General features: G+C 60.6%; 1 protein-coding gene across 3 annotated transcripts; it reads right to left on the bottom strand.

The window, feature by feature from the left end:
- Nucleotides 1-328: 328 nt before the first annotated feature.
- Nucleotides 329-57,778, bottom strand: MYO7A (myosin VIIA). Of its 3 annotated transcripts, none has more exons than XM_062198269.1 (47): nucleotides 57,668-57,778; nucleotides 52,798-52,950; nucleotides 45,948-46,132; nucleotides 45,386-45,507; nucleotides 45,161-45,303; nucleotides 44,797-44,910; nucleotides 42,928-43,081; nucleotides 41,924-42,000; nucleotides 41,184-41,303; nucleotides 40,310-40,452; nucleotides 39,022-39,232; nucleotides 38,362-38,497; nucleotides 36,420-36,526; nucleotides 31,423-31,560; nucleotides 29,865-30,023; nucleotides 29,437-29,529; nucleotides 27,782-27,876; nucleotides 26,732-26,816; nucleotides 26,007-26,225; nucleotides 25,662-25,769; nucleotides 24,357-24,566; nucleotides 23,793-23,996; nucleotides 23,386-23,562; nucleotides 22,915-23,007; nucleotides 21,651-21,778; nucleotides 19,059-19,185; nucleotides 18,453-18,572; nucleotides 17,878-18,051; nucleotides 16,852-17,079; nucleotides 15,593-15,763; nucleotides 15,347-15,464; nucleotides 14,561-14,687; nucleotides 13,466-13,749; nucleotides 12,552-12,742; nucleotides 11,965-12,089; nucleotides 11,348-11,505; nucleotides 10,474-10,627; nucleotides 9,200-9,355; nucleotides 8,698-8,803; nucleotides 7,657-7,770; nucleotides 6,600-6,687; nucleotides 6,354-6,460; nucleotides 4,107-4,292; nucleotides 3,633-3,749; nucleotides 2,454-2,537; nucleotides 1,457-1,576; nucleotides 329-901 (listed from the first exon to the last, which is right to left on the bottom strand). In XM_062198269.1, exons 1-47 carry the CDS (start codon nucleotides 57,764-57,766, stop codon nucleotides 812-814), a joined length of 6,618 nt encoding a protein of 2,205 aa, XP_062054253.1. In that variant the 5' UTR covers nucleotides 57,767-57,778; the 3' UTR covers nucleotides 329-811. The 3 variants fall into 3 exon arrangements, with proteins under 3 accessions (XP_062054253.1, XP_062054254.1, XP_062054255.1); XM_062198270.1 differs by having other exon boundaries at nucleotides 13,466-13,635; XM_062198271.1 differs by having other exon boundaries at nucleotides 3,639-3,749; nucleotides 13,466-13,635.
- Nucleotides 57,779-60,948: the final 3,170 nt, after the last annotated feature.

Here is a 60,948-nt window from a genome sequence, read left to right as displayed (position 1 = left end):
GCTCCACTGGCCCCAGGTAAGGCCCAGAAACGGATTTCTCCCCATCCCAGCCCATGCATGCTCTGCTCCCTGGCTCCCAGCCTGATGACCGGCATTTGCCCCTAACCTGCTCTGCTCCCAGATGGTCCCTTTAAGACAGCTTCAAGTGTACCTTGGGCTCGATCACCCCAGCCCCCAAACTCAGACCAGGTAGGCCTGGCAGGGACAGACTGAGAAAGCAGTTGGAGAGGACACCCTGCGATGGGGCACCGTCCTGACCCACACCCCCTTTTCCCCCCTCTGCCAGGAAAGACAAGGTAGGGCCAGAGGATGAAACACATGCTTTATGCCCTGGGGTGATCAGAGACTCAAGGTCGGACCCAGCACTCACACTACAGTGTATAAAGTAGACTGTCTCCCTCACCCAGCTGAGAGCCCCGGTCTCGGGTTTTCTGTGCTGTCCCTGTTGGGTTGGGTGCTTCCCATTCCAGAGAGCTAAGCTCTCCTCCCGATTCCTCTGTGCCAACAGGCTGCAGAAAGTCCGAAGGGGGTTGCATGGTAGCATTGGTCTGAGACAAAACAGAGGCATCCAGGAGCGCAGGCTCTTACAGCTGGCAAGGCCACACAGCACGCTGGGACTCGAGTTAACCCAGGTACCGCAGTGGTGGGAGGAGACTCTCTCTCTGGAGAAGTGCAGGGGCCCCGCTGGTGGTGTCAGTGTGGCTGCCTGGCCTGCCTCCCCATCTGTATTACAGGGTCTCCCTCGGCTGCAGGAGTAGCCATGGGCCTCAGCCAGCTGCTCCCCAGGGAGCCAGTAGCTCCTCTCTGCTGTTCACTTGCTGCTCCTGGAGCCCCGCTGTTTGCTCATGGCTGTGAGCATCTGGCTGATGTAGGAAGTCAGGAGGTCATCCATCTTGTAGCCCTGGAAGCAGGGGAAATAAGCAGAACACAAAGGGACAAGGCTAGCCCCTCACAGCAGATACAGGTCCCGAGGCGCACACAGGAACCCAAGCCAAGGCAAACCCTGCCCCCTACCTGCAGTGGAAGGGCAGCTGACAGCGAAGGTCATAGGCTGAGGGACCCCACATGAAGCCCCTAGCTGTGGGTCTCTCAAATCCTGGGTCCTTCCCATCAGGAATAACTCTGAAGGCTACCAGTTGAGCTACACCTTGGACGTTTGAGCTCAGCCCAGGAGGGCTCATTGCCAAGGTTCTGCTGTTGAACTTGGGAAAAGGGCTACCACCACAGGCTCGATCCCGCATGCTGAAGGTGCTTCATGCTTGCTGAATGAGATCTGTTCCTCGCCTCAGATTAAGCCCCTGCCCCAGGCCTAAGCTGAACCTCAAACAGAGCTGACCTTGATCCTAGCTGATCTTTGACTGTGCTCCCAGGCCAAGCTGACACAGCTATGCTTGTTCCCCCTGAAGCTGCAGGCAAGGCAGAGCCACCCCCTCCAGGCTCAGAAGGAAGCACGCACCAGTGACGTCTCACAGAGTAGTTTGCTCCCGCGCACCAGGTTCCCTATGGTGATGTGGAAGTAAGTATTGCCACTGCTCCAGTTGGAGATTTTGGTGAATGGATGCGTGGTCAGGATGTCCTAGGGGAGTAGAACGGGCAAGAAGGTGTAGAGCCTGGACCCAGGGGCCTTGCTCCCCCCAGCTCCAGCCCACAGCAACTCTACTTCCAGAAGGCCTGAGGCCCTCCGGTGAGAATCCGAGCGAGAGGCAGAGGCCTGCTCTGCCTGGAGCTGCTGTGGAGACAGGCGCTTTCCCCTGCAGGTGTTGGTTTGGGCCAGCGGGTGAGGGCAGTCCAGCAGGTTGTTGGGTCCATGGTGCTGAAACTAGAAATTTGGGAGGCCTGAGGGAACTCCCACTGCAGACCTGGGGTGAGATGGTCCAGGGAGAGTTAAAGAAGCATCAAGAAGACAACAGGACAGGGACTTGGGGAGCATCATATGCATGGGCTGGTAGTGAAGAAACCATGAAGGTGTCTGAGAAGGGGAGGCAAACAGGGATTTGTGGCCCACGAAGCCAAGGGGAAGATGGTGGGCGTGAGTGCTCTTCAGCTGTCTTGGTGGACCCCTCTGGGGATGAGGTAGGACTCTTCCCTCCTGGCCCTTGGACCAGGACTGCTCTGGCCCGTGACATAAGCAGCAGCGACCTGCAGGAACCCTAGCACAGTCTGTTTCCCTGACAGAAGGGGAGAGAGCACTTTGGAAGGAGGGAGTGTGGTAGCATCCACTGGTGCTGAAAGGCCAAGTACTAAGAGGAGTCCATGGGGTGTGGTAGCAAGAAGTTTGTTAGTAACTCCGGGGGAGCAATATTGAAGACGCAAATGAGAAGTAAAGGAGTCTCCAGCAAACAAAAATGTTTAGAGACGGGGGGAGGAGGCTGTCAGGGGCTTATAGGGCTTGGGTCTGGGATCCTGGTTGTGTAGGCAGAGGAGCCCCCACCCACTTTCTTGTCCCTGCTCACCTTGGTCCTGGGATCAATGAGGCTGACTCCATACTTGTTGATGGCAATCAAGAGGATCTCAGGGAAATTTGGCTCTGTAGTTTGCTGGCAAAGGTAGATGGGAAATCATCAGATGGGTGTGCCAGAGCAGGGGAAGCATCTGGAGAGTGGCTTGAAGCCCCTCCTGGCAGGGATAAAGTCAGCCTCTCCTGCTGTCTAGGTGGTGCTCAGAGTGCAGAGATACTGACGGCCCCTCCCTGTCTCACGGCTGCCACCTCTGCTGGGCCCTCCTTGCTACCACAGCTCCTCTCACGGGTCCCCAGCTGCAGCTCATTCACTTCTTCCTACTTCTCTGGGAGTTTGCTGTGTCCTTTCTCTCAGCCCTTATGTCTCCCATCATCCAAAAGCCCTACACCTGCTTCCACCTACCCCTCTCTTTTCCATAGGCAAACTCCTCAAAGGCTTCTTGTACACTCATCCCCTGAAGCTGAACTTGCGCCTCTTCCTTACCATCCCCTGATGGATCTGTGCTCTCTTGGACCCCCCTCCTTATGTCCTCTTCTCAATGTCTTCAACCCAGAGGCCCAGAACCAGAGCAATGAGGACATGAGGTGGACCAAAGGGAAAGATGAAGCCTCTCTAGCACCAGGGCTGCCCATAGGCACCTGGAACCATTGGATCATCTTGTCTACTATTTGATGGTTAGGGAAATGGAGGGCCATCCTAAGGACACACTTCCCATCAGAGACCTGAGTGAGTCATTATCCATCCACTTTTCCACCTACTCACATATCTATTCACCCATCCTGATCTGACCCCTCATATAATCTCGCTTCCAGGGGTAGGGTCTCTTGGAAAGCGCATGTGTCACCTCCTCCAGGAAGCCCTCCAGCTCTTCAGTCTAGGCCAGGCCTCTGCCAGATTCCTGAAGGCTCTTCATTGTCACATCACAAGCTGTCCTTCATTTCTCGGGGCATTCTATCCTGCCTCCCCTGCCTCACTGAGCCTTTGGTTCCTCTGTCTCCAGGGATGAGTCCTTAGCTGAGACAAGGCTAAGTGGGCTTCTCCCCTTCCCTGGCTATGGTAGGTGCCCAAGGCCATAATGGTTTTCCTCAGCCTGGGGAGAAGACTCTGTGCCATCTCTTCCCCGTCATCATCATCTTCCTCCTCTGAGGACCCCCACCATCCCCACAAGCATACCTTTACTTCAAAGAAGGCTGAGCCAAAGGTGGGCCACTTGAAGATGACCTTCAGGAAGGCCAGCTTGGCCTCCTCCTTGGACTTCCCTGCATGCTTGTTGAAGTAGGCGACAATGGACTGCAGGAGGAAGTGGGTCAGGCATGCCATTTAGAGTCCTCTCCCTCCATCACTTTGCCCATCTGTACTGTCAGAGCCAGGCCCAGGACATGGGCAGTGAGTCTCCTCCCTCATCCCAGCTGATGAACTTCGGATCTCCCTTCCCTCTCCCAGGCAGAAAGGAAATCAGGCCACCATGGTAACAGGACAGGGCAAATCACTGCCAAGTGTCCAACTGAATCCAGGGAGGACTGGAGAATAAATCAGGTACAGGGAGGTTTCATCACATACAGAAGCCACAAGCCACAGGGGGTACTGCCCTGCGCTGCTGGCCAGCACCTGTCACCCCAACCCCTGGAGTGCACAGAGCCTGCTCACCCGTTTCCAGTCATCAGGTGAGATCTGCCGGATGAGGTCTTGGGGCACCAGCTCCCGCAGCAGCTTGGGGATACTGGGAAAGTAGGACTTGTCCTCCTCAAACTTGACCCTGTAGATCAGCGCCCCCAACTGCAGCACCTCCTCTCGTGTGCACTTATGGTAGCCTCGGAGATACTTGGGCAACTCCTGCCAGAGATGTAGCAGGTCACAGGTGCGGAAGGAGCTGGAGGAAGCAAGTTCATTCCCCCACCACCCCAAAGTTGGGAGCTGCTGTCTTACCCCTGCACTTGGGCCCAGCACTTCTGCAGCCTCACCCAAAGGAGGTGGCACAGGACAAGGAAATAGCAAGTGTGCCTGCAGATTCAGCACGGTACAGTTTGAAAGCATAGCCATGTCTGAATATTGTCTCCTCTACCTTATAACAGCACAGTGAGGTAAGCAGCCCCATTTAAGCAGAAATTCAGAGTGACCAGGGTGAACTTGAGAATGCTCCATACCTCCTGCCCCCCCGTGTCTGTCCTCTCTTGGAAGAACCCCTCAGCATGGCCTGTTAGTGTGTTCAGCCCAGCGTTCCCACGCCATTGAACTTGCAGGCCCAGAACCAGAGCAATGAGGATGTGAGATAGGCCAAAGATAAATGCTCTGAAGCAGCAGCACTGCCCAGAGGCTCCTGGAGCCTTTGGATCATCCTGTCTACAATTTAAAGGGTAGGGAATCAGAGGCTGACCTAAGGACACACTGCCCAGCAGAGAGCTGAGTCAGTCACAAGCCATCAACTTTTCCATCTACTCACCCATACCCTAGCCACCTATGAGTCTATCCACTCACACACACATCTCCTTATCATCAGCCTAATCACCTCCTAACAATATCCCCCAGTAAATTCACTCAGTATTCATCCTCCCAATCAATCCAACAACATTTCCTGAGTATCTATTATGAGCCAGCCCTTCAAGCAACAACACATACCCTCTCTACTTTCATGGGACGTGTAGTCTCGAGGCAAGAACAGACATTAATAATCATTAATAACTGAGGTATAGTTAGTCTTTAATGGAATTGTTCACGGTGCTGTGAGAGCACGTAACAGTGCAACCTGATCTATGATCTAGTCCTAGGACAGGGATACGTTCCTTTAAGGTACAGAGGTTGAATTGATTCTAAAAGCTCAGTGCTGTGGGAAGAACACCCCAGACAGAACATTACAAAGGCTGTATGGCACACTTGAGAATCTGAAAAAAAAATCTAGCTCTAATGAACTGAACATGGGGTACCGGGTACAAGACAAGGCAGCAGATGTAGGTACAGGCACCGCCATGCAGGGCCACAGTCAGGATTCGCAGTTGGACCCCAAGAGCCATAGGAAGCTCCTGCTAGCCTCAGGAAGCAGGATGAACACGCTGTGGAGAGGAGATTGAAAGGGGACAAAAATAGCTGGGAGAAGCTGTGGAGAAGGCTATTGCCTTCATCTAGATGAGACGATGGTAGACTGACCCAGCTGGTGGGGATGATGCTGGATTTCCAGATACTCCAGAGGGAAAATCATCGGGTGAAGTCCAGGACACAGGAGCTGAGGAAGTCCACCTTGGGGGAGCTGTTGGGTCAGGTGCCATTCACTCACTGAGCCATCATGGGGTGGGGGTGGGGGGGCAGGTGCCACAGCAGCCACTATCCACGCCCCCTCCACCTGCCCAGCATGTAAGTAGGCTACAGTCCAGACAAGAGCTCTGATCTGCAGCCATGAAGACTAGAGCCAAACCCAAGGTCCCCCAGCTCTTTGAGTCTAATCACCTCATCTGACCACTCTGAGTCTCAGTTTCTCTGTAACAGGAACAATGTGCTACTTCTCAGGGCCTAGTAGACACAACACATAGTAGACACTTGTCTTAGTTCAAGTTCAACAGGTAGGCTTTCGTGCTGGCTTCCTGTGGGTGCATGCCTATGCTAGCAGACGTTTACAGAACGGCACAGAGGTCTTGAGTATACTCAGTTATAGCAGCAGAATCTCAAATTCAGAGGACAGCTGGGCACTGAGGGAGGCCCCTGTACAGGTAGAGATTAGGAGCTCAGAGGAAGAGCTGAGGGGTTAAAAGACAGAAGGATTGGTGGTTGGGCCAGTCCCTAGGCCCCAGTGGTCCAGGAGGAATCCCTTACAGCCTTGACTTTTACAGGCCCCTCAACATTCAGAGTACTGCAGGGCTGGTGGTGTATGGAGAAGACAGGAGCAGAGAGGCCTCGGTGGCTCACCTGGTAATAGTGGAAGATGGAATCAGCCATAGGGTCCTTCCCTGGCACTGTCGTGGTCCACAGTTTCTTCATGAAGAACACCTGGTAGGTGAGTGATGGCACGATTCCTGTGGCACAGAGCTGACTGTCACCCAGAAAGTCCCAGCACAGAGGATGCCCTTGTTTGGGCCCCACCCAGGTAGGCCTTGCACCACGGCTCCTGCCCTGGTCTGGGCCTCAGGTGGTCTCAGGCCCGGGCCTCATTACCATCCTTGATGGGACGTGCTTTCTTTATCCAGTCTGTCAGATGTCGAACAAAATCGAAGAAGAAGTCATTCTCAGGGACACTGATGACCTAGAGATGTGGTCATTAGAGCATACTCAGGCAGTTCTAAGTATTCTGACTCCCCCCTCCAGGGCATTGCTGGTGGCCCCTGCTCTGGGAAGAGTCTACTGGTCAGAAGTGTGCGTCGGCCCCACCTGCCCTGACAGTGCCTGCGGTGCGTTGTCAGAAAGAAGCCCCCTTCCTGCCCAGAGCAGCAGTCCTTTCACTCCGCACCTAGGACACCAGGTCCTCCTGGGGCCTAGGGACAACAGCCAGGAATGAGGCTCAGAGCCTGCCCTGGACATTCTTTAGAGTCCCTGCCCACTCCTCCCATGGGCTCTGCGCTCCCCTGAGTCTAGGACCTCATGAAGGTTGCCTCTGGGTCCCTGTGTCTGGCACAGGGACAGGCATGAAGTGTGGAAACAAAAGTGGACGGCCAAGGGATTGTCAGTGCTCAGTAGGAGGGAGCTCCCAATTCTGTCCCACACAGCAGGGAAGCCTTCTCAGGTGAGGGCCTTTAATTCCATGCCCTTAAGATGTCCATGGTGGGGGCATCTATGTGGAAGGGTGCCACCTGCTGGGCAACCTGGGATATGTTACACTACTTCTCAGCCCCTCCTGTGATCTATTAGGTGAGGACAGTCACGGTCCCCTGCAAGGGTTATTTCAGGGTGACTTGATGGCAGCGTGGCAGCCGAGGGACCAAAGCACAGCTGGAAAGTACTTGTGTGCAGCAAGGCAGGGGGACACATGGCATGCCCAGAATCCTAGAATGGGCACATGGCTCCCCAGATGATCTGAGGTCATGTGCAACGCCTCAGAGGAAAGAGATTTAGGGGCCACTGTTCCATGCATGGGCAGGCTACAGGGCTGTGTGAAGGCTGTCCCATGCCTGGCACGACCATCTCCCCCTCTCCCCCTCCCCCCCCCTCCCCCGGAAGTTCCTATAGCTCCAGCGGATCTCCCCACAGCTGGGCCAGAGCAGTCAGGCAGACCCACCTTGTCTGCGATTTTGACAAAGAGGCTGAATCCCTCGGAGGACTTGAGGAGCAGCCGGCTGGCAATGTTCTGGCAGAAATCTTTGGCCTTGGTGCTGGACTCCACCTCAAAGGCCTGGGGGAGGGGGCAGTGGTGCTCACTTGGCTTCTGCACTCCTCCCATGCCCCCTCCCCTGTAAGACACCCTTCCTTTGTGGTGTCTTCCCTGGGGGTCCAGAGCCCGACACAGCCTTCATAAAACTGGGGAAAGCAGCTCCTCTCGGGGTCTTCCCAAATCTCAGACTCCCTGCCCCACCAAGCAGGACATGGCCCTGGCCTCCAGCATCCTGGGTCTGGCTGTGCAACACGAGGCCAAGGGCGCATAGCAGGGACGAGTGTAGGGGGGAGACAGGTGTAAGGGGGAAAGCAGCCCAGACCAGAGCGAGGATTTGAGGGTCCGGGGTTTAGGTGCAGGAAAGAACTGTGGGGATGGCTTCTATTGGAGGGAACAGATTGTAGCAAGTTCTCTGTCCTTGTGACCTGAATCCTATTGTGGCATCCTCATGTCAGTCACACACAAGTTTAGATGTTGGACTCAAGTTCAACTGGGTGAGACAGTGTGCTGAGATGGGGATCATGAGGCAGCCTGACTGGATGTGACAAACAGCATGTGTGGAGGGAAGGACAAGTGTGGAGGGGACCCCGACCACACCAGGTATGCACTGAGGATGGAGCCAGGGTTCAGGACAACAGGGGAGGCCTGGAGCTAGGAGGCCCTGGGCTCCTACGCCCAGGACAAGGCAGGGAAGGAAGGAGGCCCCGCTATGGATCCTTTCTCAGCAGGAAAAGAACAATTTTCTCCAAAGCAGAGCCTCCTCCCAGGCGGCGGGAGAGGGCGGGCGGCGCACCCTTCCAAGGAGAGCTCTGGGAAGCAGGGAAGCTGTGGGCTTCTGACTACACCCTGACCGTTCTGAAGGGCACGAGGACAAGGCAGCAAGTGCACAGGCTTCAGGCGGCGGCAAACCAGGAGGTGTCTGCAAACTGAGAACCCAGTGACTCTCACTTCGTCGGTGTCATCAGGAAAGTAGACCTTGTGGAAGATCTGCGTGGTTTTGTGCTGAATGGCCTCCACCTCTACCAGGTGCGGAGGGTACTTCCGGGACCCGTTTCTGAAAATGAGGATGGGGACAGGGTCAGGAGTGGGTGAGTTTGTGGGGACCAAGGAATGGCGGAGACTTTGGAGGCAAACACTGGATCTGACCCCCGTCCAGCATTTCCAAGCCGGTGACAAGCCCCACCACCTGGGCTGTAACATGGGATGCTAATGGTGCCAACGCCAAGGGCTGTGTAGGAGACTGAATGAATCAAAGGAAGTGAGCAGACTTCACGACCCGGGTGTTTGTGGCTCCTGGACAGACTTGAAGGTATGAGCTATGTGCTTCCGAGCAATGAGGCTCCCCAGGGATGGGCCCCACCGTGTCCTCATCCCCAACAAGCTTGTCCCACAGCTTAGTGTGGCTGGGAGCCCATGGGAGTGCCCACCCTGCCCCTGGTAGCCGCTGTACCTCAGGGCTTTCTGGAGTCGCTGAAGGCAGTCCACGGCAAGTGGGCAGTGCTTGCGGGATTGCAGGAAGCGCTGCACATGGGGCAGGAGGATGTTGCTGGGTGGGAAGAGGCCTGTGCACAGCCAGAGAAGCTCCCAGCCCCGCTCCTCGCTGTACCTGAAAGACAGGCCCCGTGGCCAGTAGGAGCAGCTGCCAGCTGGGACTCGGGGATCTGCGCAGGCTCGGCGCCTGCTGCTGCAGCAGATGCCTGCCCTGCCCTTCACCCTCTCTGAGGGCAGCACGGACCCACCTCCCCGACAGCCACATCCAGTAAGTGCACCTCGACGTGGGGCTCCAGGCCCCACACTGCTTGCTACCAGTCACGGGGATACAAGGTGCTTGTGCCAGAATGAAAATCCACCTTGTTACCAACCCTGGCTCCACTGAGGCTTTCCTGAGAGAGGGAGCACGGTGTGATTTACGTCTGGCAGAAGCTCTTTAGCTCTTCATGCTTTGAATAGCACTGAGTTAGACCAGCTCCCCTGGGCTCCTGCAAGCACCACTCTGAGTTCAGTGTTCCTGACGGGAGGGAAGTTGGGAGGGCTCTAGGAGGAGGTGACCTTGATCTAGGCTTTGAAATATGCAGAGAAAGGGAGGGAAGTGTATCCTGGCTGGGGGCCTGGTGGATGCTAGGGTTTGGCACTGTGAAAACCCCTGAAATGTGGTTCCTGGTGAGTTTGTGAAAGAGACGTACAGGGTAACCAAGCTGGGGAGGAAGTTGGGAACTGAGTGTCGGGGGGAGAGGGCGGGGCTTCTCTCCTACTCTCTGAGATGAGCAGGGGCCTGACTTCCCACGCCTGCCTCAGGCTGACCCCTGGAGAGGAGGCGGGGACACTGGGGGCCAACACCCCTGACACAGGAGAATTTGCAGCCAGAGCTTTCAAGTGATGGTCAGCCCGGCCTGAGCCAGGGAGGGATGCTTCAGGGCTGACCCTGCACGTGGTCAGCAGGGCCTGAGCCAGGCAGGGATAGTCCCGGCAGCTTAGGCAGGAGGACCAGCTGGAGGAACTGGGGCTGTTTAACTTGAACAGGCTCAAAAGGGCACAGCCGCCACCTCTGTGTTCCTGACAGGCTGTCCTTGGGCCTCAAGGCCAAGCTCAGCTATTTGAGGGGCCAGGAACAGCTCCCTCCTGTGTGAGGAAGGCCTGGGAGGCTGCATGGCTTCCGAGCCGGGCTGGCCACTGCCTCAGGAGGACACGGAGCCCGTCGCCCACCTGCCCACCCTGCCTGCTCACCGGATGTGGTTGTCGGTCAGCTGCTTCAGGATCTGCACGTATGCCTCGTCCTTGAGGGGCTCGGCCTTCAGAGCGCCCTCAAAGATCTGGTCAGTGAGCTCGTTGACGGAGCGCGTGCGCTTGGATGGGTAATCGCCCATGTACTTGAGCACAGGTGAGAGGTTGTTAAGGAGGGGCTCGGGGCACGGTGGGAGTACTGGCCTGAGAGGTCAGAGGCCTCCACTCCCTGGCAGGGTTTGCCTCCCCTCACACATGTGCCTCTGGGTAGGTCCCTGAGCCTCAGGCTACTCATTTATGAAATGGGCATAACCTACCCACCCTCTCTCCTCCTAGGCACCAGCCCCAGGCTCCCAGGCTCCCAGCCTCCCGTCTCTCAAGTCCTCACGCTAGCCTGGATGGATTCCAGATCACTCCTGGGGCCACACCACTCCCACAGGGGGCTCCTTTGGCCTTGGGGCACAGGCCCAGTCTTACAGGGCCTGTGTCCCACACCTGCTGGCCAGCAACGTGATTACTCTGTGCCCTTGAAACGGCCCTGCAGACCTGCTTCCATCTGGAACCCTCTCCCTCTCCTTGGCCTCAGCCACTTCCTGGGAGGCCCTTGCTGCCTCCTCCAGGTGGGGTCAGTTCCCCATGCTGGCACTGATCCCCATCAACATGTCACCCCATGAGACCAGGGCCGGGGCTGGTCATGGCTGTGTCCCTATGCCTGGCCCAGCACAAGGCACAATATGTGTGTCAAACAAATGGCAGGATCGAGGGAGGGAGTGGGCAAGGCAGCTGCTGTGCACATGGCAGACCAGACAGGCCCCGAGAAGGAAGAAGGTGTCCACATGAGGCCCCGCCCCGGCCCTACCCGCACCAGTGTGGATATCGATGAAGGCCATGCAGGCCTCCTGCGAGAGCTCCTCGCTGCCCAGGATCTTCTTGAGCAGCGCCTGCTTGAGTGGTTCCCGTGTGTGGCTCCACAGCCGATCCTTGCCACGGGCCTTGGACACCATGACACGGCTCAGCGTGTGCTTGGGTGGGGGCCTGCCACAGCACAGGGACAGTCAACACTGACCCAACTGCAGGCAGCCCTGGGGGAGAATCCCTACCCAACCCTGTGCCTGCAGGCTGAGGACGGAGAACAGGCCCTGCCTTGCTGTATGACTGTGATGTGCACGCACCACCTCCTCCAGGCAGCCTCTGCCCTGCCCCCCACCAGAGCATCCTCTTTAGACCAGGTAAGTGGAATTGCAGCTGCCTGCTTCCTGCCCGGCTGCCCACCTTTCTGAGCTGGTGAGGCAGGCACAGGTGTGGGTCCTGAGTAGCCAGGCCCTGCCTAGGGGTGGGCCCAGTCCCCGTCTCTTACACGAAGGCAGGATGGGTGAGACAACTTGCCGAGGCTCACCTAGCAGGTAGCACCTTCCCAGAACACTAGCTGCAGAAGGCTGGAGCTCACTGTCCCGCAGCCCCTCCCCTTCCCCGGCCACCCCAGGAGCCTGTCACCTGAAGTAGTCGTAGGAGAACTCCTCCAGCGTGTAGGGCTTGGCGCGCACCTCAGGCTCTGCTGTTCGCAGCTGCATGAGCCGGATAACGTCCTGCCTTTGGTCAGGGGTCAGAGTGACCAGGGCCTGGGGGCCGAGAGGCAGGGGACTAAAGTCAGCTCCCCACCTGCGGCCACCAGGATCAACATGAGGAGGCCCAGAACCTTCCAGAAGGAGGCTGAGGGAGACGACCCGTCGAGTGGAGCCCATGCCCTAGTCCGACTCTGGGAGCCTCTCCCCTCTCTAGGACCTCTGAAGTCACTGCTGGCTTCCTCCTGCTGGGCCCAGCCTGCCTGCTCTGCTGAGCCTGCCTCAGGGCTGTGCTCCCTGGGTCTCCACAGTGCCCGGGGCCCTTGCAGCCAGGGCAGGATGTGCCCCTCCCCAGGCCACCTTCCTCCTTCCTCCCCTGACACAAGTCTGGGAGCTGCCCCCACCTTGGGTTTGTGGTCCCCTAGGACCCTAGCTCATCCTCACAGAAGCTGCACACCATTCCTCTATTACAGCCCCTCGCTGCATCTGCCCGGGTCTGGGCAGAGAACGCATACGCACCACAATCTCCCGTGGTGGCATGGTGACGGTGGGCATGACATACACGCAATCCATGGGGAAGTCCCCACGTTGCTTGGTCCTCTCGTTGACGCCACTGGCCCAGCCCGAGTTCACGCCCTGCTCCCCGGTGTCATGGTCCAGGATGATGAGGTCTCCCTTGGCAAAGCTGAGGAAGCCTGATTCCTCCCCCGCTGCCAAGCAGAGGTGATGGGGTCGCATGAGGGTAGAAAGAGAACATTGTTGGGGCTGATCCGTAAGCTGTCACTCCCCACTGAAGAACAGGCCCACCCGCCTTCACCTCACCACAGCCTTCCACACAGACGCAGCCCCCTGAGTGGGCTGCCCATGCTCCTAAGTCTGCTGTGAGCCGGCCTCTCTGATCCCTCCACCCCTCACTCTCCTCCTCCTCCCTCACTGCACCTGTTTTGGGCAATGCAAGCTGTACACTTCCTGCACCTGTTGGCTCCCTCCGGCTCTACTCACACATCACCTCCCTGGGCCCCAACTCCACGAGGACCTCTCTGCTGAGCCCCCATGACCTCTAGGCATCCCTGCTCCTGTGCTGTCCCCGGGGCCCTACTGGCTCTTTCTCGACCCCCTCCCTACTAAAGGCAGAGCAGCTGACAGTTCATCTTTGTCTTTCCCTCCTTTGACCAGGGGCCTGGTGACTTAGGGCCACAGGGCGATTGTTCCGGCTGCTGCCAACTGCAGATGGAGATGTGGAGAGCACTGAGGCTGACCACTGGCCTCCCTGACGGGCTCAGGGAAGGGAGGACACAGGGCCCATGGGAAAGACACAAGCCCTGCTCCTCAGCCCAGCAGCTGGGCAAGGATGGGAACATGGCAAGAGCAGCTTGAGTGCCCAGCGCTCCTGCCCCCGAGCCGTGCCTGCAGCCCTGCTGGTAGTCACTCACCAGGGTTGGGGTTGTCCTGTAGGGCCACCACGTACTTAGACCTCCTCCGGAGCCCCTCCAGGAAGGTGACCACCAGGTCACGGATGTCCTCGGCATTGCTGGAGGTGAAAGTGTACTCATCCCCCTTGATGGTGGCCAGTGTGAAGCTTGGGGCGGTCAGTTTGGCTCCCCTGCAGGACCAACACGGAGAACAGGGCCCAGCCGGGATCAGTCCTGCCTGGCGCACATGAGGTGCCGCACAGCATAGATCAGAGCAGCCCAGTGAGAGCAAGACGCGGCATTCCCTGCAGGACACCAAGGCCCGCTGAGTCAGATACGGCCCGGCTCGGGCAGATGTGGCCCAGGTGCACCACGTCTCAGTCGCAACCAGACGAGGTCCAGCAGAGTCAGGTGTGGTCCAGAGGGAGCCCCACAGCAGCCCGGCCCACTTCTCCTTTGCCTCTCTCTGCCCCTTCCTCCAGGAAGTCTTCCCTACCTCCATACAGCCCTCATCACATCGTCCCTGCTTTAAAGTGGCCTGTTCAATATCTGTCCCCTCTTGACTGATGCTTCAAGAGGGCAAGGACTATCCCTGCACTCCTGCATCCCAGATGCCCGATCACAGCTGGACGATGCTCAACCCTGACCCACACAGGATGCAGCCCAGAGACCCTCCTGCGAGCCTTGGATGAGGGGCGGGAGCCACTGCACTGCTGGGAAACCAGCCTCTTCCTGGCACCCACCACCACCACCCCAATAGGTGTATCCCACTTCTGGGTGTACAGAGGTTTCTCCCATCACTTAGGCATTTATTCCTCACCTCCTAAGACCATATTTTAGAGATTACATGGAGGCGAGTCCCACCCAAGCCCCTGACTTGGGAGCCAAGCTCTGTTTGAATACACACACCTGCCCCTGCCAGTCCTCTGTCTAGCTCATCAGAACCAGCGTGTGCTGGCAAGTCCTCCCTCCCCCATTAGGAGGGTGTGCATGGCACTGCACAGACCCATCAGGGGCATGTGCCTGGGACAGGCCAGCGTGTGCCTCGGCACCCCTGTGCCCTGTGGAAGAGCCCCAGACCCCACCCTCTCGGTGTCTCCACCTGCCCCTGCACACCTGCTGCTGGACACGGCCATGATCTCCGGGAAAGACAGCTCCAGAAGCACCTGCTCCTGCTCATCCACGAAGTAGACACCCGTCCAGTTGACAGCCACAATGACATCATTCTTGGGGAGACTGGGGCCTGGGACCGGGATGGGGCACGAGAGGGAGGTCTCTGCCCCCAGGCCCCAGCCCTTCCCAGTCTGCCTTATTGCAGGGAAGGGACTACTGTGGAAATCCACCGTTCCCCAGGCAGGGACACTGTTGCTCAGCACGCACAGCCTCCCTACAGGCTAAGCCTGAGATGCGGCGGGGTGAGTGCTCTGAATCAGGAACTGGAGTTTGAGTCCCTGCCCTGCCCTGAACTAAGAGGGGAGGGGGGAAGGCTGGACAAACAAGGCCCGAGCTTCCCTCTGGCCCTGCTGTGTGGCAACTGCATGAATCCAAGCATCAGCATAGGGACTGAGGCAGAGCAGAGGCTCAGCACTGATGGCCCGAGGATGGCTGGACAAATGGCCTTTGTGGCTTTGTGCTTGCCACACCCACTCTGGCTTCAGAGCCCAGCAGAGCAGACCCCTCTGTGGCCTCCGTCTTCTATACCCAGCCAGTGCTTTAATGCTGCCAGTCCTCACTCAGTCCAGTGGACCACTGAGCACTGCTATGCACCATGGGGGCATTACTGGACTGTGGGGAGGCAGGCACCTTCCAGCAGCACGGACCTGAAAGGGGCAAGCAGCCCCCGAGGCAGGAGTCCCACTGGCTGAGAAGGAGGGGCCGGGGAACTTAGAGACCAGGCAGTACCTGAGAATTTGTAGGCTTCATAAAACCTGGAGAAGAGCAAAGGCCACTTGAAGCGGGCATAATTGACCACATCCTCTTTGACCTTCTGGGCATCAGTTCTCCTCTGGGCATAGATACCCTGGCAAGGACAGAGATGGGTAGAGGTGAAGAGAATGAAGGAGCTCCGCCCAACAACCACGTGGCAGCCCCATGGACACAGATGTCAAGTGGACACTGAAGTTCTTGGCTTTCTTCCAAGCCCCTCACCTTCTTGTGGGCAGCAATGGCCAGCTGGGCCCACTTCTCCAGCGTCTTGAGCGGCGTGATCTCGCGGTCGGGGATGTAGGTGGGCACGAGGTTCAGGAGGCGCTCCAGGATCATCTCAGAGCCGTAGTCCACGAAGTACTGCTGGGAGGCCAGCTCGGCCAGGTCATCCTCCTGGGGGAAGGGGCTTCAGTTGCACACAGGGTCCGGGCCCTTCGGCGAACCCCTTGCAGACCACTGAAGCCCCCAGACCCTGGCCTGTCGGCCGCTGTGTTTCCCTGATCTACCACAGAATTGTTACCTGCTCAGAGGCACTGTGAGCTCCCCTTCCCTTCTCCAGGTCCCCTCCCCCCAACACTGACAGAGAGCTGGACTCTGCCTAGGACACACAAGCTGAGCCATCTCACTGGGCCCTGTGAGATAGCACCTGGGACAGACAAGCCAGAGAAGAGGAAATGCCTGCCCTGTAAAGTGGATATCTGGCCAGGGGCAGGGCTGGAGCCAGGTTGGGGTAGTGCCCCAACCGTGGCCATCTCCGGCACATCACTGTGTACCCGCTGGGTGGTCACAGCATTTACTCACCAGCAGGTGCTACTGCAGAGGCTTGGACAGCCTGGTAGGCCTGGGCCCATGCCCCATCTCGCCCTAGGCTAGCACACAGCAGCCCCAGGGATGCGTGCCTGGGGCTGTAGAGAAAGGTTCTCTCAAGGAACCCCACAGGCAGCATATTTGTCCAGTTCGTCAGAAGTATTGCAGAAATGTAGCTACTTAGGTGGCTGCACTAATGTATTCTGATGGAGTGTCGGCTTACCAACCCCTCAATACCATCGTTATCACCAGCACCACACACAGTGTGCACCATTGCTCCCTCCCCCATCACCAGCAACTGTCCTCTTTGTTTCCCTTGGCCCCATCCTCACTGCCCCCCACCCCCATCATCAATTTCATTATTCCCATTCTTAGGCGGTAATAAAGGGATCCGCATTTGCAAACTCTGGTCTGTACCAATAGGTCTCTTTCTTGTTAGAGCACATTTTAAGGGCTAACTCAGGACAATACCATGAGTCCTGAAGCTCTACTCTGCTGCAACAGATGGTGCTGGTATAATGCCAGGGGTCCCACAGAGCCCCTCGGGCAGGCACTGGTAAGTCCAGCAAGAGCCAGGAGATCCCCAGCCACAAGACAGCCATGCTCCAGGAGCTATAGCAGCCTGCAGCCCATGTTTGGACAACAAGCAAGCTAAGACAGGCATTGGCTCTCACCTTCTCACACCTGTACTCGCCAAACTTGACCCCGCGCACCACCTGCTGGTAGATGAGGTTTGTGGCCACGTTGTCTTCCGCAGGGTTGTGCCAGGGTGTGAAGACCTCTTTGCGGAAGAAGAGCCTCCAGGGGGCGTTGCGCTCCTGGGCACCTTGCTCCTTGGCATACTGTTCACACTGGGAGATGGCATCCATGACATGGTCACTGCCACTGCCCAGCGAGGACACCTGTGGGCAAGTGGAGCAAGTCCAGTGGAGGGGAGGGGCTGCAAGGGGCTCTCCCACCTGCTCTGGAGGCGTGGACACAGCCTCAGGCCCCTAGGACACACACAGGATTGGGATCTGTGGTCCCAGCCATGGGCTCTGAGCTGGCACACCCACATATCGTCTTTCTAGCCTCAGCTTGGGGCAGTTTTGAGGGAGTTCCCTGTTCCTAGTGCAAGCCTTTTGAGAAACTGACAGATTGTCACTGAAAATGCAGATGGTCTCTACAGGTAAGGAAGATCCAGGCAAACCGTGCCCAGCACTGTGGTTCCATCTCTGGACGTGCTGGGTGGGGGGTGCCCATGCTGGGGCTGGGGCTACCCTCAGGCTCAGCTGAGCAGGGAAAACTCTGGTCCCCAGTGTGTGCCCAGGGGATGCTCAAACTCAGGCTGCATGAGGAAGAGTGAAAGGAGCGACCACCACAGCCTGGTTGCTCTCCACACATCCCAGCCAAACAGCGAAATCCCACTGGCCTGGAACAAAGCTGCCCCTCCCATCCGCCTGTCAAGTTCTTTCTTGGGCCCTGGACAAACCGGACAGAGGAATGCTCTGGGTTCCACTCTCCACGGGCCCGAGGCTCCCTCAGTGCCTAAGAGCTACCCATATCCTACTGGGTGAGGCAGAGCCAGGCTTACGCCCAGCTGAAAGAGGAACCGAGGCTCCATGGCAGGTCACCCAAGCCAGGAGCTGCCAGTGCCAGGATGGGAGCCGGCAGGCCAAGCCTGCGTGGGACCAGGAGGAGGCGCTGTGGGGCTGCCGCACCTTATCAAACAGGGCGATGTAGAGGGAGAACCCGAAGCGGTCCTTCAGTGAGATCTTGTCAGCCAGCGCATTGCACAGCTCCCGGGCTGTGGTCGCCGAGTCTGTCAGCAGGGTCTTGGTGGTCCCGTCCATGAATGTCACGGGCAGCATGATGGGCTTCTTGGACTTGGTGGCCTGAGAGTAACCCAACGTGGTGTGTGTGGGGTCCCTCCACTTGAGGTCAGCTCTCTGGGCACTGGCTTCCAGTGGGTTTGTCCCTGAACCTGAGTCCCTAGCATCAAACTGGGAAACTGCCTGTCCCTGCCACAGGTGCCTTCGTAGCTCCTTGCTGTGTGGCCCACCCCAAAGGGACTATGAGATGCATAAGGAACACCGTACCCCGCCCAGGTCCCATCAGCACAGAGCCAGGGACTCAACCATGCTTGGGGGGCCTTCTGGTTCCCAAGGCCTGGGATCCCTCGACATGAGAACAGGCACTTGAGGAATCCCGGAGGCCCAGGGCAGAGAATGTTTCTAGGGCATAGGAGTACACCCGGCACACACACACACAAAGCACAAGGCACAACGGGCCACACCTGCAGCTCCAGCCAGCTGGGTGGCTGTGTGCGCGTCCCGTTGACAAAAGTCCTCCTCAGGCGCTCCTCACAGTACGGGGCATAGCCTGGCGGCCCCCCGTGGATGAAGTTCCGCAGGTACTGCAGACAGGGATCCATGAGACAGCCCCACCCACTCCCTGGGCCTCCCCCGAGGCCTCCACCCACATCCTGCCTTTGCTTTCTGTGGCTCCCATTGGCTTAGGGGCAAGGCCACCACAATCCACCCCCTGGGACTCAGCAGCACCTCCCCACAGTGGCCATCTCCCCTGCTCCCCTGGCTTGGCTGCCCCTCCGCCTCCACCCTCACAGCACCCACCACTCAGGTCAGCCCCGCTCTGACTAAGTGTCCTCAACACCCAGGAGGAACTGGACCACCTGCCCCAGGTCACATGTGCAGGGGGCCCAGACCCAGCCTCCTCCTAAATGAGGCATGGCGCCAGTGGTGGCCGGGCAGAGGTGCCGGGAGGAAGTGGCCAACAGGAGATGGCCAGGCCTGAGAGAAGAGCACTCTTTCCATTAGCAGGTGCTTCTGAGCCTCTGCCTGTGCTCCCGCCCCTTCCCAGCCTACCCAGGTGCCTCCCCTACCTTCACGAACTTCTCGGAGGGGGCGAAGCAGCCGACACACAGAGACACGAGGATCCAGCCCCGGGCGTAGCTGCTCTTGGAGGGGTTGTGGGTGAGCTGCTTGCTGAGCTGGCAGTAGATCTCATCCCTGGGTAGCAGGGCAAGGAAGGCAGGAGCAGCCATGAGCGCAGCGGCTGGCTCTGCCATTCCCTGCAGCAGGCATGGTGGGGCACAGCTGTCCTTGCCAGCATGCCTGAGACTACTCAGGAGGCGGCAGGGTGGGGCCCAGTGGGGCCCGGTGGGGTCCGGTGGGGGCAGGCTGAGCCTCAAAGGAGGATCTTGCTTTAGAGAGAGGAAGCCCCTTCCTAACCCCAGGGCAGATTCCAAGTCCAGGGCCCCAACACCCAGAGGGTGGCATGTGTCCTGCTCTGGGCACAATGGCTGCAGCACAGGCTTGTCCCTGTCTCAGCTCTGACCGGCTGGGTGGCCCAGGCGAGCGAATGTCTCTGACCCCAGCCCACAGTAAGGGCAGCAGGTGCAGTGTCTACTCATTGCAGCTGGAAAAGCAGAGATGAGAAAGGCATCCAGGAGTGTCTCTGGGGGTGGGACCAGGAGGGGCTCTGCCTCTGGGCTTGTTTCTGTAACACTGGAATACTTCAGTGGCTGAGTATTAATTCTGCTATGAAATGGAAGCAATGAAGGTAATCTTCTGTTTCATATTAATTTTATTTATTTATTTTTTTTTTATTTTGACAGGCAGAGTGGACAGTGAGAGAGAGAGAGAGAGAATGGTCTTCCTTTTGCCGTTGGTTCACCCTCCAATAGCCGCCGCGGTAGGCGCACTGCGGCCGGCGCACCGCGCCAATCCAATGGCAGGAGCCAGGTGCTTCTCCTGGTCTCCCATGGGGTGCAGGGCCCAAGGACTTGGGCCATCCTCCACTGCACTCCCTGGCCACAGCAGAGAGCTGGCCTGGAAGAGGGGCAACCGGGACAGGATCGGTGCCCCGACTGGGACTAGAACCCGGTGTGCCGGCGCCACAAGGCGGAGAATTAGCCTAGTGAGCCGCGGCGCCGGCCTGTTTCATATTAATTTTAAAGGGCTCTTTACATCATTGCCATGAAAGAAAAATGAGCCAATGCGTATGCAGCACCTAGCACAGCAAACCTTCAAACATACTGGCTGTATGGGGTGGCGTTCTGGCACAGTGGGTAAAGCTGCCGCCTGCAGTGCTGGCATCCCATATGGGCGCCAGTTCGAGTCCACTTCCCATCCAGCCCTCTGCTATGGCCTGGGAAAGCAGTAGAAGATGGCCCAAGTCCTTGGGCCCCTGCACCCACATGGGAGACCCAGAAGCTCCTGGCTCCTGGCTTCAGATCAGTGTAGCTCCAGCCATTGCGGCCATCTGGAGAGTGAACCATCGGATGGAAGACCGACCTCCCTCCCTCTCTCTCTCTCTCTCTCTCTCTCTCTCTCTGCCTGTACCTGTCTGTAACTCTGCCTTCAGATTAATAAATAGATCTTAAAAAGAATACTGGCTGCAGCTGTTGTGTTTGTTGCCAGGCATCGCCGTGATGTTGCAGTGACCACCAGGGGGCACTGCCACACCCTCCTCCCTAAGGGAAGAAGGGATGAGCCACTTCATTGGCTCCCCAGTTTTGAGACTTTGTGGGACAATTTCTAAACGAGTCTGAAGGTTGCCAACTTATGACAAAACTCAATATTTAAAACACACACACTCTGCCCACTCTCCCCCATCATTTCATAAAGCAAGTAATTTTCATATCCAGAAAGCAAGAAGGCCAAACGCCCAGAGCAAAAAGCTGCCCTGAAGTAAAAGGAATTCAGCTGGGAAGCATTTTTCCATCTCCCGGCTGCGCCAGGCCAGTGAGATGGTTGACCCAGGCCACTGGGCAGCCAGAGGCTGAGAGAAAGGAGAGACTGGCTGTGGCCCCTTGGGGAGGCAACACCCTAGCCTCTGGCTCCCAGCCCTGTGCTCCTACAAGTGCCAGCTGGGTAGAGACAATGGGAAGGAGAGACTCCTCCTTCTGGGAGCAGTGGACGGAGGCCTGGCTGGAAGACAGGAGGGTTGGGGGGCCCGGTGCCTAAGGCACTTCTTCCCCACTTTGCAGCTCAGTTTTTCCATCAGGGAAAGGGGGCCCTCTGCCGTCCTCCCAACGGCACACATGAGGATGTGGGTTCAGCTCTCCTAACAGACCTCTCATGTGCTCCCAGCAGTGACAACTGGACTGCTCCAGTGAGCTGGCGACCACAATGACAGAGCAGGAGATGTGATTCGACTGCTGTCTGCCCACTGGGAGCCAGTTCATGTGTTATGCCCAGCTCTGGGTTTTACCTTCCCACATCCCAAGGGGCAGCCACCACCAACGCCACCCCTTTCCAGAGGAGGAAATGGAGGCGAAGGGAGGGGAAAGGGCTCAGCCAAGGCCATCTAACCAGCTCAGCTCCCAACAGAGCCAAACCATCCCTGATCGGATTAATCTGTTGTGAAGGTGATGGCACCACCAGTCAGCCACTGACAGCTTTCAGGCCCCGCCCCGGAAGCGGAGAGCCCTGGTGCGGAGGCCTGCCCTGCGCCCGCCCTTGGCACTGACCGGAGCGCTGGCCGCAGAAGGCCGTTGCCGATGATGAAGTGCAGCTTCTCCAGGTTGGAGGTGGGCCGGTCCTCCAGCATGCTGTTGCCGCGCACCGTGGGCTCCCCGTCATGCAGCCTCTTGGTCACCTGCGCCACAGGCAGGGGCGGGCTTGACTGGGCAGATGGAGTGGGGGGCGCTCCCTCTGCAGCTGTGGTCCCCGGACTCAAGTCTGCCCACTCCACAGAGAGCAGAAGCCCAGGAGAGGCACAGAGCTGGGCTCCAAAGTGCACCGAGTGCTGCTATAGTGACCACCTGCAACCATGCAGACCCCACGCGGGGCGCAATAGCCGGGTGCCACCTCAGTCAGCGGCTGAAGCTCCTCCACACCACATACCCACGCCCCTGCTCTGCCTGGGAGATGCAGGGGTAGTGAGAGTGCACCCTGCGGGCAGCACCACAGAAGGGCTCCCGCCTCCCCAGCACCACAGCTGCCATCCTGCACCCTCCCCCAGGCCCCCGTGGAGTGGGCATCTTCTGCCTCCGGGAGCCTCGGATACTGAGAGCTGGGATTCAAATCCGAGGCCATGCAGCTGCTAGGCTGGATTTGTGCCTAGGCAGGGACGGGACGGGGCAGAGGCAGAGCCAGGGCCCACTCTGAAGCAGCAGTGAGGACGTGAAAGGTGTGAAGGAAACAGAGCACAGCCCTGTGATGAGAGCTCATGGTGCATCTAAGCCTATCACTGAAGTCAGATAATTGTGTGCAAGCAGGTGGCTCAAGGGACAGGAAATCAGACAACAGAGGGCCGTATCTTGAAAGGCCCCGTAACACTGTGGATTTTCTGTTGAGGGAAATGGACAGCCATTGGTGAGTTCTGAGCACAAGACATGATGTAACATGTGGCTATTATAAAACAAAAAGAATATTACTATTGAATTAAAAAAAAAAAAATAGGGCTGGAACCCGAGGCAGAGAGAGAGGAAGGCAGGATTCAGGCAGAGGGGCTGGTGAGTGCAAACATCGGGGCCTCGGTCTGTGTCCCTCTGAGATCCCCAACTTCCACCCGCCCCCACGCCACTCCTCCCTCTCCCCACTGTAGGCGCCCTCCTCTGGGAAGCCCTCCTGACCCCAGCCCTCTTCACCCACTCCTGCCTGCCACCCCGCCATGCTCTCCTGTCCCCCATCAGCAGGGACCCCTGAGGTCCACTCCTGCTCCTGAGGTCCTCCGTGCATCCAGCCCCTGGCCAGCCCCCCCCGGGCCACCGGCCCCCCGTCTGCTCTCACCTCCTCAGTGAGTTTGGACTTCTTCTTCAGGGTCAAGTGCACCAGCTTGTGTCTCACACTGCTGCTCTTCTTCTGCCCTTCGGGGAGCGGGGCCTGCAGCACCAAGATTCAGGGCAGGTGAGTGGCAGGAGCCAGGGGCCAGCACACCTGCACACTAAGTCCCAGGGAGCCACTGCCACGCCACCCCACCCCACCCACTGGCAGATGGGAAAACAGGCTCTGAGCGGCATAGTGAGCTGCCGGAGGCCTCCCAAGGAGTGAGGCAATATGGGAGCCGCCTCCGACTGCAAGGCCCCTGCCTGCTGGGCCACGCCACCCCTCCATTTTGGTGGACACCTCACAGCTTGCAGAATGTCCACGCACTCGGGAGAGGGCCGGGGGGTGCCGAGGCACAGGAGGACCTCAGCACCCTCTGCCTGCAGAGCCGCCGCCTCGGCCTGGGGGCTGTGGGCCGGGGACTCGGGGCCTCACCTCGCCCTCGCCCTGCAGGGCCTGCAGCTCCCTCTTGTATGTCTTCCTGCCCAGGGTCTCGTAAATCTTGGTCATCACGGGGATCTTCTCGCTGCCGTCACTCATGGCCGTGTGGTACTTGGGCTCCGGGAGGTCCCCCATGAAGCGCAGCACGGTGACCCAGACTGCCAGGGCCGCCTGGGGACAGGGTGTGCTGATCAGAAGGTCAGGCAGACAGGCGCTGTGGCCCTCAAATCAGGCTGGGGGGTGGGGAGAGGCTGGCCTCCCGCACGGGCACGGTCACAGTCATGGCTGGGTGCCAGGGTGAGGATCACAGCAGACCCACAGCCTGCCCGCCAGGACCCAGCACCCCACCCCGGGCGTCCACCGCGGCCGCCCGACAGCAGGGACCCTCGAGGCAGCCTCACCAGCTGGTCGCCCTCGTCGTCGTGGAAGAGCAGCGGCTGTTTGAGCGGCCGCCGGGTGTAGGAGTGCGTGGCTGTGCCCTGGAAGTAGGTGGCAGCGAACTTGGCGAACTTGTACTCCGAGAGGTCCTCCTCGTCCTCATCAGGCAGGGGCAGGGCCGCGTCCACGTCCTCCTCCACCATCGTCCGGCGCCCTCGCTCCAGGTCCTGCGGACACAGACGGTTCCCTGCCATGGGGCCTGGCCCGGCAGGCGAGGGGGCCTGGGGCGGACTCGGGGCAGGGCTGCCGCCCCAGCCTGAGCGTGCAGGGGCAGCTCTTCCTCCAGGATGCTGTCCCGCCCTCCACCAGGCAGGCCCAGGCCACGGCAGGTGCTCAGGCGGTGAACGGCTCATGCTTGAGAGGGGCCTTGAGAAGGGACAGTGATGTCCCAAGGTCACATAACAGCCTGTGGCCCCCAGCCCCGTTTTGGATCTCGGGCTCTGGGTGGGCTTTAGTGCAAAGGGCCACCAAGGAGGGGGCGCTCGCCACACGGGGGTGCACAGGGAACCCGGCCCACAGCCTGGTACCTCAAAGCCACTGGGCGCCTGGCCCTCCTGGCCCGGCAGGCCGCCCGACGTCCCCAGGAAGCCGAACATCTTGTCCACCATGTCCGAGTGATTGACGGGCTCGTGCCGGGCCCTCTCCGTCTGCTCCAGGAGCTCCTTCTTCCTCCGGGCCTCCTCCTTCTCCCTCAGCTCGCGCTCGGCGTCCTCCCGCGCCAGCTGAGCCAGGCGCTCCTGGGGGCGGGGGCGCAGAGGAGCCAGGGCAGCAGCCGGTGCCACAGCCTCGGGGCACAGGCCCTCCCGGGGCGCCCAAGAGCACCCCTGTGGCAGCCAGGGCCTCAGTCCCAACTCCACTGGGCCCTGCAGAACCAAGCTCTGCGTGTCCCCGCCTTGGGTCACATTCAGCTTGGCCTTCGCAGCCCAATCACATGGGTGTCCAGCATCTCTGGGCCACAGGGAGCCTGCCTGCCCTTCAGGGTTCAGCTGGGAGCCACCTCCTCCAGGAAGCCTGCCCTATACACTCCCCAGGCCCACAGGGAGCTCCTAACCCACAAATCCCACAGCTGTGAGCTCAAGGCGCTACACCAGCATTGCCCAGTAGAAACACAATGTAAGCCACGCACTAAAGAGTAAAAAGAAACGGGCGAGGCTAACTTTGGTGACTGACGTTTTAAACATTAGTTATTTGAGAGACAGAGACAGAGATTGACTCCCTCCGTTCTCGACAGCCGCAGGCCAAGGTCAAAGCCAGGAGCTTGGAACTCACTCTGGGTCTCCTACGTGGGTGGGAGGGACTCAAGTGCTTGAGCCATCACTGTCGCCTCCCAGAGTGGCCTCTGAAGGGAAGCTGGGGTCGGGAGCTAGAGTTGAGCATCAAACCCCGGCATTGCAATGTGGGATGCGGGCATCTCAACGGACATCCGGGCTACTGCCGGAGCAAATGCCCGCCCCAGCGGTATATTTTAGCTCATCATTTCCCAAACATTATTTTAACATGTAAGTAGTATTATGATAACACACTGATGTTTCTGGTGCCCTGTTGGCCCAGCAGTCTTCAAACCCTAGCGCGCATCTCACACTTAGAGGGCTGCATCTGTTGCCTGGATGAGCCACGTTTCGCGGATTCGGTAGCCAGGGCAGGGCAGCCCCTGGGTCCTCTCCCCAAGCTGAGGCCTCTGATCTGGGCGTCATCCCCCGTGGGAGGCCATGTCAGGGGGCCTTGCTCCTCTCTGCCTGCAGGGCCGGCCAGGCCCCCGGGAGCAGGTCTGGGTGGACACCTGGGCGACTAGGCACAGGCAGGTGCAGCGCAGCGGGCGCGAGGGGGCTCACCTGGTGCTTGCGTTCTGCCTCCTCCTTGGCCCTCTTGGCACTCATCTCCTTCCGCAGTTTCTCCTCCTCCGCCAGCCGCATCTTCTCGGCCTCGAGGCGTCGCAGGTACTAGGGAAAGGGTGGCGCGGACGTCACAGGGCTCCACGCCCCCTCCGCCGGCCCCACCCCGAGATCCAGACAGTCTCACTGTCTGTTGACCTCAAAGCCAGAGGGGCTCCCCTTGGCCTCCCAAAGACTCCTGGAGAACCGGGGAGGCCCAGAGGGTGCCTCTGCCTGGCTTGAGGCTTCCCCAGAGCAGGCCCAAGTCGGGGTGGCCCCGCTCCCCTCCCACGCTCGGCCCCTCACCTCGGCCCTGAGACGCCGATGCAGCCTGCGGGCGATCATGCCCCGGGCGTAGGCCTGCACGGTGAGCACGGCCCAGAGGCGGTGGCGGAAGGCCTTGCGCACCAGGTAGGCACGGCAGCGGGCCTGGAACTGGATGATGCGCCGGCGCGCCAGGTGGTACTGCTGCTGCAGCTTCCGGGCGCGGTGCAGCGCCTGCAGCCGAAGGAAGCCCAGGCGCATCTGCAGGGACAGCGGCGCGTGCTCAGAGCCCGTCACCCTCCCCGCAGACACCGCTCCTGCAGGGGCTCCAGCGCTGGCGTCCCTAAGGTGCAGCTCGGTCTCCCTCTGATGCCCCCCCCCCCCATCCGCTGTCTTCTCCAGAGCGAAGCCTTTCCACAGTGGCAGCCCCTGTAGGACCTCGGCACAGACTGGGAGCTGCAGTCCACTGGTCGCCCTCCTGCACACCCCCAGGCCGGGTTGCAGCCCAGTTGCTCTGCAGAGGCCCAGGGGAGCCGGCCACTCGCAGCCCCCTGGGTCCCCTCAGAGCCCCAGTCTGCCCAGGACCCACCAACACATTCCAGAAGCACAGCGAGCCACAGGAGCCAGAGCTGGACTTTGGGCTGGCAGGAGGTAGGGGCCAGCTGGGGCAGCGGCAGGAGACCACCCCGGGTCTGGTTAGGCTGCTGCCCCGGCAACAAGACCGGGTCCAAAGGCCTGGCGTGGGGAGGAGCGCGGGGGAGGCTCACCAGCTCGTAGTTCCTCCTGCAGGTGTGGCCTCGCCAGTGTCTCTGGATGAGCGTGGCCGCATTCTTCAGCTTCAGGAAGTTGGACCTGAAACAGCGGTCGCGATGCAGGTGAGAGGCAGAGCTGTGCCCTCAGGCGGCCGGCAGACGGGCACGCTTGGGAGGTGATGGGCTCCCTGAGTCCCAGCTTTGTGACTCCTGGGCTGAGTGATCTCGGGCAAGGCACTGCGCCTCAGCTTCTCCATCTGTGAGATGGGTAGGCTAACACCTGATGCACAGCCTCGCCACACACATAGCTCCTTAAGGGAGACCTTCCAAAGGTATTTGTTGAACAAAGCCGTGTGTGCAAATGGGTAAGGCGAGTGCCACCACCGATGAAAACCTCTGGGCGGTCTGACTTCCTCATTCTGCTGGGCAGGAAACGGAGACTTGCTGAGGTTGGGAGTGGAGCCCCGAGTGACCCACGGGCACCGCGTGAAGGCCGTGCTGCTCCCCTGCACACAGTAGGCTGCTTCTCCAGCAAACAGGCATGTTCGACCTCACACCACACAGTGGGGCCAGCCACCAGCAGGTCAGAGGAAAGAGGGGGTGAAGGAGGACACTTTGGGGTGCCTGTGAGAGGCGGGGCCCACGAGCCGTGGTGGAGGGGCCGGCGACCATCTAACCCGCCGGAGGGGCTGGCGCCCGTGTCACACTGCAATCCTCCCGCTCGTGAATCATCACAGATGTACTTGTGTCCCTTCCATAGGCCACGAACAAACTGTGACGTAGACAATCTGGTTTCCTCTCTGGGGAATTCATCGGCCCGAGAAGAACCGAGGGCGCCCCTGTGTGTCTGGCGCACCCCGATGCTCGGCTCACACGGTGCAGCACGTCGGTGTCGGGCGGGTACGCGCCTTCCTCCGTGTGCGCCAGGCGGTGCGGATGCTGCGCGTGGCTACGCGTGTCCACCCCGGAGTGCTCTCGCAGCGGGGCAAAGGCGCGACCGGCACATGCACCCAGGCACACGCACCCCTGTGGGCGGAGGCGGGGCAGAGCCGGCTGGGCACGCACCTGTCCTTGAAGCCCCGGATGACCTTCTGGAGCAGGATGACTCTGTCGGTGATGGCCTTGTCCCGCTCCACCTCCAGCAGCATGTCGTGGTGGTCCTGGAAGGCGGAGCTCCTGAGCATCGGCCCACCCAGGTCTCCCCCACCCAGGGCCCCCGGGCTCTGCCCCGGCAAGGCCTCTCCTCCCTCACCCGGCGCCCAGGCCCACGGCCGCCATCCTGGGCCAGGCCACTGCCATTTCTCTGCAGAATCTTGGCACGGCCTCCTTGGAAATCCCCCAGGTTGCCCTGTACCCCAGCCGGAGGGTCTCTCCCACAGACAACCTCACAGCCACTCGGAACGGTTTCTGGTCCAGCCTGGGCTGCTTGCCCTGGCACTCAAGGCCCTGCTCGATCCGGGCCCGCAGACTTCCCAGCCCCCAGGGCCCTAATCATTACTGCAGAGGGGTAACACTTCCCGTCTCCAGGTCTCCAGGGGCCAGCAGCAGGCTCCTGTAGGCAGCCCCCTGCCCTTGGGGAGCCTAGGGTTTCACCGGGGAGGGAGCCACGTCTGCCCGGTGCCCACAAGCGGCTCAGCCCAGGCTTTCTGAATGAATGAGTGAGCGTGGGACCATGGCCCAGTTCTGAAGAGCCAGAGTGGGCGGTAGGGCTGATGCGCTCCCTCAGGGATCCTGGCACCCAGTGCCTTCCTGGCCCCTGCCTGCCCTCTGCCCAGGCGGCCCAGGCTCTGCTCCCTGCCCCCGAGCCTGTCGAGGGGCTCAACACCTGCTACCTCAGGCTGGGATGGGGGCGGGGCTCACGGAGGTGAAGCCCTGGCTGGGATGGGGGGGCTCATGGAGGCGAGGCCCCTGGCTGGGATGGGGGAGCTCGCGGAGGCGAGGCCCCTGGCTGGGGTGGGGGACTGCCACGCAGACTTGCACGGCGCTTCTTCCAGTGAGAAAGCAGGGCTCTGTGAGACTGGCCCAGAGGCAGAGGGGAGGTAGCCTGGAGCCAGGACCCCTCCGGTTGGGGGCTGGTCCTCCTTTCCCTCTCCTCCCAGCTGTGCCCCGCCCCACCCCCACACCAGAGCCCAGCCCTGCCCTGCCCCCACCGCACAGCCAGAAATCTAGCACAGCAGAAATGGAAACAGGGAAGTCCACAGTGTCCCCGCCGCAGCTGCCCAGCCACCACAGCTTCCAGCCAGCTGTCCCAGGCCGTGACTCCCTGCTGCCCGGCTCCCCGCTCCCCTCTCCCAGCTCAGAGCGGCCAGGACAGAGGAGGGGCAGTGGGACCCTGTTGACCGCAGCCTTGCAGGAAGCCACGGGAAGGGAGCTGACAAACTCCAGCTGCCCCACCCCGGCCCAGCCCATTTCACGGATGGTAAGAGAGGAGGCCCAGAAAGGGCCAGTGGCCTGTCCGTCACATGTGGCAGGGACCTGTGGGATTTCAGCGCAGGCCTCCCTGCTGGGGGCCTGCGACAGCCCACCTTGAGCTTCTGTCTCTAACCCATGGCCAGTGCTGTGGCCCCTCCCCAGGTCAACATGGTCTCTAATGCCACGCTCCCCCCGCCCCCCAGAGGCCAGCAGGAAGGAGCACCGGACCCTTCTGCTGCCCCAGCTCCCTGCCCCCCAGCAGTGACTATGCTCACAGCCCCCAGCAGCCGGGGACAGAGCCTGCCCACCTTCAGGAAGATCTTGGTCTTGCCGATCTGCCAATCATCGTGGGTGCCCAGCACGGCCTCAGCCATGCGCTGACATGTCCCCCGGAGGTCGCCCTGCAGGGACACAAGGGCACGGGTGGCCTCAGCCACAGGAAGCCCCCAGGTGTCCCTCTCAAGGCCAGGCGATGGGACCCCCACACCAGCTCTGCTCCTGCTTCACTGACCCTGGTGAGCCCTCCCCTTGACCCCCCCCCGCCCCACCCTACTCTGTCCTTACTTCATCAGGGTGATTCCTCGCCCCACCCCCAACCCCTAAGTGGAGGAGCCTCTGGATGGGTCCTGCAGCTCAGCCCCCTGTCTCCCAGGCAGCACCCGAGAGGCTGAGCAGGTGTCATGGCCAGCCCACTGTCCCCAGGAGCCTGCCCTGCTGTCTCTGCGCCCAGGGGCACCTGCTTGTAGGCCGGCTTCACGCCAGGCAGCAGCACACGATAGCGCTCCACGAACTCCACGAAGCTGTAGCGGATGGGGTAGCCGGCCCGGCGGATCCGGATGGTCTCCATCATGCCCGAGTAGCGCAGCTGGCGCACGCACAGGTGTCTGTCAAACAGCTGCCGGTCACAGAGCCAAGCACATCAGGGCCCAGGCTCCTGCTGGGAAGCCAGGCCTGCTCTACAAGGGACCAGCCCCAAAGACCCAAAGAGGCCAAAGCCACACAGCAGAATGACAGGAGGACCTCATGGTGGCAGAGCTGGGTGCCTGGGGAGCATAGGGGGAGCCCTGGGTCAACTCCTGTGCAGAGACCCAGTCCTGGCTGCTCACGCAGTGTTTCTGGCTGGCTGCAGGGCAGGGCCAGCCTCCAGGGTGCATGTAAGGGCTGGGGAAAGACAGCAGAGGGCAGGTGCCGGGCTGTTGGGCCTCGGAGGCCAAGCCAGGGCGCCCAGCCCAGGGAGGGCAGGAATAGGAGGAGGTATGGGTCAGGGCGAGGCCAGGTCAGCTCTGCATCTGAGAATGATGTCACCAGCAGGGGGAGGGACAATAGGGGAGGCAGGAGGCTGTAGAGATGCCACCGCCAAGGCCCGGACCACAGATGCTGCGGTCTGGGCCGAGAGAGGGTTCCGGAGTGATCTCAGAGCAGGGGAGACAGCCTCCGCCCGCCTGCAGCCCCCACATGAGAGGGACGGCAGCCGAGGCCCCCTGTGGCTCTGCGGCCACTCCAGGTCCGAGTCCCGGGTGGACAGGCTCCCCCACTCCGGGGAACGTTTTCCCGGCAGGGGACGGCAGGCGGGAGGGCGTGTGTGGACAGCCGGCTTCCGCAGCCCGTTTCCTCTCCCTCTGCTCCACTTTCCCCGGCCTCCTTCCTTCCTTCCTTCCCTCCCCGGACCCCTGGCTTCTCCCGTGGCCACCCTGCAGGCCCTGGGCACACAACACCTCCCAGAGCCTGTGCTGTGGACAAACGCACGGAGAGGGCCCCTTCACTTCCCCGACGGTAGCCTCTGCACTCCGGGGTCCCGACCACAGTGCCTCCCTCATGGGTGATGTGCAAAGGTTCACTGAGGCTGTGGACCATCCCGCCTGTGCCCAGCACATAGAGAGGGCTCAACAAATGAGGACATGCCCAAGGACTCAGAGCAATCCAAGAAGGCTCCCCGGAGGAGGCAGGGGTAGAGCTGGGCTAAAGGAGAAGAGGGGCCGCAGCCAGAACCACGGCTGCCATTTACCACACACTCATGAGGTCTCAGATGGTGTGCGGGTGTGACCGCACAAAACATCCCCAGGAGGGAGGCCTGAGGGGCCTGCGTCCACCTGAGGGGCTGGCTGTCAGAAGAGCAAGTGACTCACCCACTGTCACCCTGCAGGTCAGCCATCGGCCAGGCTGGGAGCCTGCACCAAGCCCTGCCGAGTGGAGGCTCTTTCCCGTGCACCTGCTGCCTTCAGGCAATCGCGGGCTTTGTATTATCCGCCCGCTCAGGGGAGCCCCAATCTCCCCCGCCCCGGACGGCCACTCACCATGGGCTTCTTGAACTCATTGGGCTTGATGCAGCGCACGAAGAAGGGCTGGCAGGCGCCCAGCGTGCGCATCAGCAGCTCCAGCGAGCGCTTGAACTGGCTGCTGAGCGTGGGCGAGCGCTTCCTGGTCTCCGCACCCTGGGAGGACAGGCAGACAGTGGCAGTGGGAGGGGCTGTGCCGCGCCCCCCCCCCCCAGCCCTCCCAGCAGCTGTCCCGGAGGGAAGTGGAAGGGGACAGCCTGAGGGGTAGGCCACGCACTCAGTGTTCCTGGAACGCCCCCTAGTTTGGGCTGCAGCTTCGACCCTGCATGCTCCCTCCAGGAAGCCTCCCAGGACCTGCCCAGACCTCATCTCCGGACAAGGAGGAAATGAACCAGGCAGGAGGGGCTCTGCACTATGGGATCTCGGGAGCCTGGTTCTCGCCTGGTGTGCTGGGGGATTCTGGGTAAGGCACAGCCTCTCTGAGGCTTGTCCCCTTCCCTGTGTCAAGGGGTGGCCTCAGGATATGGAGGTCAACCCTAGAGACAGGCATGAGGTGAACCTGCCACTTCTGAGCCTGTGACCTTGGGAAGGTCCTCGGTTTCCAGAATGGAGGGGGCGGGAGAGGACCAGAGGTCAGAGGGGGTCTCAGTAAACAGCAGCCCAGGAAGCCCCGGGATTAGCGGAGGCAGCAGTGGGGGTGGGGCAGATAATCCGCCTAAGAAGGCACAGGAGCTGGCTGGCTCCAGTGCCAGGGGCGCTGTGCACAGGGGCAGCCTGTGCTGGCCCAGGGTCTCCGAGTCCTGTGATGGGAGGGGGCTGGGGTAGACCTAAGAGCAACCAGAGAGGAAGGGAAGGCCCTGCGCACGGGAAAGGGGACACACAGCCCTGGTTCTGCTCCAGCGCCTGCTCATGTCACCGCTTCCCGGCGGCCCCCGCGTGGGTGAGAATTTCTAACGCGAATTCCATTATCGTGGTTAAGACTGTAGAATTTTACAGTGCTAATTTCATCCGATACCTTATAGCAATAAATACCACGTGAGGTATTTGGCCAGGAGCACAAGTGTGTAACCCATACCGAGTTCAAACAGTCTGCCACCCAGACGCAGGGAAACCTGCCCAGAGAATGCCGGCTCGCCCGCAAGAGCCGCTCTTTCCACTGCTGTTGCATTTGGAGCACGTTCTAGGATTTTGTCCAGGGGATGTTTTCAATAGGGTGGGGAATGACCAGGTCCGGGTCCCCAAGGTTGCCCCTACACCTGACCCCGCACAGTCCTGGATGGCCCCTCACATGGAAGGGGGCTGTCTAGGTTGGGCGACACCAGCCTGGGTTAGAGCTCCTGCCATGAGCAGGTACACATGTCTACACACACGCACACCTGTGCACACACACAAATCACACGTAACACACACTGCAGATAACACACATGCCACAGTACGCACATACTACATAGACACACAGATCACACACAACTCATACCACACACATCACATAACACACAGTATGCGTACCATACACACACACTGTGACACACACCTGAGTGCATACTACATACATAACATAGCATGCACACCACAGCACATAAGCTACACACACCTGTGTGCACAGAGCGCACGCCACATACATCACACATAACATAGCACACACATACACATACACACATCCCCCACTTTCTGTGGCTTCGTGGCCCCCTTCCCTGTCTCCCTGGCCGAGCCACAGGAGCCCTATTGCCAGCTGAGCTGCCAGGGCCCGTGGCAGGGAACAGTGACAACGTGTTGGCCGCGAGCGTCCTGGTGTCAGCGGGGGCTCAGATTGCTCGGGTCAGGAATCTAGACAGCTCCCCAGCGCCTCCCCTTCTCATCACCGCATCCGCAGGTCTCACTGGCTCCTCCTGCAAACCCCGGACCCAGCGCCCCCGTCACCACTCCCCTCACGACGAGCTGTGCCCAAGCCCCAGCCTTGCCTCAGACTACTGCACTGACCTCCAGACCGGACCCCCCCCACACACCAACACAGCAGCTGGGCGAGGGTCTCCCCCGATTTCTGCCCCGCCCCAGCCCCCTCTGCAGGAAATACCCACGGTATCCTACAGGCGTGCTCCCGGGTCCTCTCTCCACCTGTCCATCCCTCCCAGCCTCCGCAGCCTCCTGGTCCTGCCTAGGATGCATCAGAAAGGCTCGGGCTCCCGTGCACACCCCAGGGCTTTTGCACATGCTGCCCCTGTCCTTGCAAAGTCCTTCCTCCCGACGGCAGGTGGCTGGCAGCTGGCACCCTTCCCTCCTTGCCGGCTACTCAGCAAGGCCTCTCCTGACCTTGACTCAAAATAGCGCCCCTCCCACCCCCACAGTCCTCCTCCCTCGTCTGTCTCCATGCGGCCTACCACCAGGGGCACAGGGTCGTGTGCACTTACTGCCTGCCTCTGACCGCTCCCCCTCAGCTAGAACACAAATTTCTTGGGGAGAGACTTTGCTCTTCATTCACGGCCGCCCTCCGGAACCTAGAGCAGCCTGCACAGACGGCACTGGGTAAATACTTGCAGCTGGAATGCACGGGCGAATGTGCACAGGAACCCTGGGGCGGGGGGCGGGTCTGCTCTCACATGTGGCCCTCTGGGTCTCCCTGACAGTCGTGCTGTTGGGGACAATCGGCAGGTGTCTGGGGATGGGCTGAAGATGGCAGTGTCCCAAGGCCAAGGTTAAGTGGCTCTGCACGGGATCTGAGGAGAGACACCTGGGAAGCCACAGCCAGGGGAAGGCCACGTGCACGGAGAACAGGCGTCCTGCGGACCCAGGGCCAGAGCCATGACCAGACACGTGACCGGCATGGACAGGACTCTGGGCCGCCTGCCCTCCTCGTGGCTGTGTAGCCCCCTGGGGAGTCAGCCCCAGGAGTGGAAGGAGGAACCCCGAGGGGCTGGGCAGCTGTGCCGGGCGGCAGCCCCGATCCCGGGGGAGGCGGGTGGCTTCCCTCCCTGTAGCCGCATTGCAGCCAGGACGCTGCCCCTCGGGGAGCTGCCTCTCAGTTTCCACGATCAGCCATGCTGACTTCCGCCCCGTTAGGAAAGCCAGCAGGTGCCTGCAGTCACAAAGCCTTTTTTCTTTCTTGAATGTGATGCTTACAGACAGTTCAAGGTTTTAAAAAATTACGTAAAAAAAAAAGAAAAAAAGTAACACAAAGACTTTGAACACTTAGCCCTTACTTGTGTAGGCCCCTGGACAGCTCCCAGTATGTCCTGGGGACAGGCCCAAGTCCCAGGCCCTGTTGAGTCACAGCTGTGTGACCTTGAGCACGCACCTGGCCTCTCTGTTTTACCTACAGAGTGGGAATCATGGCAACTACTCACTGGGTGGCTTTGGGGGTGCATGAGATGAGAGATGTCAGTGCTTAGTGTGAGGCTCAGAAGAGGGGCCCAGGAGATGCGGATCACATCTGTCCCTGTCGCATCCAATTCTCTCCCAAAACTCCCTCCCAAGTGGGTCACTTTGGGAGACCCCAGGCTCCTGCACATGGGCCTCACCATGATTCCTTAGCCAACAATTTCCAGCGTCAGGGCAAGGGGATCTTAGACAGGAAGCTCCTCAGAGAGGCCCCGGATGCCTCCGAGAGCTCTCAAGAGGGAGGAGAGAGGCGGGGCAGGGAGAAGACCGGGTGGAGGACTATGGGCTGTGACCCAGCTGAGCGGCAGGCGGGGTGAGACAGGAGGGAAGTGTGGAGGGGGTCCGGAGCACACCTGTTTCACCATGCTGGAATCCTAACAGGTGTGGGCTTCAGAGGGGGACTCCCCTGGGTGCAGGACCTTTGAGTGCCTGCGACCCCTATGGGGCGGCCCTGTGTGCTGGCCGGGCCACAGCACTGGCCTGCGTGTGTGTGGTGGCAAAGCAGTGCCAGGGCCCATCGGCGGGCAGAGGAGAGGGGCGGCTGTGCTGAGCAGCTCCCTGCTCTGGAGGCACAGGGCCCAGGGGGAGGGGCTCAGCAGGAGGCCACACGCGGGCTGGCAGCGACAGCATCAGGCAGAGAGGAGACTGAGGCTGTGAATGGACAAGGGAGGTGGCAGGGACAGCGGGGCCAGGCTATTGCTGAGCGGTCCCCCAGCACCTCTGGGACCTGGGTCAGGACACAGGGCTGCTGCTCCAGGCCTACGGAGGCCCAGCTCCCCAGCAGGACGCAGCGCCTGGGCCTGAGTCGCCCCCGTGTTGGAGCCGCACAGAACACCCGCGCCTCCTGGCAAGCAGAGGGCTCCAGAGACCTGGGTCCTGGCTCCGCCCCTGGTCTCGGCTCCGCCCCCGATCCAGGCTCCGCCCCCGGTCCCGGGCACCCTGGCCAAGTCCGGCACTCTTCAGTTTCCTCCTGGAAGAAACTGAGCCGCTGGCGGCACACACAACTCAAAAACCCAAGCCAAAACCACTCCACAAAGCACTCCACAAAAAACACATTCCAAGGAAGGAGAAAACGCGCAGCCCCGCCGTGGAGGCCGCTCCTGCCGTCCTGGGCCCCAGGCCGGGCTCTGTTACCTTGGCTGAAGCTGCTGGCTGGCGGAGAGTGCCCGATGAGTACCCACAGAGAAACTACAAGGGGAACCACAGCGCGAGTGAGGCGCGGGCGAGGGCCACGTGGTGGGCAGAAGCCCCGGGGAGAAGCCTGCGTGGCCGGCAGCCAAGGGCTCCGCCCTCCCGACGAGCTACAGGGACGGGGTTACATGTGAACCAGAAAAGCCGGAGAGGGGCCGGGATGACGCCCCTGGAGATCAGGAAAGGCAGCAGGGCGCACTTGCCCTCTGTGCCAGGGTCTGGATGCCACACCCTTCCCACATCTGGAGGTCGGACCTGCTCCTGGGTGGACCTCCACGGTGAGCCGAGGCCTGGCTGCTCCCACGGCCCATAGCACCCCTCAATCAGCACAAGAAGACCAGACGGGGTCCTGCAGGCCCCTCCTGGAGCTGGACCGCAGCTGTTGGCCCTAAGGTGAGGGCCCTGGCCACCCTGCAGCCCCCCTCCCAGCCCGCACCCCCAAGCCTCACCATGGCGACGTCGGCCTGGAAGATCTGTTTGATGAACTTGTTCCTGGAGGAGTGGACCAGCTGGATGATGTCCCCATGCAGGGTGTCCCGGTTCTTTTCCAGGAAGCCTAGGCAGCAACAAAGAGGGCTCAGATCTCGCCCTGCCTGACAGCCCTGGCCCTTCCCGAATCAGCGAGTCTGAGCTGGGAGGACCCCACACACAAGGATTCACCCCCATAGTAGGTGGACACTGAGGCCTGGGGAGGGCGGCTGCTTGTCCATGACCACTGGAAGCAAGGGGCTGACTCCACGACACACAGCGCCCCCTTCTGGGCTTATTCCAGAAAGACAGAGGGGCTCGGTCTCCAGATCACAGCAGGGCCACCTTCCTGAGCCACCCCAAAGCCACCATGTGGTCTTCTGCTGAGGCCGAGGACGCTGGCGACGGGTGCAAGCTGAGTCCAGGAGCCCATTCAACCCCGGCCCCCCCTGCCTTCTACAGGGCACCCTCCCCGCTCCCCTGCACGGTGGGGCAGGCAGGCACCTCCAGGGAGGAAACTGGTGCTCAGAGAACCTGTGCCAGGCTGAGTTCCATCCTCACCCGGGGCGCCTGGCCCCGGCCCAGGGTGCTGCCTCACACCACACGGGCCCGGAGGAGGCTGCCATCCTGGGGCTGAGACCTGAGGGGCTGAGTGGTGGGGAGCTTTGCTGGCTGGGGATGGCTGGGGAGTGTCACTGGGCTGCCTGGATGGCAGACGGCACAGAGACCCAGTGGGATAAAGCTGCTCTCTGACCCCGTTTCTTGCAGACTTAGAATGAACTCCACTGTGTGGCACTCAGGGGAAAGACGACGCTTCCCCTCAGAGCTCAGCCTTGGTGGGTAACTGGGCTCTTGCTATGCCTGGCCTTGTGCCATAAGTCATGCCATGCCACGTAAGGACAGGCAACTCCCCTGCCCCAAACTTCCCAGCCTCAGTTTCCCTACATGTACAAAGAGAAATGAGCCAACTCAAAGGCATCGACAGCGGTACTTTACAGTGGTATTTATAGCAGCCTACAGGGAGGGAGAGCCCGCCGCCCATTAGCAGGCAACGGATCAACCACACAGAGGGTCCACGTGCTGGAATGGGGCTCATATCCAGGGAAAGGAAGGGGACTGGCAGTGCCAGGGTGAGCCCTGAAGATGTCCTAAGAGGCCCACCCCAGACACAAAAGGCCAAATACTGCAGGAGTCTGCATATAGCCAAGTGCACAGACAGGAAGTTGAATGGAGGTTCGGGGCAGCAGGGAGGGACAGGAAGTTCCTGCTGAGTGGGTCTGGTGTCGCTGTCAAGGGTGAGTCTGCAAGACGCTGGTGGTGATGGCTGTGCCATGTGCATGTCCTTAATGCCACCGAATTGTTCACTTAAAAAGGGTTACCACGGGGGCAGGTGCGTGGTGCAGCAGGTTAAGCCACTGCTTGGGATGCCTTCATCCCATACGGGAACGCCTGGGTTCAAGTCCTGCCTCTGCTTCAGATCCAACTTCCCGCTAAAGCTCCTGGGAGGCAGTAGACTACGGCCCAAGTATTTGGGTCCTGTCACCCATGTGGGAGACCTGGAGGGAGTTCCCGGTCCCTGACCCAGCTTTTATGGGCATTTGGAGAGTGAACCAGCAGATGTGAGATCTCTCTCTCTCTCTCTCTCTCTCTCTCTCTCATGCACACACACACACACACACTCCCTCTCTCTTTCCTTCTGTAACTCTGCCTTTCAAACAAATAGGTATTTTTAAAAGGGTTAAAATGGTAGACTATGTTATTTAATCTTACGACAATTTTTTTAAAAATCTGAGAAAAGGGCATTGCACCCCATGTTTCCAGCTCTCACTCCTTGTATTTCAGGACCTGAGACCTTTCTCCCGGGCTGTGGAGGGGGAGCTGGGGGCACAGGCAGAGAAGACAGCCCCTGGCACCCCTCTGTACCTTGAGTCTCGTAGTAGACCACGCCTGCAAAGTGGTTGATGCCAAACTGGGTCTCGTGGGCGTTCTTGGGGGGGATGTAGTTGGTGTTGAGCTTGTGCTGCGAATTCAGCTTATGCAACATGGTGGCATCCGTGCCCTGCGGGGATGGAGGGGCCGCTGTTGACCCCGCCCCTCCGCCTCAGGCCCTCGGCCTCTCCTCTCGGGTCTTTGCACCCCTCTTCTGAGCCTACTCTCCCTTTATTTAGAACCCGGACAGGCGCTCTCTGGGCCTTCATTTCCCTACCTGCCGTGTGGATAAATTGGAAGCATACGACCTTGGAAGTCCATTTCCATTTAGAAATCGATTTCCCACGATTAAAACCTTGGGAGCCTCTCCTCCTTCCCCTTCACCATTCCTAGACATGTTCTGAGCCTTGGGCACCTAATTATGCACCAACTGCATGCTTAGATCTGCAGCTCCCAGACCTGCAACCTGCAGGTGCTTCCCGAATGTCAGGTGGGTGCCCCGGAATCAGTCCCCGAGCCACCCTAGGGGCAGGTGTCATGACTCTCATTTTGCAGGCAAGGGAAGCTAAGGCTAGGAGTTGGGAAGGGACCTGCCCATGCCCCAGCCTACAGGCGGTCCTGGCAGGACCCCAGCCTGCTGGGGGACGGGGGCACCTTGGGGAACTTGCTCTCCTCATCGATGAGGGAGATGATGTTCATGGGCTTGTTGGCGATCATGTCCAGGGCATCCTGGTTGTCGGTGAACTCAATGTGCAGCCAGTTGATGCTCTCCAGGTCGTACTCCTCCTGCTCCAGCTTGAACACGTGCCGCACGAAGAACTGCTGCAGGTGCTCATTGGCGAAGTTGATACAGAGCTGCTCGAAGCTGCAGGGGTGCGAGGGGCGGGGTGGGGCGCTGCTCAGGTCCCTATCCTGCCACTCGGGAGCCCAGCGCGACCTGGACCTGCAGAGTGACCTCCCGCAAGCTGCCTCCCCATCACCGACTCTCCAGCCTCTGAGGCGGGGGTGGGGCTGACACAGAGGCCCATCAGGGCAGTGGGCTTGCCCAAGGTCACTCAGTGTACCGGAAGGACAGTGAAGGGGTCGGCGGTTGACACAGCAGCTCAGACACTGCTTAGGACATGCACATCCCGTACTGGGGGCCTGGGTTCGAGTCCGAGTTCCAGCTTCCTGCTAAGATACATCTTGGGAAGCAGTGGGTGAAGGCTCAAGTGCTTGGGTCCCTGCCACTCACATGGGAGACCAGGGTGGAGTGCCTGGCCCCCAGCTTCAGCCTGGCCCAGCCTCTGCTGTTAGAGGCAATTGGGAGAGAACCAGCAGATGGGAGACTTTTGTCTGTCTCTGTGCCTTTCAACCAAATAAGATAAATAAGCATTTTGAAACAGGAGAGTTAAGGCCTGAACCCAGGGCTGAGGACCCCCAGCTCAGAGCCCACATTTGCCTGCATGATCGGTACGCAGGGAGGGCTGGAGAGCTGGCAGGTGGGTGCCCAGGGCCCGACAGAGTGCAGGCTCTGGCGATAGGGTCTGGACTGCTGACCCGGCTGCACAGACCCAGTCTTGCGTATTCAGTGTGTTTCTGTGACAGCCAATCAGGACGGGATGGGAGTGACCTGCCACGGTTACCCAGACAGGAAGTGGGGCCAGGATCCAGCCATGACTACTCCATCCTTCAAGAGTGGCCAAGACCAGGATGCTCAGGCTTGGCTCAGGCCCAGCCTCAGCCCTGGGCAGATCGGCAGTAGCCGGTGGAGCCTGGAGACCAGAGGTGGCCTCCTCAAGTGGCCAGGACCATATCACAGCCTTGGGCCTCCAGGCAACTGAAGGCAAATTCCCACCGGCCTGGCAGGGCCTGCCTGAGCCAGCTCCAGGCGGCCTAAAGGGAGGACGTGACGTCCGTGCTGAGGAAGAGCTGTCCCCCAGGGCACTGCCCCCCGTGGTACCTGTTCACGGCGAAGTTCTCGAACCCGAAGATGTCCAGGAGGCCGATGGACCGGCGAGAGCTCTTCACCTCCTGGGAGGCCGGCTTGTGAATGGCCGCATTGATCTTGTCCACGATCCACACAAAGAGCCGCCCATAGATTCCCTGAAAGCGGCCACCGCAGCCTCACGTCCAGCACACCCGCCCCGTGAGACCGCCAGGCTGCTGGAGGCGCGGTGGCCCCAGTGCGGCCGCCTGGGGAGCCACGTGCTGCTCACAGCTGCCTAGCCTTTACCCAAGCCATGCCCTCCGCCCGGAGCCTGGAGCCTGCCCGGAGAACCCACTGCCCGAGTTTCAAAGCTCTGTTGAGAGATGGGCCCCGCTGAGTCCCTCCCTGGCCCTGCCGGTTTGGGAAGGGGCCCTCCTCGGGGCTCCTGGCTCTGCCCTCCTCCCCACTAAGGTCCCAGAGCCCAGGTCAGGGCCCAGCACAGGCTACGGGACTCTGTGAATGGCAAGTGTGTGACAGCAGAAACAGCAAGGACCCAAGGGTCCCCCATGCACCCCGAAGAGGGCATCTCCTGGCTGGAAACAGCTGATCAAAGCAGGCCAACAGCTGAAGGCTTGTGAGGACGGAGCTGGCAAGGTCCCGGGGTGGGTGCAGGTGCAAAGCACCCAGCTCCCGAGGGATGGCCAGGCCCCTGAGGCTCACAGGGAGGCGCACTGGCACCCAGGCCCCAGAGGCAGCCAGTGGCTGGTGCCGGGACTCTGGGCCCCAGGCAGGCAGGGGTCGATACCCAACGACCTGCTCAGCTCCACAGACTCCTTGGCACCTGTCCACTGGCAGCTCATCCTCGCCAGGGGCAGAGCGGGTGGAGGGCCACTCCATGCCAGCCCACCTTGACAAAGGCATCTCGCACGTCCAGCGCCTGCTCCCTGCTGAGCGGGGTGGACACCGTCTCGCCACGGGTGATGAGGGTGCGGCTCGTCAGGCAGCTCATCAGGTCCGGGGGGTTCACCTGGTGCAGGGACACCCGGGTCTCACCCAGGACCCCCAGACATCTGCGGCCTGTCCCTCCCCCCACCCCCTGCACTGAGACCACCCTTCCCTGGGGCTCACACCCAAACCCTGCACACAAGGAATTTCGCTAGCTCACAGCCCCTCCACTGCCCCAGCAGGTTCCCCGACCCCGCCAGGACTGGCCGTGCCTCTGGCTCTATCGGTCAGTTGTCTAACCCAGGGCAGAGCCTCGTCAGCGTCTGCTGAATGAGCGACAGACTCAATGTGCCTGATATGTGGACACCCATACGCTGTCCCCGATGTGGAGACTGAGGCCAGGAATGACTCGTCCAGGGCGCCCAGCCCGGGTCCCTGGGCTCCCGTGCCCCGCCCCAGCCCACACCTTCTGGGGGCACTTGGCTAGCACAGGCCAGTGAGGGTCCCAGATCTGGCTCTGCTCCTCTGGGACCCGTGCCCAGCAGAGCCCGGACACCGTGGGTTCTCAACACTGAACAGTGAGGGCTCTCCCAAGCAGGGGACCCAGCAAGCTGCTTCCCACATCCGGGCCCCGCTGAGCTCACAGCCAGCGCTGGATTCACGGGGCAGAGGCAGTGGTGGGAGAGAAGGCTGGGCACTGACCTCCAGCAGGGACGCAGCTGTAGCCAGCGATCGGGAGAAGAGGACCTCACAGGCATCCAAGTTTTCAAACGTGCGGGCTGTCGGCAGCAAGGGGCATGGCGTCAGGGCAGGGAGGTGGATGTGGGGGCGAGGGACAGTCCTGGCGGGACCAGGAGCCATGCCCACTCTTGGGGGGAGGGTTGGCCCTGTCCACAGAGGGCATGAGCGCCATGTCTACCCTGTCTAAATGCTTGTCTGGGTCAACAGATGTTTGGGCGATGTTCTCACCAGGCGTCCGTGGGGTCCGTGAGGTCAGGGACCCCATGTGCTTCGCACCTGGCACCATATCTACCATTCAAATGGCAGACACTGGCAGTGTGCGTGTCTCTCCCTCCCTCTCCATCCCAGACTCCCGAGCTCTCAGGGGCAGCCCCACTCCTACGACACAGGCACAGACTTGTCCTTCCTCCCCTGTGCCCTACTCACAGCCCTGCCTTCTGCCTGGGGCGCCCAATCCCGTGTTTTCTCTCATGCAGAGTTCATGCACCGAGCAAATGCCACAGAGCCCCGGCTCTGCCGGGGGCTCACGCAGGAGCAGAGAGGACCTCTCGCCTGGCACAGAGTATGCATCCGGGGAACACAGAGGCGTGAACGTGCTCCCTTTCCTAGCCTTCCGGCTTTCGGGAGATGGCTACAGTCACCCACATCTTACTGTGAAGCAGTTCAAAGATTGGCCCTCACTCTAAGGCGGCTGACCTTACAGAACAGGCCAAACTTAAGGGGCCCCTAGTCAACTCCCAGCATCCTTCCTCTGCATCCCCAGGACACAATCGGAGCCCAGTGATGCCACCACTGAGGCTGCCGCCAAGCTAGCCGACCTCTGCAAACCGACCCGCACGGGACTTCTCCCAGGCGTCCTTCCAAGGAGGGTACACGTCACTGGGGTGGAAACCACCACGGGTACCCAGTGTGCGGTCAGGTGTCCAGCAGGGGGCGGGGCAGGGCACACCTGCGCTGCCTCTCACCCTCATACTGCAGGTTGCCCAGGTGCAGGATGGCGGCCAGGAGCTTCGAGATTTCCCAGTTCTCCGTGTCCGTGAACATGAGCACCTTCATGGCCGAGCGGATGTTGGCGTACTCCTGGCTGTCCACGCGTCCCTCGCAGGTTATGCAGTTACCCTGTGGGCAGGGCCGGGGAGGGGGCAGGTAATGGGAGGGCCTGAGGGAGGCCATGGGCAGCCGGGGGGCAGCGCCAGGCTGAAGGGCTCAGGACCCCAGGTACTGATCTCACCTGGTGGGCTTCACGACCCCTCCAGAGGTCCACAGTGCTCCGGCCCAGGCTTCTCAGGAACACACCGACCACACCCACCCAGGGACCCCGGGCTCCCTCCCTCCCGCGAATGAGAGGAGCCAGGTCACAGAGCCCTGGCCACCTGTCTGGCAGTCACACAGCCAGGGCCTTCCATGCCCCCTCATTCCCTCCAGGACACCCACACTCAGGGACTTGACCCCTCCCCAGGTGCAGCCTGATATGGATGGAGGAGGGGCAACTGTGGATAGGCAGAGCAATGATGGCAGCCTGCGGCAATCTGTGTGTGCCTGTGAGACCTGTGTGTACATATGTGTGTGTGTGTACCCAATCTGCACGTGCCTGTGAGACCTGTGTGTACACACGTGTGTGTGTGTGCCCAATCTGCATGTGCTGTGAGACCTGTGTGTACATATGTGTGTGTGCACGTGCATGTGTGTGTACCCAATCTGTGCCTGTGAGACCTGTGTGTACATACGTGTGTGTGCACGTGTACCCAATCTGCATGTGCTGTGAGACCTGTGTGTACATACGTGTGTGTGTGCGTGTGTGTGCCCAATCTGCATGTGCTGTGAGACCTGTGTGTACATACGTGTGTGTGCACGTGCATGTGTGTGTACCCAATCTGTGCCTGTGAGACCTGTGTGTACATACGTGTGTGTGCGTGTACCCAATCTGTGCCTGTGAGACCTGTGTGTACATACGTGTGTGTGTGCACGTGTACCCAATCTGCATGTGCTGTGAGACCTGTGTGTACATACGTGTGTGTGCGTGTGTGTGCCCAATCTGCATGTGCTGTGAGACCTGTGTGTACATACGTGTGTGTGCACGTGCATGTGCGTGTACCCAATCTGTGCCTGTGAGACCTGTGTGTACATACGTGTGTGTGCGTGTACCCAATCTGCATGTTCTGTGAGACCTGTGTGTACATGCGTGTGTGTGTACCCAATCTGCATGTGCCTGTGAGACCTGTGTGTACATACATGTGTGTATGTGTGCACGTGCATGCGCGTGTACCCAAGTGTGCCAGCCAGCTACAGGGAGTGTCCAGGAAGTGCTGTCATACCACACACACACACAGCCCTTAGGCACCCTAGTCTATACCTGTGTCTGTGGCCTGGTCCAGCCCAGCCCCAGGCAACAGCTCCCCCAGGGCTAAGGAGATGGTGCTTGGTGGTGGCAACAATGGCCCCAGGCCCCCCTCTCCTGGGTGCCCAGACAGCAGCAGGAAGCTGGCACCCCAGCCCTGTCCCCACATTGCCTGTCAGAGGCCCCAGTCCTTCATATCCTCAAAGTCTACACCCTAACAGCACGTGTGGGCACAGATGCATGCGCACTTACACGTGCATGTGTCCACACGCTTAGGAGCACGTGGTTTGTGATGAGGAGCCATCTAGATGAATGTGCAAGGGGCCTCATGGCAAGTGGACGGCAGGCCTCAGGGCACAGGTGAGCCCCAGGTGGGCCGAGCAGGCCAGGGATAGGAGACGGCCCACACGCATTGCCAACCACTGGGAGCTGGGAAGCCTGTGTGCATGTGGCCTGGGTCTACCCGCAGCCCACGGGGTGCCCGTCGGGACCTCACCATGGCCAAGTAGTTGTAGTCGGCAGCCTGGCCCAGCCCCAGTTTCTTCTTCTGAGCCTCGCTCATGCCCTCCAGCATACAGTAGAACACGTGGTAGTTCCGTTCATCAGGGGCCTGGAAGCATTGGGCGCACAGGAGGGGGTGGGGAGGAAACAGGAGAGGCCATCAGGACACAGGACATCAGGAGGGTCACAAACACGGTCAGGCAGAAGGCCAAGGGGACCTCAGGCGCACAGGCCAGCGGGCAGCAGCTGGGGCAGGTGAGGGACCACCAGAGCTATGCAGCTAGCCGGGGTTGGGACAGGTGCCGCTCTGCTCCAGGGAAGGCCACACACGCTCCCATGAGCCTGGGGCTCAGGCCCACCTGGCGACAGACGCGGGACTTCTCCAGCAGGTACTGCTCGATCTTGGCCCCCTCAATGGCCCCCCGCTTGTTGAAGTGGATGTCGATGTACTTCCCAAAGCGGCTGGAGTTGTCATTGCGGATGGTCTTGGCATTGCCAAAGGCTGCAGGTGCATAGAAGATCACGGGCAAGGGCAGGCCCCCTCCCCACCCCGCCCTGCCCCGCCCTCAGAGCACTGGCCTTACCCTCCAGGATCGGAGTGGCCTCCAGCACCTGCTGCTCGATCCATGAGTGCTGCCCACTGATGGCGGCCAGGAACTGCAGCATCAGCTTGGTGCTCTCCGTCTTCCCGGCCCCAGACTCCCCACTGCGGAGAGAGGGAGCCCACAAGCTGTCATAGCCCACACCGCGCCCCTCCCCACTGCCATCTCTAACTGACCCGACAATCTGGGCCATCGGAGGCCAGGGAAGGACCAGAAGAGCTCCACGCATGGCCACACCCAGAGGTCACTCTGTCCCCAAGGTTCAGATCTGCACTCCTCCGCTCTTATTTGCCACAGAGCCTGGTACATATCAGATGCTCAGCCAACCCTCTGCCCAAGAGAACACAGGCGCCCGAGATTTCCTAAGGTATCAGGAGCCAGCAGGGAACAAGGCTGGACTCAAAAGCTGACATGAGCCCTGCCGCCTTAGTAGAGACGGGAGACCCAGGGAAGGCGGGGGGATTCTCTGCGTCGTGGCACAGCGGGGAGTACCAGGGCCATTGCAGCCGCGCAGCCGAGCCCTCCGGGCGTCCGAGCGGCCCACCTGATGATGCAGCACTGGTCGCGGCTGTTGCGCTGCATGTTGAAGTAGCAATTGTCGGCGATGGCAAAGATGTGGGGGGGCATCTCGCCGATCTTCTTGTTGGTGTACTGGCGGATGTGCTCGGGCGAGTAGATGGACAGCAGCTGGTAGGGGTTCACGGCCACCAGGATGGAGCCCGTGTACGTCTGCGGGCAGCAGGGAGGAAGGGGCGTTGAGGACTGCCATGTGGGAGGCCGTGCCCTGCTCCACAGCCCTTTGGGGCCCGCGTGCAGACCCTGCCTCCTCGGGAGCTGGGCTGGGCCTCCAGACCAGCTTGGGGCTGGCTCACGCTCAGGGGTGCAGGGGAAGGGAGGAGAGACCTGGGGTGAGAGGGAGACAGGGTTCCTAGCCTCGCTCTTCCTTTCTGTATTGTCAAATGAGCACCAGAGAGCTGCCTCGGAAGGCTAAGGCAGTCCGTGTACTGTGAAACCCACAGCACGCTGGGGCCTCAAATCCTGGCTCCCGGGCCTGCACCCCCAGCTTTTGGAGGGAAATTCGGATACAGGAGCCCATCCCGAGGGGAGGCTGAGCTGCTGGGGGAGCGGGGGGGAGCGGCCCCGTACTCGGCGGCACGGGGCACCTCCCACCGACCAGGCTGGCAGCAGCAGGGCCCTACACGCCTCATACAGCTTTCTGAGGGCTTTCCCCTCTTGGGCTTCTTGGTCCATGCACAGAGTGGCCATTCATGGTGAGACCCACTGCTGCGGGCTGGGCCCTGCCACACACAGGGACAGCGTGGCCTGGCCCTCCTGCCACCAGGGCAGCCGGAGACACTGAAGGGTTCCTCCTCCCTCTCTCACTGGCAACTCAAGCTTGAAAAGGTCAGGCCCTGCCTATAATTGGCATGGAGGTATGGACATCTGGGGCTGACAGGGCCAGAGGAAAAATGTGCCCATGCAAGGGAGGTGACAGCAGGGCCACCCCCTCCCACGCAGGGCTCCGTGCACCCCCCCCCCCCCAGGGCCGCAGCCCTGTCCCAGCAGCCTCAGCCCAAGGCGGCCATGCGAGGAAAGCAGGGCTGTGGGTACCACATTCTGGGGAACAGCCCGGGGCTCCTGTTCTGGCGCTGGCCCCCCAGGCTGGGAGACGTGGCCAGACCCCCCCTTCTCTGGGGCCAGGAAGAGTCTCCTCTCCCACAAGCCGCCTCCTCCACGTGACCACAGCCAGCAGCAGCGGACACTCCCTGCCGATGAGCGAGGGTGCAGCCCGGGCCCAAGCAGGAAGAGCCAGGGTGGGCAGGAGGCCGCAGCGGGGCAGCCAGACCAAGCAAAGCAGCAGGACCACCCTGGGTGCTGTCTGCACCCCACTCACCCGCCCTCCACAGCTGGTCTGCGGTGTCACGTGTCAGGCAGGAGGAAAGGGAGCCGGTGAGCAGACAACCGACAACACCCCACATCGCCTGGGGTTCCCCATACTCGCAGGTCAGAGCCTGCAGCCCCCAGCCACGGGGCCCTGCCCCACGGGAACCAGCTGGACAGTGGTGTCTGGGGCCACCGAAGGGGCCCACATCAGATGGGGAATCAGCTACAGGGAGCACTCTGCCTGTCTGTAAAAGGAGATGATTGCCAGCGCCATGGCTCAACAGGCTAATCCTCTGCCTTGCGGCGCCGGCACACCAGGTTCTAGTCCCGGTCGGGGCACTGGATTCTGTCCTGGTTGCCCCTCTTCCAGGCCAGCTCTCTGCTGTGGCCCGGGAGTGCAGAGGAGGATGGCCCAAGTGCTTGGGCCCTGCACCCCATGGGAGACCAGGATAAGCACCCTGGCTCCTGCCTTTGGATCAGCGCGGTGCGCCAGCCGCAGCGCACTGGCCACGGCAGCCATTGGAGGGTGAACCAATGGCAAAGGAAGACCTTTCTCTCTCTCTCTCTCTCTCACTGTCCACTCTGCCTGTAAAAAAAAAAAAAAAAAGGAGGTGATTGACATCCACCTCCCATGGCTGTTACAGAAACTGAAGGGCAGAGAACCAGCCTTTCCGGGTACCTGGGGCACCAGTGCCACCCCCCTGTGCAGACGGTGAGGCTCAGCCGCCCAGCTCGTGATCAGCAGGTACAGGTGGCTGAGCCCACACCGGCATCTGCGACCCTCCCTCAGACAAGGGGGAGGCTGGGAGCGCAGCTCGAGGCGGGGGTGGTGGCAGACGGTCGTCAGCAGGCACTGAGCACAGAGGCGTGAAAGGGAGCGACATTCCGGAGGTCTGCTGGGGAAAGCTCACCCTGGGACCAGAAATGGCAGAGTCTCTGAGGCTGCCTCAGCCCTAATGACCAGCCCGCGGGAGGGGTGAGGGCCAGACAGAGCCGGCCCTGAGAGGCGAGGACACTGCCAGAGACGGACGCCATGAGACTTCCTGGGGCTGGGACGGGACTCGGCTCCCACCCACAGCTCCCCTGGCCCTCTTCCACTCTGCCCTCACCCCAGCAGGTCCTCCTGAGCACGAGGCCCTGCGGTTCCCTGCCTCCTGGGTGTCCCCCAGCACGGAGGGCTCAGCCACCTGCCCAAGCTGGCCTAGGGTGCCACCACCACCCTCCACCCTGGGCAGCCCCTGGGCACTGCTCCCCTTCTGTCCCTGTGTGGCCACCTCCCTGGCCGTGTCTCAGCTGACCACTGCAGACCCCTTCCACGGGCTCCCAGCTTCCCTGCCATCTGCCCTCTGCTGAGGGGGAGGGGCGAGGCTCTAAACGCATGCACACCCCCCCACACACACATACATGCACACATACACACACCACACATGTGCACACACGCAGACACCACACATGCACACACATACACATGCATACACCACACATGTGCACACCTACACCACACCTGCACACATGCGCACACGTGTGTACACAGACGCCGCACATGCATATACACACATGTCCACATACACACCACACATGTACACACATGTCCACATACACACTACACATGTGCACACATGTATGCATACACACCACACATGCATGCACACACACAGACACACTCACACAGGTGAACACATGCACACACTCACAGTCTTTCCTACCCTTGGAGAACTGATGGAGAATAGTGTCACTTTCTCTGTGATCATGTTCCAGCCTGCAGCATATCTATCCATTCCCAAACGCATCATACACTGAGGCCTCTCCCCAGTGCAGAGAGCAGACCGATGCCCTCACTGGTCACCTGGCGCGCCCGCGCCCCCTGATCAGACAGCAGAACTGAGCCTTAGTTCCCCAGTAAAGGGGGGGATGTGCCTGGGACATACAGGAGAGAGGCAGGGCTTGGGATGAGCCAGGGACCTCGGTACGGGAGCCCCAGCGCTGGTCTCTCCCGGAAGGCACCTGCGAGACCTGCGGGGCTGGCAGCTGGGGTGGTGGAAGAGTACGGCGGCTAGGCCAGCGCTGGCAGGGAGGTCCTGGCCCTCTTGTGCCTCAGTGCCCACAGCCCCTTCAGGCTCAGCACTGCTCGCTGAGCCCTGTGGCCCCTCTTTCTAAGGGGCCAGCCCAGCAGAGGCCCCTGCTCTGTTCTCCAGTAACAAACGCCTGTGGAGCACAGGGCAGAGGTGAGGACTGGGGGAGGGGCGGGGGGGTGGTAAAGGACCATTTCCAGGCCAAGGACAGAGCCCAGGTCCTCATGGGGCCCCGAGTCTCCAAGTCAAGATCAAGAGGCCTCTTTGAGACCAGAAGGAAGGGGCAGGAACCAATTCTACCTGCAGTTCCACCTCTTCCAGGGAGCCCCCAGGCCTGCAAAACTGGGGGCTTTCCTTAGCGTCCAGCAGGCCAAGGAGACCAAAAGCACCTCCTAGGACTCCCACACCTTCCCATGGTGACCGGGGCACTCACCCCAGGGCCGCGCCCAAGAGAAGGCTGAGCCCAGACAGGGCCAAGGACCCCCAAAGCCACATCCAACATCGGGTCCCAGTCCCGCATCTCCCAGAGCAGGCCCCCAGCCTCTGTCCGGCACCAGGGAGCCCTGGGTCCCAGCAGCCTGGCCCCTGCTTCCTACAGGACCCAGGGACAACTGCCAGCCTCTTGGACCACTCAGTGAGGGGTTTGGAGGCATCCCTAGGCCCCTCCCTCATTCTGGGGGCCCGGGCTGAGTGCAGCCCTGGGACACTGCCTGGGGCTCCTGGTGCAGGCCACTCGGCTCAGGGATACATCGTGAGGCTGCGGGCAGCCTTGGTAATGCGAGGACATCACAGGCGTATGGGCTGTGTCCAAGGTAACCTGACCCACAAAGTGACAGGTGTTGCCATGGTGAGGGACAGGCATGGTTTCTGGGCGGGACTCCAGGCCTTGCTCTCACGGTACCTTGTCCGCCAAGCCACAGCATCACAGACTCAGCAGGCCCCGGCCACCCCTTTGAGCCTGCAAGGATTGAGCGTGGGTCCCGGGACCCACAGCTGCCATAGCTTGGTTCCTGGCCAGGAGGCCCTGACAAGCAGCAGGTGGCAGGTGGCTCAGGTGGACTCTTCCTTGGTCCCTGTCAGAAAGGCTACAGCTGAGCACCCCTGAAAGGCACATGGTGCAAATTCGAGGGCTCTCTGGAGCACCCACAAGCCTCTGGAATCAGTCTTTGATCCCCCAGAGAGGACAGGTCACGCTCCAAGGAGAGAAAGCCAGGGCAACCCCAGCCGGCAGCGACCAGCTCAGCACAGCCCCGATCTCAGGTGCAGCTTCACTGCTCTGGGGTGGCCGAGCCACCTGTCTCCCCCTCTTCCATACGGCCTGTTTTTGCCTTGATTCAGCCCAGAAACTCCCCACAGATGAGGAACAAAACCGCCTGCAGAATCACCAAACCAAGCACTCCACGCCTCCTGGGGGTTCCCAGACACCCACCTGCGGGCTCCTGGGTGGGGAAACTCCCATGGCAACCAGCACCTCCCTGGGAAGGGGTCCCTGGCTCCCCGGACAGGAGAGCTGGCCTTGAGTTGGGACACACGGCCAATGACGGGGGATCTGCCCTGCCAGTCACCACTCTGGGCGGGTGGATTGGCAGTCTCTCTGCTTACCTACAAGGGGACTTCAAAAAGTGTGCAGAAAAAAACAAAGTTCCGGGGTGGTCATTTAACCTAGTGCGTTTCACATGCCTGTGTCCCATACAGCAGAACCCGGGTCCAGCTCCTGGTTCCAGCCTCCTGCTGAGGCAGGCTCTGGAAGCAGCAGTGGCAGCTCAAGGAGCTCTGGGAGCCAGGGTCCAGCCTCCCACAGAAGCCCTGGAACCATGGCCCCCCACTGCCTGCTCGAGAGGCCGTCAGCCACCCTCCCTCCCCTGAGGCGTGGGGGCTCCCGAGGAGGCTGTGCCTGGCCCATGGTGTCCATGCAATAGGCACATCAAGGCGCTTTGCAGGGAGCCCTTTGGCCCCCACACCACCCCACTCCCTCGTCCCCCATCCCTTGCTCAGAGGAGGCAGAGCGCAGGTGGCACCTCCAGGTACGGGGACATCACCCAGCCAGTGGGGTGGAGCTGCCGCGGTAGCATGGGCAGGGTCACCCCCTGTGTCTCAGGCGCACTGGGCCCCCCAGACTCTTCCAGCCCCAGCTTTCCCTGTTGCTTCAAGGTCCTGACAACCTGAGTGGCACTGTGTCGCTTGCTGCCCTGGCCAGTTCCTGCCTCCAGCCCTCTATCACACAGCGCCCCCTCCTGAATTCCATCTCACCCAGCCAGTCTCACCCAGCACCAGGGGCCTGTCCACCCTTGCCCCTGTGCCGCCCCGAACTCCCCACCCCCACAGAGCCGCCTCAGCACTTCTCTCAGGCCCGCATCATCCCACACCTGTGTGCCCTGGCCTCAGAGTGTCCCCACAGGGGCCTGCTCTGGGCCACGCGATGCAGCCCTGGCTGCCCAAGGGGCTTGCTCCTGTCCCCACCTGCTTGCATGGCCTTGGCTTCCTTCACCGGGGGCTGCCTGAGGGTGGGGCCGGGTCAAGGCCATGCAGTGACCAGCACACAGCTCTGGGCCTGGCTACCCATGGTGGGGATCCGCCCCCCTTCTGTGAAATGCAGCTACCGGACTAGGGCCGCAGTTCTCAGAGCAGGGACAAAGACCCCCGGGGGAGTCTGGGAGGCTGCCTCTCCCCAGACACAGGTCCACGAGGCCTGGCGCTCCCCATTCAGCGCCACCAAACATCAGCATCTGCACGGGAAGCAGACGTGATAGTCTGGCAGTCTGCTAGCAAACCCAGCATTGCCGAGGTGTGAACTTGGAAAGCAAGGCTAATCTTCTAACTCTTCTTTATTTTGGCAAATGTAATTATTTTTCATAAAATGTCATCTTTGTTATCCTATTGACGATTTTCAATGCATACTTTTCAAGTTCTCAGTTGTAACTTCTGACACGGTAAATATCAGTAGATAACCCCTCAAAAACACAAGCCCTTTGGGGTCCCCCATAATTCTGGGGACTTGTAATGGTTGCTGTGGCCAGTGAGCGCGACCACTCCGTGGGTTCTGCTGCTCTCCAGGTCGCCCTCGTGGGGTCACTACCCTGGCTCAGTGAGGCGGGTGGAAGACAGTGGGGGTGGGGGGACTGGCTTGAGGTGCGGAGGAGCGCTTCCCTGCTCTGGGCCCTGCTGAGGACCCAGGCTCCTCATCCACCCTCCCCCAGGCCGTGAGGACCCCGAGGCAGGCCCCAGGCCCCAGCAAACACCCAGTGGCAGCGGCTCCCAGCTCCTGGGCAAAGCGCTAAGCCTCTCACTGCTGCCCAGAGGTTTCCAGGCTTACAGAGGCACAAATGCCCCCTTCACACAAACCCCACAGGAGGAGGAGGAGCCACAGGACCTGCAGCTGCAGGTGAGCCCTCTGGAGGCGGGGCCTGTGGCCGCAGGCGGGGCCACGGCTGCACTCACATAGATGAGGTGCTCCCGGTAGCGGATGAGCAGGTTTCGCAGGATGCCCGCCTCGTTGAGGTCGCCCAGGCGGATCATGTCCTCCACGCCGTGCACAGACGTGGGGTGCATGGGCTTGATGTGCGTGGCACTCTGCGGGGAGATCCAGTGCTCCTGTGGGGCAAAGGTTGCTCGTGTTAGCTCACTCTCCTAGCTGAGGCTGCAGGGTGAGCGGCAGCGGGGGCGGGAGCCCAGTTCTGTGCAACCCATGGCCAAAGTCTGCCAGCTCTAGGCAGGTTGACTCTTCTAGGATACTGCCGCCCCCCCAACCCCCCAGGTCACCTCCTTCTCTTGGGGGACCCTCCCCACCACATGAGCGACATTAAGGGGAACAGAGTGGCCCAGTGACTTTGCAGGAGGGAATGGAACATGGAATAATTGGAGTCAGCCTTGCTTCAAATCCAGGCTCCCAGGAACAAATGCATACAAAGTAATTCCCAACAGTGCCCGTGTAAACCAGCAGACGCCCAGAGGGGGCTGCTGGGGCTCAGTGGCCAGGGCCCATCCCTCTGGGGTTGTGACACTGGCGCTGAGATCACTGTAAGAGGTGGGGGTGGGAATTCCAGGCCAAGGGAGCAGCAAGGCCTCTGCGGCTGGCAAAGGCTCGGCCCCGCCCAGGAGAGCCAGGAGGCGGGGCGGCGGCAGAAGCATGGGAGGGGGGGGGGGGGCTGGGATACATTTCACAGGGCTTGCTGATGACTTGTGTGGGCCCCAGGTGAAGGTTGAGCAGCTGTGAGCTGAGCGGAGGGAAGTCTGGGGTCGCCACCCTTCCCAGTTTCCTACTGCTGCCTGTACCACCCCTGCGCCCCATGGTGGCAGGGGGGAAGAGAGCACAGGCTCCCCAAGCCTGCAGAGCCCTGGTTTTCTCCCACACTGGGAGCCTCCCCTCCCTGGGCCTAACCTGTGCCACAGCCGAGGGCAGCCCCCACAGTCCTGCCAACCCCAAGGGCCAGGACCCAGGAGCCTCATCCCAGGCAGGCACTCCACTTCCCCAAATGCCACTGCGACTTTGCTCACTGCGCTCTGCACCTGCTGCCTACTCAGCGGGGAGACTGAGCCCCAGGGTGGCCCAGTGCAGAAGGCCGCCCACCCCCATGCCCACCTGTGCACCTCAGGCCAGTGCCTTGTACTGGAGTCAGGCACACATGGTGTGCCAGGGAGCCCTGATGGGTGGTGACTGCTGGGGACCAGGTCTGAACCAGAGGACAAGTCCCAGTCATGGAGAGACCCCCCAGGAGGCTGCAGACTGAGCAGGGTGGGGCCTGCCTGAGGCTCTCCGAGGGATCAGGCCAGCCGGAGGCCACAGATCAGTTTCCCTGGCATTTTCCGGCACCTCCTGGACCAAGAGCATTTCAGTCCAGGTCGGGCCCTCACGCAGGCCCACCTGGACTTTCCAATCCAGTGTGGAACATTCCTTCCTCCCGGGTACCTGTTCTTGATAAAAGTTGATCCGACCGGAAAATTCCCTCTGCTTGGTCCTCACGTCTTGACTCAACCCTAGGCCCATTGTAGCCCAGAGGAGAGAGAGAGCTCACCGGCGGCTGTCTAGCTTCCCCACTTGACCCTGACCTTGGGTCCCCAGTGTCGCCCTTGATGTTTTAAGGGGCAGCTCAGGCACTGCAGGGCCCTGGATCCCTGGAGCATGTCACCTTACCTGCCTGAGCTGCCACACCCTCACCTATGAAAGAGGAAGGACCCTACCCCTACCCCCACCCCCGCTGTGTGGCAGATGCTGGGGACTGACAGATGCAGTGACCGAGCTTGGTTTACAGTTCTCTCCGGCCAGGCCTATAAAGCCAGTGCTGGGTACTGTGCTCCATTCTACAAATAGATACTGGGGCTGGCGCTGGGGTGTGGCAGGTTAAGCCGTGAGTCCCAGCTGCTCTGCTCCCAATCCAGCTCCCTGCTAATGCGTCTGGAGATACAGTGCAAGACGGCCTGAGTGCTTGGGTCCTGGTACCCACCTGGGAGACCCAGACACAGCCCCAGGTTCCGGTCTTCAGTCTGGCCCCAACCTGGCTATTGTGGCCATTTGGGAGGTGAGTCAGTAGATAGAAGATTGATCTTTCTCTCTCCCTCTCATTCTCTCTACCCCCCATCACTCTGCCTGTTACCAACGGAAGGAAGACCTTTCTCTCTGTCTCTCTCTCTCACTGTCTAACTCTGCCTGTCAAAAAATAAATAAATAAATGACTCTATAAAAAGAAGATAGATGACCTCATTTGCTCCTCAGGGTACCCCCAATAGAGAATTCCTGACCCATTTCCAGGGGTCAGTCACACGCAGAGGGAAGAGGCCGAGCCTCTGCCTGCGATGGCTCCTGGCTGAGGTCAGCACCCTCAGGTGAAGGTGCCCAGCACCTGCGCCACAGGCCAAGGGGAACCAGGGAAGCAGGTGATGCATACAGATAAAGGAATGACAGAGGGCCGGCGCCGTGGCTTAACAGGCTAATCCTCTGCCTTGCGGCGCCGGCGCACTGGGTTCTAGTCCCGGTCGGGGCGCCGGATTCTATCCCGGTTGCCCCTCGTCCAGGCCAGCTCTCTGCTATGGCCCGGGAAGGCAGTGGAGGATGGCCCAAGTCCTTGGGCCCTGCACCCGCATGGGAGACCAGGAGAAGCACCTGGCTCCTGGCTTCGGATAAGCATGATGTGCCGGCCGCAGTGGCCATTGGAGGGTGAACCAATGGCAAAAAGGAAGACCTTTCTCTCTGTCTCTCTCTCTCTCACTGTCCACTCTGCCTGTCAAAAAAAAAAAAAAAAAAAAAAGGAATGACAGGGAGAGGGGCAGCCAGAGCTTGGGGTCACCTTGGCTAATAGCCAATCCCAGGGCCTGGAAGTGTTTGGTAAAGATCTGACCTGTGGCTGAGCTTGGAGAGACAGGGCCACTGTGCTCTGTCGAGGGTATGGATGGCCATGGGCGTGGCCTGGACAGTCAGAGCCCGAGGAGTCCTCCAAGGCCTGAGTCATAACCTTCCATTCATTCATTCATTCATTCACTCACTCATGGAGGAAGCCTTTTCCAAGAACTTCCACTGCCATACCCGCTGTTGATTCTGGGAACCCAAGTGACTGGCCTGGTGCCTGCTCGCAGGTTGTTAGGCATCTGAGGGAGGATGGAGGGGCAGAGGGGGATGGCTTGGAGTGGAGGGGGCAGGAATAGCCTGTGGAGGAGGGGCCAGAAGCCCGGAGCCAACACCACCAAAGTCAGACCCCAGCTCCCTCACCTGAGCCCCCAGCAGCCACGCTCCAGCCCTCGGGCAGCCCCCACCCTCAGGGCCTTGGATAGGGGCGACAAGGGAGGGCTCCTTCAGGATCCAGTGACAGAGTTACAGGATGCCATCTGACTGCAACATGACCCAGGAGAAACTGAAGCCTGCAGAGTCCCTGGTCCCCTCCGGGAAGGGGGGAGCCCAGGCAAGCTCGTGGGCCTGTCTGTGCACCACCCGACCTGTGTCTGCAACCTCACAGCGGCTTCCTGGAGGGCCCTGCCCTGGGGCCTCGGGAACAAGTCTGAGGCGCTCTGTTCTGGAGCCCAGGGGACAAAAGCCTGCTGCACAGAACTCGAGACCCACAGCCACCATTGAGGTGTACAGAGAAAACTCGGGCGGAGAGCCCAGAGGTCCTGGCTTCCGATCCCAGCACCTCCACTTACAGCTGTGGGCTAGCCACATGGACCCTCCTTGTGCCTCAGTTTCCCCATGAGGTAACAGTTACAACCCTCCCCGCCTTTCAGATACGCCGTGAACATCCAAAGGCAGAACTTGGATGAAAGAGCTTTGTAAACCCTGAGGGCCACAGGGCTACGTGTGGTGTACCTGCCCACTGCACATCCACACCCAGGCCTTGAGGGTCCTGAGCCCTCCCCTGATGCCCAGCACAGCCTGTTTCCAACTTGCAGTCCGCTCTTTTTTCTGATCCTCTCCCTTCAGACCAGGAGGCAAAAACAGGGACTCCATGTTACCCCTATGTCCCCAGTGCCTGGCATAGCACTGGTACAGCCCAAATTAAACTGGAACTGAAATCTTGCTGGCATGTTCTTGCCCCGCCCCCCCAGGCTGCAACCATCTGCTCTGCATTGCGTCTACATGTCTACATGTGTGTGCCACACACGCACACGCCTTCCAGGTGCACCTGTGCCCAGAGGCCCCAGGGCAGGCCTTGCCCTCAGACCTTCCTTCGCTACTCAAGTCCTCCCCATGACTGCCTACAAGACCTGCACTGCCTTGCCTTCTGGGCCGAGAGAGAGGGGGTTAGGACCAACTCCTAGAGCCACGTCGGGGGACAATGAACATGCATGAGGCCGTAGCCTATCAGAGCATAACTAACTTAAGCTTACGGACCAACGCTAACTTGTCAAGGTGCTCTGCATGTGTGATTGCAGCAACTCTGTAGCACAGCTACTCATGCCCCCCTTTTACAGAGCTGGAAACTGAGGCTCAGAAGGGTCAGAGACCTGGCCAGGGCTGCAGGGCCCATAAGTGGGCAAGGTGGGACCGGGATGCAATCTGTCTGACCACACAGCACCCTTGTGCGTGAGGAGCGCCCAGCCCAACGTCACTCCAAGCACACGTGACTGGAATACCCGGTGCAGTGACGTGCAGGAGGAAACAGAACATGCAGCCTGGCCTGGGGAGGTACTCTCTTGGCAGGGCGCCAGAGCTCCATGGAAGAGGGGAGGGGTTCTCTCTCGGTGGGCACCAGAACTCCATGAGGGGCAGCAGGGGCTCAGGCACTGCCTCCATCCTCTGAGGGCAGGATGCTGCCTGGCGCCCGGCTGGGGCCGCTGCCAGCCTGCGGTCCCCCTGGGCTGGGTGACAGAGGGGCCGACTCACGTTGCCTTCATCGTCCACCACCTGGATCTGCCCAGAGTCACAGAGCTTCACCACCGCCCCGATGGGCACGTCGAACTCCTGCCCAGACCTCAGGTCCATCCACACGTAGTCCCCCTGTGGGTGAGAGAGAGTCCCAGGCCAGGTGAGCAGCCAGGGGCACGAGGCTCCGTTTTGGGCAGCCATAGACCCACCTCTGCCCCCACCAGAGGCCTGGTGCCAAACTACCACCTGCTGCCAGGCCCCGGCCTGCGTGCTCATGCGGCTCACTACCGCCTCTGTGGCGGCAGCCAGTGTTCTCCCCGTGTTACAGTGGGGAAGCAGAGCTCACAGAGTGGCGCAGCCTTGGGCCCAGGCCCGTGCGAGCCAAGGCTCTCCCCAGGGCTCTGCACCCTGCGTGTATACGACAGACTCCCTGGAGTTCAGGCAGAGACACTGAACCACCCAAACCACATCTTTGCTGGCCTCGAGGAGGTTGGGCCAGAGGACACCCAGGGTCACCATCAAAGCCAGTGGTGTGTTCTGTGCTGGGCCCAGGGTGAGCTCAGCCATACTGCCTCCTGGCTCGTGGGGGCGCTCCCAACCTTGACGGGCAGGGTGCCGCTTGTGTGTCCCCTGCAGCAACCAGCTCTTGTTACATACCCAGGACTAATAGGACTTGAATCTAAACTCAAGAGTCAAAGTGACGGACCTAGGACAAGCACGTTCAGTGCCGTGATGCCCTACCAACATGTCCTGGGCACCTGCTGACGATGAATCGCTATGTGGGGAGTCGAGCGGAGATGATGGAGTCTACGTTCTCATTGAGAAAATAAGCAACAGAGCCACGTGATCACTTTGGATACTGGTGAGCGCCGGGAGGACAGTGCGCCAAGACAGAGCCAGCCGACCTGGGGCTGGGCGGTCAGATAAGCCACTCTGCAGAGGACATTTCTGAGCGGAGACTGGAAGGGCAAGCAGCAGTCCTGCAGAGGGCAGGGGGAGTAACTGGCCAGCAAGAATGTCAAGGGCAAAGGACCTGGAGAGGGAGGTCAGAGAGAGGGGCCCGGCCCGGAACACAGAGGCCCTTGTTGGCCTCAGGGGTAAAGGGTTGAATTTTCTTCTAATCTTAGAAAAGTCTTCCTCTGGGGCTGGTTCCTAAACCTCCCTGGAGTGTGGGAGAACACAGACTTTCTAACAAAAATATAACTTAATATCAAAGAACAATGAGAAACGAAACTGCTGATAAAAAGAATTCACAATGGAGCGAACCCGGGGGAGCGCCCAGGCCCAGGCCCTGCTCGGACTCGGCTGAGCCGCTAACCTCGCTCCACTACAGGGAGGAGTGGACTCAGTGAGTCACAGGCCAACCTGCGCTGTCTCAGCCGCCGCCTGCCCCCAGCAGCCTCTCCGGGCCCTCACTTCGTAGAAATGGGAGGGGAGACACAGGCTGGGCCCTGCCCGAGCTTCCTCCCCGGAAAGAGCGAGCTGGAGAGGAGACCTGGGGCTTCCTGAACATCCGCCGTGGCCCTGGGGCTCCATGGGCTGCTTGGCTCACCTGCTCCTCTCCTCCAGGGACGCCCACCCCTGCACAGACCCAGTGCAAATGACCTCGCCTTGGCCGTCTCCTTCCCGGTTAATTCCTTCCTAAAGTCAAGCGTGCAGAGTGCCCACTACTGCCCGGCCCCTCTGACTCCAGGCCGGAATGGAGCAGGAGGCGCACAGTGCCCGGGGAGGGCAGGGCCGCCGCAAGGCGAGCCGGGCCTTGTGAGCCACAGGCAGGAGCTGGGTTTGCCGTCACGTGAGACAGGAAGCCGAGGAGGTGGCCTGACAGATGGACCTTTGCGCTCTGGCTGCTGGACCGAGCCTGGAGCCGTCCCATGGGGCCCCACGGCCAGCCCCGCCCCGAGCTACATCTGCTGGGGTTGGAGTCTCTCACCTGTGAGTCCTCAGCGCCCGGCAGAGCAGCATCCGTGAGAGGAAGGGCGAAGGGTGGGGTATGTGTGAGAGGGTGTGAGTGTGTGGAGTCTGTGGAGCTGTGTGCGACACACACACACACACACACACGTGTGCTCCAGAGGCCAGGGCCTTTGACAGAGCTGGGGCTGAAGCCCACCCCAGATCCTGGTCAGCACGGGAAGCACTGCTAGGGTCCCTGGGTCTAGGTGGCCCCTAGGCCCAAAAGGCAAGCTGTCCCTGGAAGAACAGAGGATAACCCCAATCCTACTGAAACCTCCTGCGAGCAGGTGCAGAGGCTCAGAGATGCCAAGTGAGGAACCTAGGGCCACCCAGCAAGCAGCAGTGGCCTCTAAGCAAGGGCTGTCATCCGGAGGGCGTGGCTTAACTGGCTCTGCTCTAGGTGGGAGCTTGCAGACAGAGTTTCCCAGGGCAGCTAAGAGCTCCACAGGGAATCCTGGGGCCCCGGAAGCCCTGAGGGGAGGGCTCCTGTGGCCCAGGGAAAGTCCTTGGAGCAGCAGGCTGCAGCCAGGAAGTGAGGCCCAAAGCCGGAAGGGAACTTGGCCGCGGTCACTGGCCCAGCAGTGACATAGGGGTCTGTGCAGGAGGAAGCCAGGACCCCAAAGTGGGGGGTTCGAGAGCCGCTGGGAGGGTGAGGGGACGAAGAGAGGAAGGAAGGCGTGAACGCCTCAGCCGCTTTGGGGGGCAGGAGGAGGGAGGCGAGGGGAGGAGACTGGACACAGGCTCTAATCCCACCAGCCCTCGCCTCCCCAAGACAGTCCCCAGCCCACCGTGACTGCGCCGGGCCCCAGTTTGAGCACCATGGCCAGAAAGGCAACAACTCAGCAACAGCATCACATACTATGAGGGACGCCCCGCCCCGCGTCAGAGATGGCTCTTGTGACACGGCCCGTGTGGCAAGAGCAGATGGTCTCCCTGCCCCTACATGCTGACTTCCCAGCATGGGCTGTCTCAGTGTTCTCACGGTACCCCCCAAGCCTCAGGAGAGCCAGCACACAGCCACAGTAAACACACATCAAGAGAGCCACGTTCTTGGGGCCGGCACTGTGGCACAGCAGGCTAAGCCACCACCTGCAACACAGACATCGTATATGCGTCCTGGTTCAAGTCCCCACTGCTCCACTTCCAATCCAGCTCCCTGCTAATGCACCTGAGAAACCAGCAGAAGATGGCCCAAGTCCTTGGGCCCCTGCCACCCACGTGCGAGACCCAGAAACTCCTGGCTCCTGGCTTCGACCTGGCCCAGCCTAGGCCGTTGCAGCCATCTGGGGAGTAACAAACAAACAAATTTCTCTCTCTCTCCCTCTGTAACTCTACCTTTCAAAATA

This window comes from Lepus europaeus, chromosome 7 (genome assembly GCF_033115175.1).
Source record: "Lepus europaeus isolate LE1 chromosome 7, mLepTim1.pri, whole genome shotgun sequence".
Taxonomy (NCBI): domain Eukaryota; kingdom Metazoa; phylum Chordata; class Mammalia; order Lagomorpha; family Leporidae; genus Lepus; species Lepus europaeus.
The sequence above is the reverse complement of the archived record's forward strand: the minus strand, read 5'-3'. Positions and strand labels throughout refer to the sequence as shown.

Excerpts from the sequence above, each read along its gene's own strand:
- MYO7A (XM_062198269.1), bottom strand. The coding sequence starts at position 57,766 with ATGGACCTGAGGTCTGGGCAGGAGTTCGACGTGCCCATCGGGGCGGTG. Across the intron at positions 26,817-27,781 it reads ATCCGGGGCTTCAAGGACAG|GTCCAACTTCCTGAAGCTGA; the intron begins GTGCGTGCCCAG and ends CCGCTGTTTCAG. Across the intron at positions 902-1,456 it reads TACTCTGTGAGACGTCACTG|GGCTACAAGATGGATGACCT; the intron begins GTGCGTGCTTCC and ends CCCTGCTTCCAG.